Raw genomic sequence first — 72,089 nt, 5'->3', positions numbered from 1 at the left:
AGCAAATGTTGCCGTTTTTACGACATCCAGCAACGTTGAATAAATGTGGAAAAGAAAAATTAGTTGACTGGTCAGTTTAGTTACCAGGATTGTCTGCATTCCATGTATCACCATACAACGAACAACCTTGCACTGTAAAATGTTGCACTTTGGTGCAAGCTTGACTGGATTCAAAGTAGAAGACTAATTGACCAGAGCCCATTAGAAGCAGACTTATCTTTCAATAATTTCACTTTCAATTAAACTGCGCTGGAACAGTAGCCTAAGTCATGCCATAGCAGGACTTTTTGAAAAGTGGATTTAATTCTGCTTTGTTTTTGATTGTTCAGAAAACGAACCATAGTTTATATATTTTGAGACAGGCAAAGTTTTAATAATATGTTGTGCGATTGGGATCCTTATGGCAAAATACCCAACTCAGTTTTATCTTACATCAGCTATCTGTACTATATCTATTGCATTGAAGCAGGAATATACTACTTGGAACAGTGGGAAAGAGTAATTTTCAGTGAGTATGCAAACTTTGTTTTGTTTTCATCATGAAAATTTACTTTGACGTAGGCCTATACAGTAAATCTGAATAGAGTAAAGATGATCTACTCGGTCACTAAGCGTCCCAAGGATATGGAGTCAAGCGAAAAATATACCACTCCGACTCCTCGATTCAACTGACCGACTCCGACTTCAGTGTTGCCATATTTTTTTTTTAATTTTTGTCATTTTTCATATTTTTTAAATTTAATTTCACTTAAGTTGTGATCGATATTGAAAGAGCAAGTTTTGCAATAACTGACATGAACAAACACTTCTATATGTATTTTCTGGTAAAGTTTTAAACCGCAATACAGAGAACAATAAACAATATGTTGGAAAAAGAATAGGCTGCAAACAAAAAATTTATTCTTCGTCGTTTTGTATCAAGCTGGAGTCGGTCTTTTTTTAACGATTCCGACTCTGGACACGCTAAAATCCTTTGTTTCCGACTCCACAGCTCTGGAATAAGCCCAGTAGTGTAGTCAAGGGATTATGTCCCAGTAGGAAGGGTGTGTCATGTTTAAAAATGGAAACTAACAGGGAAGCGCAGATATTAGGAAAGTTCAACAGCTTTTGCTGTGTTTGCGTTTTATTGGACAAAGTGCTAACAAAGTTCATAAGCAGTTTTGTCAATTTATTTTAGAATGTGATGTTACTGAAATGGGTTTTACTTGAGCTGCTGCTCCGAATAGTTTGAAAACAATGAATATAACTTTTTTTGTCTCATTTACATGAGGTCTGGGAGTCTGGGAATTGAAAATTTGCATTAGTTCAGTCAAGTTTGTTTGCGTTTGTTGGTGAGAAAATAATGTACCAACACAAATTGCAAATAGTTCTCGCACAACAAGCTCGCAAACAGTTTGCACATGCGTACGGGAAGTCAAGGAAACCATTTCTCGTTTTTAACTTACAATATAACGTAACGTTTCCACACAATGCAATGCCTCATGATTTGGATAGTAGATTAGTAGTCGAACAAACGTTCTTTCAATTGCAGTGGTTTGGTTTTGATCTTTATCCTCGGACTGACAAAGTCTTGATCGGTAATTCCTGGTAGTTTCGCATACTTGTAGAGGCTCTTGACGCAGGGCCGGTCACCGAGATTGACCGAGTGAAGTTTGCCGATTGTTGTTGCCAGGAAATTATTTCCTTAACTAGGTGCCGCTCAATGGAGAGCAGTCCTCAGAATGCGTTGCTCAAGCGCACACCACGAGAGTCGAACCAGCGCCGCGTAATCTTGAGCCGGGCGCGTAACCACTGAGCTAACGGGGCAGTGCAGGTGTCTTTATTTACCACGCAAGGGATTTTGACTAAAATCTTCTTTTCTACTTTTTCAATTATAATGATTCGTAAGAACATTCATATTTAAAATAAATTTAACACAATTTTAATTCGATAATCAACTTTGAACTTGCAAGCTTTCAACAAAATGGATAAGAATGTGTAGGCCTATAGGGCTAACAACTTGAAAATTCTTTAATAATGCAGTTTCAAGCAATTTTTCATGGATAGGCATACTTTTATCTTTCAGAAAAAAATGACATTGAAAATGCTAACCTGGGAGTTTATTTAAACCGATCATTCAATGTTCGTAGAATACAATTTGAAAAGATAATAAAATAACGAAATGGCATCACTACACTTACTACATTTCTATCAGAAATACTGTAGTTTCACTAAAGCCAATACTGCGATCTGCAGTAAGATGCTGGTTTCATTTTCTCGCAGAGCGTGTGCCTTGTGTTGATGAAGAAGTGGAAATACTGCTTGTTTTTAAACCGTAAACCGGAAGTAGCTTAGCCTAGTGTTGTAGGCTGCTATGTCAGTTGTGTGTTATTTACTTTACTTGGCCATATATTACACAGTGGCCCGAGAAGCTATGATTTAAACCACCCAAACACAAAATGTAGTTGGTTTGCTGACGACGCTATACATATGGCTCAACCCACATTTTGAAAAAAACATAGGTCAATATTCCCAAAATCAAATTTGGAAAGCTTTAGTTTAGTGCTTGAGTTTGTTTTCCAATTTTGCTTTACCCTAGTAGCTTGATGGGCATTGGGGGTAGTGAGGCAAAGTTTACGAGTACCTGCTAAACAGGGGTGTCCAACTTTTTTGGCCAAAGGGCCACATGCGGTTTACGAATGATTGTGCGGGCCATTGAGTGTTTACTGCAAATCTGTAATATTAGAAATGACTGTCTTATAATTTCTAATTAAAATCCTCAAACCAAATTTCTAATCTTAGAAATGTGTAGCCTATTATCCTCTTTTACAATTACATAAACAATAGACATATCAAAATAAAGTAAAGTCAAGAAAGTTTTTACTACATGTCGACATTTCAATGTCAACTTTGGAACTGCTTTTCTATAACAAGTTTAGTAACGTTCGGTGAGATGCACGATGTAGCATTGCGAAGCGAATTTACCATATGGCTGTCAAAAACTATTGATTTCATAAGGGATTTGACGTGGTTCATCCGCAAAAAAACTTGCTGACACAAGTAAGTGCTGCTGAATAATGAGGTCACGAAAACTGCCAATATGTAAATTCTCTGATTCTTTTTTTGAGAGACATATTTTTCATATCACTACTGAGTGCAGAAGATATTTCACTACTAAATGCGTTTTGCGCCAGTCTCTTATATCACAATATGTACCTCATAACCTCAATGAAACAGCAAAGCAAGAAATATTGCTGACTGACAAACAGACTCTCAAAGCAACCGTACGATTGTATGAAAAAGATGTAGACGTAATAATGTGGAAAATGTGATGCGTATCAATGTGTATTGTGAGGCAATCAACTTGAACAGTTGTCCACCCCTGCACAAGAGACTATAGAGCAGTGGTTCCAAACCTGGGGTCCACGGACCCCTTGGGGGTCCGTAAGAAAGCACTTGGGAGTCCGTGATCACTTTGATAAATTTTGGAGAAAAAAAACGAAAAGCGATCTTTTTACTTTCATTTCTCTCATTAAATTTGCTTACATTGAAAAAGTTTCGGCATGGCACTTTGGGTCACCTTAATATTTAAATACTGCTGACATTTCTTGAACAATTCATTCATTTTCTTATTTGAGCAAATGTTTAACCTAATATTTGCCGCAGGAGTCATAGCGGCAATGCAATATGACACAGTACAGTAGTTGAGTAGCATAATTATTACAATAGTCAATAGTATGTTAATTGAGTTGCAGGCAAAATTTAGGTAGATGTCCGCAGAATTAGTACTTTGTCTAAAGAGGTCTGTGACAACAAAAAGGTTGGGAACCACTGCTATAGAGTAATAGACAAAGAAAGCAAACAATAAATGTCAATTTTTCGGAATGTAAGTTCTCCATAAATTACGTAGGCGATTAAGTTGATAATATAAGTCATTTCGAAAAATATCGCGCGGGCCATTCAGAATCTTTTCACGGGCCACATGTAGCCCTTGGGTCACGGGTTGGATCACCCTGTGCTAATGCTAGTAAGCTATGCGTACAAGCCAGCTATTTACAATTTAACATTTTCACGATTTGATTAAGCATTTTTTATGGCAGCAAACATTGTTCCTATATCTAATTTGTGTAATTTGGAGAATTTGTTGAAAATACAGATAATATGAAACCAAGGAACTTTCAGAAATAATTAATTAAACTACCATTGAAAATAACTATCACACGATCTAACATAGTCACTTAACGACGGTCTAATATTAAACGTTTTAGAGACAAAATGAACACAAATATAATAATACTGTAATACCGTTTTTGTTTCTTTTTGGTGAATATTTGGATTTAGTGGATGAAAAGACAAAGAAGTCAACCCCTGTTTTCACCTACAAGCATTTTCTAATCTAAGATGTCTTTGACAAGACATCGTCAAAAGTATTTTGGTAAGCGCGGCAGCACCGATTACAATCTTTAAACATTGGGCTATAAATAAAAATATTTTAAACAAGTATTGTTCAATATATCTTTTCTTATTGCAGACACAGTCCTGCTTTTGATCTTGCTGCTCTGCCTCGGTAGCGCGTATGTGTTTCTTCCAGGATGTATCTACTCCATGACTGTGTACTTTAGACAGCTCTCCTATCAAGACAAATTCAGCCGGAACGCAACTTGCATCGAAAGCTTCTGAGTTTGATGAATGTATTTGTCAACCGATGTCACAATTGATGTGAAATGACGTTTACAAATTTTTATAAAGATGTTTTGCTTAACATATGTACTTATGTTTAGTTGATGCGCTCTATTATATGAGATGAATGAAAAACAGTCTTCATGGGAACAAATTTTGATTCTTTAAATAAAAATGGAGTCTCGATCAACAGTATTTAAATATGTTTTTGCTGACCATTGAATATTATCAAGCCGAATGACAACCAATATTATCTGCAACAATCTTCATTATACTAAAATAGTTCTATTTGTAAACCAATTTACGTTTTTGCTTGAAAATGTTATGTTTTTTTTTCGGTTGAATTTCAAAAACATCAACATCTAACGTAGGCTACATCGATATAAGATGATGGTGATTGTCATGAGTCATGGTATCCATCTTCTTTGTTTTGTATTTCTCTCAGCCATGTCACACACTTATTGGGCGGACAGAATATCATAAACATAGCCAACATCTTTCGTAGGTCGGTTTGAAAAAAATAAAAGCAGCAGTGTAAAACTGAACGATGGCCAATCTAATAGGTGATAAAAATTTTAAAACGTTTTGAATATGCCACTGACCGCTGTAAACTACAAACGTTAAACAATTCTAAATCAAACTTAAAATACTGTATATTGAAAATATTGTTATTTACCAGTACGGTACATAACGAAATTAAATAATGCTACGGATTTTGACTACGTATGGTTAATGTTGTTTGTTAATATGTGACCACTATATAATGTTCTATTTTATTACAGCTATGACACACCAATCGCACATATTTACTTTTGATATGTGCGCAAACACGGTGAGACAAAATTCGCTAGAGGAGTGTTTATCGTACTAAAAATGTTGTCCTTTAACACAATTGTGCAATGGTACCCCCAGGCGGTTTAAGTGAACTTTACATTCATCAGCAAGTCTCAACTTAGTACCACACTTCCACTGATTAATAAAAGTTTGGTAAAGAAAATGAAAAAATGTGAGCCCTTTTTAATTATGTTTCAAGCTAGTCCCGGGTTTCAAGTCAAAAATTCATCTTGACATTTGACCAGCAGGTCTTTCAACTACGTTCATTCCTATCCCTGGCAACAATCTGATGTTACTCCACACTCAATACAGTATCAAGATTAAATACTTTCGCACCTGGTATAGTTGTAATAAATTACAAACTCATAACAGATTTTTAAATTCTACCTGACAGTGCCTCAAGTAGTTTAAACCAAAGTCTTGATTTTTTTGTCATAAAGTAAAACAAATAATTTTCAGCCTGCAACTGACCGATTGTATTTGCAGAGTTGACAACCTCACACACTGAATCAATAGGCTGTAATTGCATTATTTTATTCGTTATAACAATGAAACTGTTAACGATTTAAGTTTCAAAATTTATTTAGTGGTAGGCTGCACAATTTTACTATGACTGTTTTATTATACTTTTCCAAAAGTTTTCTTTTTTTACTGTGACACCTTTTTAGCTCTGGTATGAATGTGTATGAACATTAGATTTTCTAAAGTGACACATTATTTTTTTATATGCAATACTATAGGCCTACGTATACTTTACACATTATGAAAAAGTAATGCATTATGAAGCAATTCTTTTCAATGCTTTACGCTTGGATATCGTGTACGCTGCAAACCGTAATTAGTTCGAAATTTGGTTGGTCTGTCGGTTGGACCTGTTTTATTGGCTAACAAAGTTATAGTGGTGTAAGCTAAACCAGAGTTGGATCAATAGCTGATAGTTACATTACAATGATACTATCAAAATTCTTAATATACAGTAATTAGCCTACTTCCAAATGTAATTAACTACACGTTTCAATTACAAAAATTAAATTTCAGTATTTATGTTCATCAATGATTTTTCATAGTTTGATTATATCAAAGACAAGTAGAATTGCATTTGTTGAAGATGTGGTTGCGAAAATTGTTTGTACCCAGGAAGTTGCTTTTTGAGGTATCAAAGCTACCAGCTATTGAAAAAAGTTTTTTTCTGGCGCTGAAGTTGCAGTTAGCTCTAAATGTAATTTGGATCAATTTTTTTGAAATTTTAATACGCAACAAAAAAATCTCAACTTACCTCAGCTGCTTAATATTGTACTAAAGTAAGAAACGCCGTGTAGTAGACTTAACTGTATAGCCTGCCACACGCTATTGTAGCTACTTACTAATGATAGAGAAATGTGTCGATAATATTTATAGCCTATATATTATTGGCCACAACAGTTTTACATGTTGTGTAGAAAGGTCAGCAACCTTGGTTCTAAAGTCATGTGCGGATTTACTTCAAGGAAGTCCTTGGCCTAGACGTAAACATGCTTTATGCTTATCTCTGGAAGCAAGTAGGCTACTAATTCCATTTTGCAACTTTTAATATCGCGTTATACCATCGGTGTTTTGTAAATCTACTTCAAAAACATTTTTATGATGCATTGAAGCTTGCTTTAATCTGATAGAAGTGTGTCGCTTTTATGTTTGATAGTTTTACCTCTCTGCAGGATATTTCTCAACGTTATTGATTCTACTTGTAGGTATGACATTGTTGTAAATTAATGATTGCAGAGTGAACTCATCACATACAATTCATCTTTTGAATAAATGACTCAAGATGGTCACCGCAAGACGTGCTGATGCCCTCTTGTTGTAACATATAGTTGTAGGGTGCTTAAGTTTTCAATTGAATTGGACCAATAGTAGGGGAGAGTGGGCACAATTAGACAAAAATTAGTAAAACAGAAACCCCGTCTTTGTTAAAAGTACAACAAAGTCCAACGTTTGCACAATAACAAAGTATCACACTTTAACAAAATGAGACAGTGAAACAACACTTAGATAATGCATACTAAATACTACAGTTAATTGGAAAAAAATTGCAAATTTTATCAATGCTTTATAGAAATAACAGTTTAAAACCAACACAAAACAGACAACGACTCTAATAAAGAGGTTTTACTTGTGTATTGCCGAAAAATCAGGCACTTAGCTACAGGAAAGGGAGGTCTTGTGAAATCAATTTCACCTCTCTAAAATTTTATCTTGCCCCTAAAAAATGTTTTTTATTTAATTCAACTTGTTTTTTCTTTGTCGGAAAAAAACAGCAATGATAAAGTTACAAGCAGTAAATCGGGAACAAAACCACAGAAGTTTAAAACGTGCATGCGATGCAGATTTAAAGGTTATATTACAATGACACACACGATAAAAGCACCGCCACCAAACCTAACAGTAATAGATGAATTAGTTGTAAGAACCAGTTGGCTCCACATACTTAAAGCAAGTGGAGGTGTGCCAGTTGATGAAGCCATGCGGAACGACTGTCTATAAAATGCAATGTCCGATTGTACCCCCATGTCCAATTGCAATTGTTCCCCACTCTCTCCTAGGCTAGATTACCGTAGTTCAGTTTTGTAAAACAATAAACTATAGTTACCATTGGAACAACACAGGACCATTAGACAATCTATTTGGTATGCTGGACAAACAGTCAATATACAAAAGATGACCTTCTATTAGGGACAGTGGAATAACGGGACGACTCGCTTTATTGATTTTTCTTGCGATATGGACAGCTGGAGGGTCACTGCAAAATTTAAAAATTAACAGAACTGCGAAAGTTTTTGTTTGCTTTTACGTAAACCAATTTTTAACAAATGAAATGCTATATTTTGCGCGGGGTTTAGGATGCTAGAACATGGACAGAACCTTGCTACAGCAGTGTAAGGTTAGCTACTGTTACCACTGTAGCGTGAAATCTATTGCTGCATTATTATGACTAGTATAGCATTACATAAGCATGATATCACATATTTTCATGCATTTATTTTGGCAATACACACTTTGTACACACGCAGCCAGATTACATACGCTGCCTCTAGATATTCGACATATCGCGGTAGACCTCAAGCTGTAGTTGCACGAAATTTTGTCATAACACTTTGACCCTCCAGTTGTCCACCTTCTTTTTGAGTGAACAATCCCCTACTTCTACCATCTCTACCTTCTATTAATAGACAGAAAACATTAGCGTAGCCAAGGAAGCAAGGGGTTGAGAGTTACAACCAGGGGCGCCGTAAACGGGGGAGCAGATGTCAAACCTTGCCATTTGAAAACAATTAACAGTGCTTTTTTTTGGGTTTGATTATAATTTCATTGAGATACAGTTAACATGTTAGAAACATTTGCTATAGGGTGTTCAGTTTCATTTGGGTATAGCGATAAAAAAAAGTAACACCTTCATGAATAACCTTCACTTGAAGCATCACAAACATCTATCGGAAGTGAGAAATCGTTCTTGTAATATCGTCCATGATCTATTTAAAGTAACCGAGAGCGGAAGAATGGTCAAAAGGCAAAACATTTTGCAATAGTAGGCCTACACCGCGATGATTTCTCAAGGCAACCCTTTTGCAATTTTGCTTGCGTTGTTAAATTTGATAACATCTATCGACTAAATCAATCTTAGCAAGGCCTTATCTCACGATAAGCTATCCCCTGCCTAATTTTTGCATTGGGTCTTCTAAAAGAGACAACGAATGTCATTGTGTCTCCAGAAAAGGCCTAACTATGACGAAACAGTCACCGTGGACGCGAAGCTTAGCCTTCGTACTGGGGCGGCTATTTGCATTCTGCAAGTCGTTGCAGCAGATGGGGTGCTTTAAGACACATTAACTTAGGACATTTTTTTCTATAAAACAGCTGATTGCAGTCATTGTGACCCTTCTAGCACTTAGCCAGATAGTTTATTCATGCTTTGAACTTCCATCACGTCCATGATCGAGGTCGCGTCCATGAAAACTCCATCTGCTGCAACGACCTACAGATTATAAATACGCGTACCAAGAGAAGGTTGGAAACTTGCAAACTGGTGGGCCTTCAACATTAGACGTAATAAAGTTAGGCCTACCCCGGTCACAAAACTGTAGTAGCCTTGGCTACAGGTGTTCAAATGCCTCGTGCATTGCCAGAATCGTACGCCTGATCTGTTCTCCTTCAATGCAAAAGGCACCTTATTGGTCTGGGCTTGCGAAAAATGGGATTTACCTCGGTTTTAAAATCTACCAGTAACCTAACATGGTCACGTAACTATAAGCATCCACGTTCAGGTTTGAAAACGTCCTTGCACTCATGGAAGAAGATGAAGCAAGCTTTCTACAAAGATTTATCAGGTTTGTCGCTGAATTGTAGCCTATGTTCTGTAGAAGGCCAAAGGGGATAATAATTGTTGACAGAAATGCCTAACGATCGAGTAAATGGCATCACGTTCTGGCAAGTGTAAGTCAATAATTTTAGAAATTGCGAAAGCAATTGGACATACAGTAGTAGTCTACGGTAACGTAGGCTTAGGCCAGCGGTTCCCAACCTGTGGGTCGCGACCCCAACTGGGGTCGCCTGACAATTTTCCTGGGGTCACCTGAGGCCACCTGAAAAGTTTAGAATTTCATTAGTTTAGAAATTTAGAAAGTTAACTCTTAACAATGGGCAGCTCACCACAGAGTGCATCGCGATTTTACTAGAGTCTAGTAAAAATCGCGATTTACCATGGTTTGTCTAGTTACTAGTAACCAGACAAACCAGAACACCCTGGGCAAAAATAATGCACTTTTTAAGCAAAAGTTGGACTTGAGGTCGCGATTTTTGTTGATATTTGTGAGAAAAAAGTTAAATTTTCAAACATTGAGCAGCGAGGATGCAAGTTGAGAGCTAGGCTATTATTTCTGCATCAGTTGATAGCCTAGGCAAGCCAGTGTATGCTCAGCGGCGTAGCAGCCACTTGGCGGTTCTGGCTCTGCGCCAGGGGCGGCAGGCTGCAAGGGCAGAGTTGGGCGTGATCTTGATCTTGAAGATCACAAGTGATCTTGATCTTGAAGATCACAAGTGATCTTGATCTTGAAGATCACTTTTTTTGGTGATCTTGATCTTGATCTAAGATCACTTTTTTTTGTGTGACCTTGATCTTGAAGAACAATAAGATCAAGATTACTTTAAAATTGAAGTTTACTTACTAGAAAGAGGCATTTTTTTAGAACTCGTTCTGTACAAAGTAGTTAGTGGCAACTACTAACAATAAGCCACTGTTAATATGATATGTGTCCAAAAAAAGACGATTTAAAGTTCATCTAATCTGGTCAGTGTTGCTATTTCAAATTGAAAAAAGTTTTCTGTGTTGGTCATAATAAAGAAGTCAACTTCCGTGTATGGTACTTTATGTTGACTTACAATAAAAATGATTTAACTTTGTTCACAATTTCCACGTGTGAATTTTAAAGAAATGTTTGCTTTCTTTGACTCAATTTTAGATGTTTCAAAAGTCTAGATTGGCGGTGTTAAAAAATCTGGACTTTAGCTGACTTTGGTCATGTAAAGTGGTTTATTGCAGCAAATCAACCAGACCAAGACTTGTTTAGGGTCTGAGTATGAAGCGGTTTGTTTGACCGCAAACCTCCGAACTATTTTGATAGCAGACAACAGTATCAAGGTTGCCAGATGGGTAAATGGTGCAATAAACATTGATATAAAACAGTGAAAGTTAAAACTACTTAGTAACCCAAATAAAAACTCCTACACGGGCCAGACAAAAATTTGGTAAAAAATGATGCTGTTCAAAATTTATTTTCATTTATTTATTATAAACAAAAAGTATAAAACTAATTGCAAATTTTGTGACATTTTCAGTACTACAGTAATTAACCTCGGCCTTGCTGGGTGTGACGTTGCGATTTTACGCAAACTACGTCAACAATTAATAGGCCTAATAGCAACAGTCACTAACTGATTACAATTCTTAGGCCAGCGATAGAGTAGTTAAAAGTAAAAGTTAGCAATACTAACTATATACCTTTACCCAGGTTGCTTATAGTAATTATTTTATGCAACCTCATTGATCAAAAACTTGTTGTTGGTTATCAAATCTAAACAGGCCTACAAAAGCAGACTTGATGCAGAAGATGATCTGCATTGTGCTCTTGCAAAGACTGCTCCAAGGATTCCAAATCTGGCTAAAAAGAAGCAAGCGCAGCCTTCTCACTGAACAATTTGTTGTGTTGTTTATTTATTTATTTAGAAGTCAAATTTAATATATAGCCTAGTAGCCTACTAGTTAGCTCCCAAAGTGCAGTGAAGGAGGATCAACCTAACTAATTTTATCTTTGGGGTCACCGCAACTTGGCAAATGTTATAAAAGGGTCACGGCACCAAAAAGGTTGGGAACCGCTGGCTTAGGCTATAGTTTTTCATGTCAACCGGTCAGTAACCATCAAACGCGAAAGAGCCTGTGTTCCTGGCCTGGCCTATAGGCTATGATGTTTGCTAGCTTTTTGAAACTGACTCTGAATGCGAGCTGTGAGTCTTGTACTGAAATTGCGGTTTAGGCTACCTAAGTATGTTCAAACTTTGATGGAAAAGAATTCCCTCTTGTAGCAGTGCCGCATTTAATTCTGTCAGCGCGTGCGCTTGAGCAACGTATGTAAAGACTACGGTACTTTCGATTCAGCGGCAACTGTAGTGGATGGAATAATTCACCAGCATTCAACAACAATTAATTGGATACTTCACTCTGCCAATCTCGGTTAACGACCCTGCGTCAAAAGCCTCTACAGTCTACAAGTAGGCTATGCGAAACTATCAGGAATAACCTCAGAAACTTTGTCTGTCCGAGTTTCAAAACCAAAACCGAGCAATTCACCGTTATATATTAGGCCTAATGGAGATTGGTAGGCTATCTAACTTAGCCTATAGCCTAGGCTATTATAGATTCTCAGTGTTGTACGCGTCAATGAAATAAATTGACGGCGTCAGCGCGAATTGCCTAAAAACTTTACGGCGTAAAGTATACTGCGTCAACAAACTGCGTCGTTTGGGACGCATAATGTCCTTTCCAAGCGAAAACATGCGTTCCACAGCACCGCTGAATGGTATTGGTGTGTTGTATTTCAAAAACATGTCTTGAAAACGTTTACTCGGAAAGGTAGCCTTATCACTGTTCCAAGCGTGCTGTGATGGCTTAGCACATAAAATCTTATTTTAACGAGGTCCACTACACCAACATCGCTCTTTTCAGGGACATAGAGCTCTTGCAGAAAGTATCACCAGTATACTCAATGACAACCATCTTGCATTAGGAATCTTTCTTGATTTATCTAAAGCATTTGACACCATTGACTATAAAATATTGCTAGCTAAATTATATCATTTCGGAATAAGAGGCGTGGCCTATGACTGGTTCATGAGTTACCTGAGTAATAGAAAACAAAGAGTGGTTTTCAATGGCACACTATCTTCTAATGTTAACAACATATCTTTGGGTGTCCCACAAGGGTCTATCTTAGGCCCTCTTCTATTCCTGATTTATGTAAATGACTTTCCTAACTGCCTTCAACACGGAACTGCAATTATGTTTGCAGATGACACCACCATTATAACTTATATAAAAATAAAACCGTTTCTACTATATAGGATATGGCAAATCAAGAGCTTGTATGCATAGATCAATGGCTATCAACAAATCGATTGTCTCTAAATGTCACCAAAACCAAACATATAAGTTATTATTTTCAAGTCAAGGAAGCAAGACACTATCACGCAACCCACCCTTAAATTCGAAAAAACAACATAGAACAAGTTGCCTCAATAAAGTTTCTGGGAATAATTGTAAACGAGCATTTGTCATGGAAATCTCATATGGAAATCTTGCTTCAAAAAATAAGATCAACACTCTGCGTGACAAAAAAAATTAAGTCTTTCCTAAACAAACAAGCACTTCTCTCCATTTACCATTCTCTAGTTGAGAGTCAGATATTATATTGTATCTCAACATGGTGTCATGATAACAAAACTTCATTGCAAAAGCTGCAACGTACATGCAATAACTTTCTTCGTATTGTATTTGACATTGACCGCAGAGAAAGCATAAAAGGTGTAATGGAACTCAATAATTTAAAATCAATTAACCACATGAAAAATACAGAGATTGCAACTTTCATGTTTAAATATTCAAAAAAGCTACTTCTCACAACATTCAAGGATATAATTATGTGTAAACAATCAAGTAGCCTAACAACAAAAAGTAATTCTCCTTAGATTCCGATATATTGCAGAATTAACACTTGCAAACAATCAATACGGTACATGGGGCCAACAGTTTGGAACAAGCTTTCCCTACTATAAGAAATGAATGCAAAACTGTAAAAGACTTTAAATCAAAAATGAACAAGCTAAATCTTCCTTGAAATAATCCTATTTAAGTATAACATACAACAAACTTACTAATCGTCAGACTAATAAAATAATGGCGTAACTCATTTTTTCTTGTTTTGAGATAATCGAAAAAAACTGTCTACACTGTTGTTTTTATCATATTTATTGTACAGTTAAACGAAAATAGCATGTCGATGCAAGTACAATGAGCATGTATACTTTGATTTGTTTCATTTTGCATCCCATAATGGGCTGGCATGACTTAGGCCATTTTCTGAATGCACTGACATGACTTAGGCCATTTGATATTTTGACTTTATCAATATGAGTTTTTTAACGGTGACATAATAACAGTGATAATACGACTAGAATTAACAGGAAAATCCCTAATAGCAACTCCAATCTAACGATAGGAGTTATATTTCATGCTAGACTGCATATTTCGCCCAAAAACAGTTCACAGTTGGCAAGACAAGCTGAATAAATTATCAGTAATGAGGCAAATTATCAAAAAAGGAGTGGCACAATGTTGGCATAACATGTTTCATAGATTGGAGATCATTGTATTTCCTCAATTTGATTGGAAGATGGCTTGAAAAAATAGGAATCCATGTAGTGTCGTCTAAGTTTGTTTGTGACCGTTGTGGCAGGTCCTCCCATTGTGCAGCCTCACATAATGGGACCTTGTACAATGCCTTTTCACTGCTTTCATGAGTTCGGCCTCTAAAATCATGAACCGTTGGATCTCCAGCTTTCTTTCCAGGCCTAATACTCAACAAGCATCATCCATCGATTTTCATAAAATCACTATGTTGCATCCTCTGTACATTGTTGGGATGTGGTCTGATCCTGGCATTCTGGATGATAATTGCGTAATCTCTCGTCGTAAAAATGTTGTTTACCAATTTTCGCTGGATAATACTGTGCATGCTATCGCACTCCATTTGAGTGAGACCAGCCACGAGGTCCTTCTGAGTAATAGTGATGTCATGCTTCCATGCAAGGGCACAGTCATTAGAGTTTCTATTTTGATATCCACACCCATCACTCCAAATAACTATCTCCTCCAGACCGGGGCTTCCACAAATTACCCATTCGAAATGACTAAACTGCAAGAAAGCGAATACTTCACTGCGTAAATCGCTTTCTGTTTCATTCCAAATAGAGTAATAAGCATCTTTTGATTCAAGATTGAATAGTGTAAAATTGTGTACCTGCAGCTTGGTTTTATAGTAGGCTACATAAATAGGCTACTGCTTGCCTTAGTTTTAGGACACAGAAGTACAGCCTGTAAATCCATTGTCCATACGGATTTTACTGTGCTAGCGGACTCTTTGTCTTCGTCTTCTCATCTCAAGCTTCAATCTTCAACTTGATATGGTCATCGTATTGTTCCTTGGTAATAATACTGTATTTGAATGAAACACACACGTCGCACTGACCCTTACGTGGTATGAACAGAGCACCCGGCAGCCCGTTGCAACCAGTTCCCCTGAAGCTGCACGTTTCGATGTTATTGGGCCGCAGTGGACATGGAGCTGGCCAAGAGTGTGTGCGTGGCCCTCGCGTAGTTACGACCACCGTAAATAAACATACAAGCAAATGGCCTAAATTGTTTCAATTTGGACCTCGACCAAACAAAGCCCAATGGCGATGATATCACGGATAACGGGGACAGGCTTGGTAGAGTTGGAAGCCTCCAGCCTGGTTTCACATATTGGCGGCGGATATATAATGATCGTCTCCCAGTGCCTTTTGCCCACGTCTTTTCCATCACAGACTGGGCCTCCAAAGCCACATACGACATCACCATCCAAACTCAATTTGAAGATCAACCAATGCTCGGACACGAGCTGGAGCCGACGATGAAAACGGAGAAGTTCTCATTATGAAATACTTCCCTAAAATAGGCTGTGCTCAATGGTAGTATTCCTGATGATTCAGCAAGCTCTTTAGCTTGTGGATAAGAACTTCAGCTGCATGGAGATATGGGCCCAGGAATGGAACGAGCTGCCACATATCCCTCCCCAGTTTTCAGTTATACCAGCACTCTCCATCCCTCCTGGAGCAGACCTCTCAAGAAAGGCATGGGTCACATTGAACAGGATCACATGTGACGTTGGCTGCACTGGAGCTAATCTGCTTAGGTGGGGGTTGCATAATAGAACAAACAATGAAACACATACTCCCCAAATGTCCCATCTTACGGCCCTCAAGTGAAATCATTGGTATTCGACAACTGGACGCAACTACCGTATCATGGCTGCACGATGAGGCATTGTCAATCTAAGCTACGACAAGTCAAACGAGAGAAGAAGCAAGCTCTTTGTATTGCCGATGAAGTTGGGTTATGGTATAGTTACAGGGTACAAGAATTTCTTCTTTCTGTACATTGCGACCTTTCTACAGTAATGGGAATCTACAGTAGGCAAGTCATTGAGAAATTTCGCCAAAAAGTGATTTTCCTCCTTTCCCACTTTGGCACATTTAAGCTACCTACACATAAAAGTCAATTCAAACGTTTTAAAATCTATGTTTTCCTATGTTCTCCTTCTCCCATCTGTGAAACTCAATAATGATGGCGAAGAACTCAGCAACGCGCTTATGAAGTCGCTAAGTGTGATATTAAGCTGAGAATTAATTAGGTACCGTATCCAACAGTGAGTTGCTACAAAAACCTGCCATGGGTGCGAGAAGACTCCGAGAAACGGCGAATTGAGAAGATCTGACCTGTATCACAGTGTGAGGTGATAAGTCGCACTACCAGAGTGCTAGGAAAATGAAGCTTCTCAAAGGAACAGAGAGAAAACAGATAGATTTAAGTAGGGTGGTTACTTGAAAATGGCCAAGATTACGATACATAGAATAGAAAAAACATAATTATTTTGTGCTAAATTAATCGTCTTGACTTGTGATAAAGTGGAAGCTCTATTTCTGTACAATTTAGATCGTCGTCTTCTGACCATCTGCTCTGTTGGAGGAAAGCTTTACTTCTAGTAAACGATTAAAAAGATTTGTAAAATGGCCTAAGTCATGCGTTTGAGTTAGGCCATTTGACATTTTTACGAAAATACCACTTTCCCGTTAACGTAGGTCTTAGAAAATTATGTGGCAGATGCGCTACATTTTAAGGACCTACAAAACACTAATATCTCAATTTCGTCAAAAAGTGAGTTACGCCATTATTTCATTAGTCTGACGTAATATTTTTTGCCGAGAAATGATAGGCCAATGTGTGTAGATTTATTAGCAAAATAGCAAGGTTGTAAGTACTCCTACTGGCCTTCTGGTTCTTGTGTTTTTTTTTGTTCACAGAAGCTCTACAGAGTCTGCAGAAGTTTTTCCATCCTCTTCGATCAATCGCCATCTTTCGGTGAAGCGGTGGCAATGTGCTCCAACCAGTTGTTTTATATCAATATCTTGGACTGGATCGTCATGCTATTGTCTGATTGTTTATCTATTTTTCTAACATGCCGAATTGGATTTTTTTTTTTTTTTCTTTCACTTTTGTTATGGTTTAACGTGTAAAACATACGGTAACCCAAATTTATCATATTACTGTGACATGCCACTACTACATCCCAGCTGGCGATGCCTGTCGTTTTTGCATTAATTCAACGTTTGCTAACGTTGGATCAGTGTGGAGGTGACGAGTTTAGCTGACTGGGGTATAAAATTATCGCTTTATCAACGCAACTTTTATCAAAGCACGCTTGATATCTTCAAGATATAACTTCCCTGGGTACAATTGAATTTCCGCAAGATGATGATGTTGTTTTTGCTAGTTTGTTTTATTTGTTTTTGTCATTGTTTTCATGTCGTCAAGTTATAGCCTATCTATTTTGTGAGTCGTGCAAGGCCTATGGTGCGTTGCGCTTGAAATGGCTTTGCCCGTGGTAGGATTTCTTTGTGGGGTTTTCTTTGCCTGCCTTGCTCTTCTTTGCTATGAGCTAAACGCATCAAGACGTGTTCTCCTTACGACCATCAGCACTCTTGATAACGCACCATGGCCGATCTTCATAGCAACTGTCCATACAAATCCTAAATATATCAGCTAAAGCTATGTGGGCTAATAAAGCTATAGCCTAAATATATGTTGTTTAGTTGTTTTTTTTTGTAACTTTTTCTTTTTTTATTTTTCCTTTATATCTTAAATTTTTCTGAAGGTGTTGCGACCGTGCCAAATTTCTTTCAACTCAATAACTTACTTCGGTCTCAAGCACGTTTTAACGTTCGCGTTTTGTCGCTTCTACCCTTTTCTTGACCTTGGCGAGTGGTTAGCGCGTTGGGCTCACAGTCGACAGCCTGCATGTTCGACTCCAGCCACCCGCACTTGCTGTTGTTTCTCTAGGCAAGAAACTTTACGATAATTGCCTCTACCCAGTGATCGATTTCGAGTAATGGGTAGTACCAAATTTAAGTCATAAGTATAGTAGACAACCGGAAACAGACATTGCAGTTGGCTGCAGCGTGGGTCAGGTGTACGTCGGAAGGCGTACACCGATGCATAGCGCTCAAGTCCGCTTTCCCGCAATGCAGGATAAAGATAAACAAACAAACAAACAAACAAACAAACTTTGCTATGTTGACGTGTATTGTTTTGATATGATGGTCAGAAATAAAAACAACTGAACTGAACTGAACTGAAATAAAGTTTCTTCAACCTTTGCGATGACATTCATTGATTTTTCGCTTCCTCTCTCTGATCCCTCGTTCTCAATACTGCTCACGATATGATTGATCACCATTTGGCGAACTTCTTCCGCTTGTATTCCAGGGAGCTATACCAACCAAGTAAGTGCACTTTTGAAGATTGGGGTAACTTAATTTGAGCGACTTTTAGCACATCAGGATATACACCTTTATCGATAGGCTACACTCATTGAATAAGTTGGTGAGGAAAGGGGCGATTATTGTTGAGGTTAGTTTGACAAATTTTATAGGTGTTCCATCATGTCCTGTACTTTTAGAGAAAGAAAGATTAGGCTATTAAGATGTTTTAATACTTCTTGTTGATTGACAGGTTTCAAGAAAAAGGAGGGTGGCACACTTTGTAATTTTAGTGATGATCCAAAAGACTGTAGATGGATTTTAGATGCCATGGAAGGACCAATTTTTGAAATGAAATAGTGAAGTCAAATACGGTAATCATTAAAACAGTTACGGTATCTATTTGTGCAGGATCAGATATTTTTTCATTGTCAGTGCTAATTATTTCTTCTGGTAGGCTTTGCAAAGGCAAAAATGTAGAAGAAGTTGATGAAGGTGAGGACCAACACGAAAATGAAGAGCAAGTTGAAGTAGAAGAGGAGCAAGATGTTGCTAACTTCAATTAACCAGGCGTGAGTTACAAGCAATAGGTCAACTGATTATGTTCCTCTCTCTGGACAATAAAAATGCTCTTGTTCTTGTCTCAACCCTGATAAAGTGTAAAAATGTTGGCTGAAAATGGCCTAGTTTTAAAGATGAAATTGACTACAAAATGAGCAAATGTTTTTAAATGCAATGTTAAGCCGATGCCCAAATCCCATGAACAATCGTGGCTGCTTTCAGTTCTCTGACTTACTGAAAACTTACTCTACTCACTCTGAAAACTACTGACTTACTCTGACTGAAAAATGAGTAGAGTCAAACCACCAGGTGGTGTCAAATAATTGTAGTCTAATGTGTTTTTGATACATTTTGAATAAAACTAAGAATTGCAAAGTTTTGTTTATATTACCAACTTAGGCGGACGAAAACTGATCGTAATATAGAAAATAAGTAGCCTAAATGTTCAAACTAATTAAACAACAAAATTGTGTAAAAGTAATTAGTAAAAGTAAGTAGGCTACTGTATTTAATGACACTACCGTAACCTATTGTTTTTATTTTACGTATTTTAGAAGATCTATATTACTCCCCAATTGTATAAAAACTTGGTTTGATTAAATCAAAGTTCGAAATATTATGATAAAATTTGTTGAATTTAACCACGGCTTACTGTAAGTTTATAAGCGTTAATTTTGAATCAAGCTTTAAGGACAGTTTCATTTCCAATATAGCAAATAAATCAAATTCGTAAGGCTTCGTCCAGCGGGTTCTTGATTAACGAAAAGTCAATTGGCGGCTGCTTGCTGCGAGGTGTTGGTTCTTGAACAGTCTTGCCTTTGCAAGCTTGGAATGCGTTGCTTTATCTGCGTTTTAACCAACAACGACTGCTCGCTCTAGATTTTGCAATGCGTTTCTGTTATTGTTGTGTTGTGAAAGCGACTGCTCGTGCCAAATTGTTAATGCTACCAAATAAGTTTAGTGGTCATGCTGACTGTAAAAATTACCTATGCCTAATTTTTGTGTTTACAATGTCTTTTTTTTATATGATTCCACTTGCAATAAAAAAGTATAATTGATAATCCTCATGAATGCCAGATTACTTTCTTTACTTAATTCAGGTTTGGTGGCCGTGCTTAACTATATTTATTGATGCATATACCGCACTATTAGATCCTTTCATGCACGTCTTAAACCATTAAGGTTTTGCCACCTTTTCCTTTTGTTGGTTTTGTTACCGTATTTCTTTTTCACAATATCATTTCTTTTGCATTCTGACAAAGAAAAATAAATCGAATTGAATACTAGCTCCTTATGAATCTCTTAAAAAATGTTCGGATAGAGTATTCGCTGTAGCGAACTTCCGTGGTTTAAATTTGTTGTTTCAAGAAAATGAAGAAATTTAATTTCAACCGCGAAAGGAAACGACAATGGGAGGTAGGGCAGTTGGCATTAAAATTCACTGGTTGTCTAGTTCAGCTCAGTCTTCTTGCCTTTATTCACCACACGCAGTTAAACAATTATTACATTTTATAACAAGATCGTTCTATCTACAGTTGTTTTAAAATTGTGCAAGTTATAACATTGTTAAATGTAAGTTTTAAAGTTACTACCGGTACCATACTACCTAGTACCTATGGTACCGTACCTAGCCGGTGAGCTACTGAAGTTATAGCTGATTTTATATAAGAAGTGCCTGTATTTGCAATGCTGTTGTTTATAATAGATAGCTCTTCCTTGCAAAAAATGTGTTTATACTGTTTATGTGTCACTCTCATTGTGCTTCTGCATTAAATAATATGAAATGGCATGCCTGGTGAACAGCCTCATTCAATTTTCAGTACTTCTGCATTGTTATGTGCACATTAATAGTATCGACTTTACCATAATAAAACTGTCATAAACTCATTTTTGGTATGAAATTACACTTGAAACTTGATAAACACAGCTAATTGCTCCTGATAAACACAACTCTCCTGATAAACGCTACGGTAATTGCTCTGTATTATATCCTTAGTCTGGAGAGATGCAACCTAGTTCGTACCCTGAAAAGATCGAGAAAAAAATTAAAAAAGTCGCTGATTGCAGTTTCCGCAAACATTTCAAAATTTTCCCTCTGAAAAGATCGTGAGAAAAAATAGCACAAAGCCGAAGTCGCTGATTGCAGTTTCCGCAAACAAACAAAACCTCTCAGGATCATTACTGGAAATTTTAAAATGTTTGCGGAAACTCCGATCTCAACTCTAACTCTTTTAAAATGTTTGCGGAAACTGCGATCAGCAACTTTGGCAAATTTTTTGGATTATTACCGGAAATTTTAAAATGTTTGCGGAAACTGCGGAAAAACGAAAATTGCGATCTGCGACTTAGCCTTTGTTCTATCTTTTCTCTCTATTATTTCAGTTTGTTTGCTTGCGAAAATCTGGGTGATGAATGTATTTGTTTTGAAACGACAGTAAAGTACTTGGGCATTGTGATTAACAACATGCTGTCTGATGATGAAGACATGAAAAGACAGCTCCGGTCACTTTACTGCTCTGGCAATATGCTGAGAGCAAGATTCTCCAGGTGTTCTACCACTGTCAAAAACACATTATTTCGATCCTACTGTATGCCAATGTATGGTTCTCAGCTGTGGTGTAAATATTTTTCTTATCGTACAGTATCAATCGTCTACGTGCAGCATATAATAACAGAAGAATTATATTTCATCTTCTGAGACGTATAAGTATAAGCTCTGTGATGGTAACTAACAAGATTATGACGTTTCATGCTCTCTTCCGCAAAAGTATGTATCAATTTACTGATTGCTGCTTTAACACATCGAATACGTGGATTCAGCATTTGATGAATTCCGAGTGTTATTATCAATCTGCTTTCTTCCAGCATCGTGATCGTGCTCTCCAGCCTGAAACTTGTGGTTAATATTTGTGTACCGTATTTTACGGACCATAAGGCGCACTGTAAATTCTTTTTTTCTTCATAAATTGATCGTGCGCCTTATAGTCCGATGCGCCTTATGTATGGATCAAGTGCGGTAGTGCTTTATTACCTACACTCAAAACCAGTACCGATATACTATTATATATGGTCCGGTGCGCCTTATGTATGAACAAAAAACTAATCAAAGCAATTTATTGACAGTGCGCCTTATAGTCCGGTGCGCCTTATGGTCCGTAAAATACGGTAGTACCGATAGCTGCTACTCGCTCTCTGTGTGGTGTTGTATTTCGTTTTCTTTGTGTGTTTGTATCCTATGGACCAATTCTACTTGTGTCTGAAACAAAATCCAAATAAATAAATATCTTTTCATCTGTTATTCAAGGTTGTTGTAAAGTTTTAGCATGGCTGTACTAAACTAAATCAGTTTTTAAATAATTGACATGTCTAGTTTAAGCAAGACATCTCCAGCAAAGCCTCTGTTTAATGATCCTGACCACAACGTGATCAAGCTGAAGTATGAAAAGAGCGAAGAGTTTTTTGAACTTGTGCTTAGTCATGTTACTCGTCTTTTAGATTTGCCAGGCACACAGCTTGAAGTATTGCGTGGCCAATGTCCCTCTGTATTGAAAGAGTCCTCAAATAAACTTAATCTTAGTTCAAAAAAGTCATGGAATCCACTGAAGAAAAAAGATTCTAAGTCAGCGGGGCATGTTTTATTGGAAGAAAGTTTATCACAAATTGAGCAGCTTACTGATTTTTTAGCAAATCATCTGACAAAAGAAGGCCTGTTCAGAAAACCGGGAAATGCAGTCAGACAAAGCCAACTTTTGACTGCTCTTGGTACTGGAGTGTGCATCAATTTTGAAAAAAGTCAATTTCAGGCACATGATGCTGCTTGTGTTTTGAAAACCATTTTAGGGCAACTTTCCGAACCATTATTAATGCCTTCAAGGCATTTTGATGCTCATATACAAATATCGAATATGAAAAGATTGGAGCCCCAAAGCAAAGAACTGGTTCCAGATAAAGGAAAACGTATTGAAGCCCTTCAGCTCTTGCTTTTGCTGCTCCCCACTGCCAATCGTAAAGTTCTACGAGGAGTGCTTGATTTGCTTTATCAAACTGCAAAGCATCAAAAAGATAACAAAATGAATGCTGCCAATCTTTCTGCCATGTTTACTCCCCATCTGATATGGCCACGCACTGCAAAGGCCTCTGACATTCATGATAGCATAAACGGATTGAATGACCATGTTGCTTTTATGATACGACATTCTCAGAAATTGTTTCATGCCCCTTCTTACATTAGAGATGCTGCTCAAATGTACTTTTTTGTTTCAGAAAAAGACTGCATGTCCCCACAAGTTAGTTCAACTTTACTAGTTGCTCCATCAAGTGCGGTAAAGCGTACTGCAAGTGAAAGGAATCGATCCAGTGAAAAAACACAAACGGAAACTAAAGTTGCTATCAATGATTTGTACGACCAGGTTAACAACTTGCCAAATTCATCAAAAAAGAAAAAAATTATCAAAAACTTTTCAAAGCATGAAGAAGTTCTGAAATACCAAAATAAAGGTAGAAAAAGGCATCGCACCTTGAGTGGCATGTTTCGAAAAAAGTCTCTTCAGTTAAACAAAACCAAAGTAGAAGAGTCTTATCGACGTTTTCAACAGCCTGGAGATGAAGCAGATCTTTTGCTGAAAGAAAACCCCAAGGGAGAAAAGGTGTTTTCCGAAGCTGATACTGTTTCTTTGAATGGAAAAGCAAGAAAACCTGATGCTAAGTTTGTGAGTCAAACTAGTCTGCCTGAACGCATCACACGAAGCACGCAACAAACAGCATCTGTTAAATCACCCAAGCTATCAGCAATATCTAAGCAGCTATGGAATTTGCAACACAGAAAATCGGACACTCCGCCATTCAAAAGCGGTCAAAGATTAGCTGTGAAAACATCATCCCCACTGTTTGCAAAAAAGCCTACTAAGACATCATCTGTCTGAATGATGTCGCTATATATATTTCTAATGAACATTAACATTGCCCATTTTGAAAAGAGTTTTCTTTTTACCTTTGAGAAAGTATGCGACATGAAGTTAGTGGAGTTGATTTACAGATAAAGCATTCAGACTCAATGGACGTGACATGTGTGTTGTTTTATTTTTGCGAATTCAGTAAGCCTTCACATTTTAAGTTACTCAATAGGTGTTGTAGTTCTATTTACAGTGAATGTCGGTTGCATTCATTGTACTTTGCTTTTATTTGGTCGAATTGCTTGTAGTATTGTATGCAAGGTACCGGAATGGCCCGTTTCGGCGAGTCCGATTCGACGAGTCCGATTCGACTAGTCCGATTCGGCGAGTTCCCTATTCGGCGAAAGCCTTTTTCGGCGAGTGCCCTATTCGGCGAGTTTTTGAAATTTTTAAAAGGAAATTATCGGGTACCGTAGCCTAATTACAATTGCCGTTTTTACATAGTTTTAACATCGCTAAACGTTGAAATCGTGCAGAAAGGAATAAAAATAAAATGTTTGAACTATTAAATTAAAATTCGTCATGTCAGTTCAGTTGTTTTTATTTTTGACCATCATATCAAAAACAATGCACGTCGACATAGCAAAGGTGTAGAAAAAGGTAGAAGCGACAAAACGCGAACGTTAAAACGTGCTTGTGACCGAAGTAAGTTATTGAGTTGAAAGAAATTTGGCACGGTCGCAACACCTTCAGAAAAATTTAAGATATGAAGGGAAAATAAAACAAAGAAAATGTTACAAAAAAAATCATGCTTATTTGATGATTTATTTTATTTTTTTTTTGTAACATTTTCTTTGTTTTATTTTCCCTTCATATCTTAAATTTTTCTGAAGGTGTTGCGACCGTGCCAAATTTCTTTCCATAGGCGCCGACTTTTCAAAAAACCTTGGGGGGCGAGAAAGGTGATAACGTCATAACCATAGCGCTATTTACTCAATTAAAATAGTCTTTGATTAAGCTTAGTGTCGTGTTTATATTAACAAATAGGTCGCAAACCGAATTTATTAGAAGCGCTGCTTGAAAGGATTAGTTTTACGCACGCAGTACGCCTAGTCGTAAAAATTTTGATATTGTTAGCTCATAATTGGAACTGTTGGAAAACAAGCCGATTCATTTCCTTTTCGTGCGAGTGAACAACAACGATCAAGACAGTGAAGTTATCGAAATAAAACGCAAAAAATCATGATCTCAAGCAGAGTGAAAACCCGGTATCAGTTTTATTAACCTCGTTTCGCTAATTACTTACTTTCAAAGCGTTGACAACGGCGAAGTGTTTTCTCTTCTGTTTTTTATCGAAAGTCTTTATAGTCTTTTATTGAATACAGTAGGCTATACTCGAGTAAAGGTCGAGATGTTCGCAAGTGATTTTCACCTCAAAAAGACAAGTTCAACTAACACGGGACAAGCTGTTGTCTCCAGCTCAGCAATTTTCAAAATGAACGCACTAAAAATCATTGTCGACGTAGATTACGGATTGTGAAATCGCGTCGGCTTAAGTGAAAGTTTTGAATACGTTTATTTGCAGTGATTCAAACTTAATTTTCAAATTCAATGATTTCTTGTCAATTCTAAACTTTATGCACTTGTTGAGCAATATGCAAAGCTCACGAGACAAAACAGAAAGAGGAGATCATTTTTTTATTTTTGTGTGTAGGATATAATCGTTCTTATTATTACGTAACATTCCATGATCGTTAAAGTCGATGTCAAACCTTAGCGGTCGCATAAAACAATGATGTCAGGTTAGCTAGGTGATAATAGCGGTGAGAGACGTCGTTAATGCAGGCAATATCTGCGACCAAGACCATTAAACACCTTTTCTTTTTTCGGTTTTCAATTTAATTCTCATACATTGCAAAAACAATGCGTTCTGTTGAATCACAATTGATCTCACAGCGGGAAGACCTCGTTGAAAATAGCGCGTCTAATTTAGCTGGTTTACTTAATATTGCAGTGAATAGTTACGTGACTATTCCAGCAGTACTCTACCATCTACTTTGAAATTTCCATACCGTATGAGATAGCCATGCGATCAGCTGCTGTTTTGCGGGCAAGAGCAACGTAGGCTTTTCTTGCTTTCGGCATTTAAGTCCGTTTAAATTATCTAAATCTCCTTCGCGAAGTGTTTTATATTTGAAACACCACTTGTCATCACCATTTTTGTTGCCCCTCAACCATAAATTTACGGGGGGCGCCGCCCCCCCCTGAAGTCGGCGCGTATGTTTCTTTCAACTCAATAACTTACTTCGGTCACAAGCACGTTTTAACGTTCGCGTTTTGTCGCTTCTATCTTTTTTACACCTTTGCTATGTTGACGTGTATTGTTTTTCATATGATGGTCAGAAATAAAAACAACTGAACTGACATGACGAATTTTAATTTAATAGTTCAAACATTTTATTTTTATTCCTTTCTGCACAATTTCAACGTTTAGCGACGTTAAAACTATGTAAAAACGGCAATTATAATTAGGCTACGGTACCCGATAATTTCCTTTCAAAAATTTCAAAAACTCGCCGAATAGGGCACTCGCCGAAAAAGGCTCTCGCCGAATAGGGAACTCGCCGAATCGGACTAGTCGAATCGGACTCGCCGAATCGGACTCGCCGAATAGTAGCAGACCCGCAAGGTACGGTGTTTGTTGTGCAGTGAATTGTCTAATATTGTGACAATGTAACATATCAAACTTTTTACGCGTTTTTTAAGCTTTTTTTCTGCAGCTCTAGATAAAAACTTATATTAGAACAAAAATTATTCTTTTTGCCAAGTATACTTCGCCAAGTATTCAGATCCCCGTCCGAAAACCAGCTGGGACATGGCCTCTTTAGACTTGCCTCATCAAGGCGTAACCGTTTGCTCACTGGTGTTGGACGCTATGGTGCAGACATGTTGCGCTGGGGCTTGGCAGAGAGTGCTGCTTGTGAGTGTGGCGAAATGCAGACGGCAGCCCATATTATCAAGGATTGCCGGCTATATAGACCACCCCATGGTATGGAAGGCCTAATTTCCATCGATGACGACACCAGGCAGTGGCTAACCAACGGATGCCCTGACATATAGCGACAATACGAGAGAAGAAGAAGAACAAAAAGCTTGACAAATTACAAAAGTTAATACCTGGAGCCACCTGTTGTGTTGCTTATTATGTCACAGAGAGATGAACATATTTTGTTGTCCCACGGGTGGACTAAAAAAGCGTAAGGGTTTCAAGCTTAAGTCAATTTTGAAACTGCAGTTACAGGACAACTTCGTAAACAAAAGGTAACACCCTTATATGCAATTGAATACGTGTGAATTCCAAAAAGAGCCCAACTTCAGGTTTTTCCAAATTTCACTTTTGTGCTTTCCGATTCCTTCAAGTGCCTTTCAAATGATATCTAAAATAACGGCCAAATTTTGTAAGCCTCCACATGAAAAAAACCATCAATATTTTTAGTGATATTAAGAAGAGCTTCAACTTCCATAGTTTCTCCACAAAATCTTCACCGAGTAAAATTTATTATAGTCATTATCGAAGTTCCACCACAAAAGTAAATGACAAAAATAATTAAAACGCAAATGTCTTAAAAATATCTTTATGGAAATTTGGCTCATCTTGATTTTACGTATTCAATTTTTGTTCGTCGTTTCTAACACTTACGTGGTTGGAAATCTGAGCTGAAATGTTTAATTGTTTTGAAGATTGGCTTTATGTTATGTCACAATTGAATTCTTGAAACGATCGCTCGCTTTCAAAATCGGAGCAGTTGCAGATACGAAAATTTAAAAAAACTGCCATCCAGATCAAACACAGCAAATCAAAAGCAATACGTCAATCTCTCCAAAACCTGTTGTTTGATTTATTTTATAATAGCGTTTTAATTACTGTCTTAAAAAGCAATATCTTTGCGAAGTTTCATGAATACCATTTAGGGTCGTTTTCAATACCTTTAGCAATATCTGAAAACGCTGTGACCCTACTTGATAAGAGTATCTTACAAGTTAGCAGTTGTTAACTGACCACATATGGTAGTTGAACAAGTGACAACTCCAACTGCAAGTAAGAACTGGTCGAGCCGAAACTTGGCATGTCACAAGTCAACGAGTGCAGTTTAGCAAGCGATGACTCAACAGGTCCGATGCGAGGTGAAAACCTCATTTGCTAACTTGGAAAGTAGCTAAAGTACGTACTTGCTGAGTTATCGCAAACCGAGTGGTCCGATTACACTTGATAATACCACTCGGCGTGTTTTGTTAAAAGCAAAAGTTACCATAAATACCACATACCACAATAAACTACTATATACCATTCTTACAAGCACTTAATATCACCTATATTATATTACTTTTAGCTTAACAACTTATTTATAGGCATACGAAGCCGAGCAACGTTATCAAGTTTAACATATTTAAAGATTATTACATTTACAAAAAAACACAAAACTACGCAACAATTAAATATCGAACGTTTTCGACATCACAAGATGTCCTCTTCAAGATGCTCGGCTTCGTATGCCTATGGTTCAACAAGACAAACTCTATACCGAAGCTGTAACTTATTTATAAAATGCTAACAAAAACCTGTAGGCGAAATGCTTTGTCTTAGTTAAATAATATATATTGTTAGCCTATATTCAAAAACCTTTTGAATTACCGCATTATGTACAAAAAGGTATTTAATTTGTAATTACAGCTATAAGAAATTGGCAGTGCACTTTCTACTGTACGGTACATTAAAGGTTGCACGCACTAACAGCGGATCTTTATAGCAGCTGGTTAACTTATCTGTCAGATTAGTGGATCGAAAATCAGTTTGTGCGAAGTTTATCCATATATCGGTAATCGGCGATTGTAGCTATTTAGCGAATTGAGATTGATGCATAATGGGAAGAAATAGTCCACAAACTAAACTTCTTAATCTGTCGATTTGCTTCATCCATGAATGACCCACCGTCGGTGCATCCAACCTTCAATGTACGAAATTGCGAATGGTCATCTATTGATAATGCGGTTGTAAAACATTTGGATTTCAACACAAAAAATTCTGACAAGTAAAGTCACTTGGCGAAGTGTCATGAAGTAATCAATATCCGTCTATGTATCATATTTACTTGTAGCTACAGCGTTTTTAGTGTATTTAGTTAACTATTGTGTCTGTAACAACATTGCCGTCCTCTAGCTTAGCTCGCAATCGTTGCTTCGAGTTCAATTCGAAAACTCTATAGATGTAGCAGCCTAACTGGAAAAGATGTTTTGTATGGTATCTGCTATGAACATTTTGATCTCATGTGAGTAACCAAAACGTGCAAATATAAGAATGATGTTCTTTGTTCAGGAGATAGTTGATAATGATTTTGCTGACGAGTAGGCTATCGATAGTTGATCAGTTGAAAGCACGTTTTGTAAATCTAATTCAAGCGGCGCTGCAAGTACCTCCGCTATCTCTAAGACTATTTTCGGTGTATTTGATCCAATTCGAATTGTTTTAAACGCAATAGCCCACCATATTGCAACACCTAATGTGTAGAGTACTCTGGTGCATGTTCTCTTATTGTATCATTATTTCTATAAACCTAGAACGTATGTACAATTTAGGTAAATGTATGTGTCGACTGTCGATCAAACTATAGCACTCTTCCATTCAAGACAAACCACCTCACATCAAACTACGATTTTATATGTAAGCTCTCGACTTGTGCAGTTGAGCAAAAACTTCAAGGGCATCTCTCTCCATACAGCGACAATAAGTGGATTTACGTATTTTTAGATTATTATCAGAAATGAAGCATCACACTGCCAGTTCATTCAACCATGTTTTTCTCATTGTTTAATGTCTTCCAAAATATGCAAAACCGTTAGGATTGATGTCTGCAAGAGGTTTCTCGGTGCTGAGAGAAATATTTCCTCATATCAATTGCTTGAACGTTTTTGTGGGACATGTAGCCTACTGCAGATGCCTACAGAGAAATAGCCGTTTGAACTGGTCATTATTCTGTGTTAAAAGTTTTCGTATTACACCGTTCGTGAACCACAAGAACAACCATGTAGTGAATTTTGCGTGTATTCCTGCTGATATGTAATTTTGGCGTCTTATCTATTCTGTGCAGCTGTATCCAGTTGCGTTGACGGGGTGCTTTTAGACCCGGGCTGGGATGAATTTGGGGACCCAAATCACAAAGAGCCTGGAAACTTGAAAAAAAGGCTACGTATTCTTTGGATGTAATGTCTTTTTCTTAGAAATGTCTTGATTTGGGGTCCGAAAATCTTATTAGTACCGGGCCTACATTACCTTCTCCGTGGCCCTGGCTGCATCACTTTGAAACATTGCTTCTCGCTAAAAATGGCATTCCACACAATCATCTCGTTGTCAGCAACAAGGTTGTTAATTCGAAAACCTTATGCCCACTTCAAAAGGTAAACAAATCCATGCACCTGAAAAAATATCAATCGTTACCTTTGAAAATTGATAAAATTACTTGATATCAAATTCATTGCCATTAACGGCAAGAATTAGGCTCGCTGTTTTGTAAGCGTCACTACCGCTGCGTTTTGTTCGCACAACACTACAGATAGCATTATTAGCACTACAGATAGCATATTGTTTGTTTTGTTTTTTTATTATCTTTTTCCTGCATTGCGGGAAAGCGGACTTGAGCGCTATGCATCGGTGTACGCCTTCCTACGTACACCTGACCCACGCTGCAGCCGACGGCAATGTCTCTTTCCGGTTGTCTATTCTACTTATGACTTATATTTGGTACTACCCATTACTCGAAATCGTATGTATTCGTTTACGAACTGTATTTGCGATGTGGTTGTGTTGCGTACAACTTTAATTCGTGACTTTTGTGTTACCTGTACGTAAAGAATATTAAAGTAACCCACTGGTTTGTTTGAAGTGGAATTGAAGCAGTTAAGAGGAACAAAGTTAGCAAGTCAACAATTAGCATGCCTACTGTAAAACGTAAAGGTGGTCCCAAATGATTCAAGTGTTGGAACGAGAACATAAGGTTCTCATTGTACTAAGCCTTCGGCACTAAGGAGAGTAGGGTGGCCAGTTCCTTTCTATCGGCCCCTTTCCTGCAGCAATTATGCCCACCCAATTTATTACACCCCCGGCAGAGGTGAGCGGTGTTTTTCAACAACCAACTGAAGCCAGGAGTCGAACCAGGTTTGCATAATTGGAAAGCCAACGCCTTCAGGAAAACATGCGTTGCACAGGCTTCACAGTTTAGCCTTGGTCGAAAATGAGTTGCAGACAATAGGCTTGGTTGGTTTTGAATGTTTATCCTCGGACAAAGCTTTGATAGGTTGTTCCTGGTAGTTTCGCATACTTGTAGAGACTCTTGACGCAGGGCCTGTTACCGAGATTGGTAGAGTGAAGTTTTCTGAGTGTTGTTGCCGGGGAACTATTCCATTCACTAGGAGCCGCTGAATGGAGAGCAGTCCTGAAATGCGGTGCTCAAGCGCACACCCCGAGAGTCGAACCGGCGCGTAACCACTGAACTAACGAGGCTTTGTTCATATGTGATGCATCCTATATCCAGGGTGTGGGATCATGGAATAAAAGACGTTTTTTCCATCTACCATCCTGAGATTTTCTTCTATTCCATCTCAAAATAATTTTTTCCGTCTGCAAATTTTGTTATTTCTGTGTTGTGTAATGTATGTCGCAACTAAGCCAATGAACTATAGCCTACGGTAAATTTGAGCTAAACATATAACAACTTGCCAAAAAGTTTGTGCACTAGGCTACTTAGGAGAATCTCTGACACCTAATAGCCAAAATGATTGGATAATAATTGATCCATTTGCTGCGAAAGATCTGCCTTAACTTCCCAGCCAAGTTGCAGAACAGTTAATGGACATAACGCGAGAAGCAGCAAATCGTATTTCATTTGCGTCCTTCAAAAACAAATACCCCGAATATTTTGCAAGCGTCCACTTTTGGGCTTCCATGTGGCCTACAAAGTGCATCCCACAGTTTCAAAATTAGTGATTCAAAAACTGATTCCATTTGCAACAACTTAGATTTAGCGCCATGGTTGGTTGGTTTTTGAATCTTTATCCTCGGACTGACTAAGCCTTGATGGGTTATTCCATGGTAGTTTCGCATACTTGTGTCGTTATAGGCTCATTTTCACACCAGTCAGTTCAATCATAAACAGCTAAAAATCGATTTTGATCAGCTAGATCATCTTCAGTTAAGCTTATTCAAATAGAATGATTCTATTTGAATAAGCTTAACCGAAGATCATTTAGCTACTAGCTGATTGAAATCGATTTTAGCTGTTTATGATTGAACTGACTCGTGTGAAAATAAATTTGTTTGAATTACGCTACAGTTTAACTACTATTCCTGACACACTTTGCAGCGAAGCAGCCTATTGCTTTTTCAGTATAACTTCTCAGCTGTAGCCTAGGGGGGGGGGGGCTGTTCATAAATGACGTCCTCATAAAATTGCAAAAAATTAATCCCCCTTAGTCTGTGCGGACAACATTACCAATATGTCTGTAGTGGCCATGGTTGTTGTGTTGCTTGCGTGAGACCACAAATATTGTCTACTACTTCTGCTGGAGTGGCGGTTAGAAACCCTTTGTCGTTATCTAAATCAGACCCCTATGAAGTGTAGGGGAAGAAAAAGGTAATTTGATACACTTTTAACATTTTTGCCTGTCTGAAAATTACGTGACACAAACTATTGATTTTAAGCTGAAATGAAAGTCTGATCCCTTACACACTTTTTAAAAACATTTTCACTTTTCTATTTTTTTTACTTTTTTTAATTGAAATTTTAAAAACGTCACTCAAATGTATCAATTTACCTTCCACGGAAGGTAAATTGACACATTCGGAAGGTAATTTGATACAGTAAAACTAATACAGAAATCCCCTTTGACAGCAAAGCAATAAATGAAAATTTAATATGTGGTTGACGTGCTTGGGTGCAAGGATGACTGTTGAGGCCTATGTATGCGGCAAAGCTTCTGCTGCAGGATAGACATGGGAAGGATGATTGGCTGGAGTTCTTATTCAAAGGGGGTGCTTTGCGCTTTTCTCATTTTTTGACAGCAGATAGAGTGTAGGCCTACAAAAGCCTATATAATAGTTGTTTCCCAAACTAGCAGGTCTTGTTAATAAAGAATAATCTTAATTAAATCAACTAGATCAATGACAACATTTATTACACTCACAAAAAGAATTTAATATACTGTATCAATTTACCTTCTCTACATGTATCAATTTACCTTTTTCAAGAAAAGTTATAAAATTCTGCTTTTGTATGCTTGGATGCACATTGCAGAAAAAACGTGACATGCCCTTGAAGCCTTATGAATGAACTGTCAAATGAGTTTAGTTTTATCTTTCAGGAACTTTTCTTTAATTTTCCAGACGAAAATAATCATGAGTTTTAATCTATGAGAAATAATCATGCCTATAAAAAATTGCAAAAAAAAATATTTAAAAAAAATTTTTTTAACTTATAAAAATTTTACGAAAATACTCAAAAAACACACATTTACAATTTTATGCCATAAAAGCACAAGTTAGCTGCATGGTGCAATTTTTATAGGCATTATTTTTACAAATCTTTCACCTAATGACAATATTTTTGACTAATATTTTTTGTACATTTCTGTATAGGGGGGTGCATCAAATTACCTTCCCTTCCCCTATAAAAGCTTAAAAGGCTTTATACCAATTCAGTCAACATGTAGCCTAGTGTTATGGAGGATGCCTCAACTTGACCGAACAGCATGCACAATCGTTCCTGTTCCAAACTCGCATTATTTGTGCATTATCTTTTGTGGCTTTATCTGCAATGGCAGCTGTGGGTGTAAGAAACATTTTCGTCGTGAGATTGAAATCGTGAACTGACAAAAAAAGTTTTTCTCATACGACCTTCGCACTGCGAGGTTTAGCATAGATTAAGATACGCACGCATCGAATTTTTGCACAAAAACGTTGTGTGATCAAAGCTAGAACGTGGCGCAGCAGCGGCAATTTGTAGGTTGCTATTACAAGGATGTCCGCATCCCAGGAACAGATCCCTCCATTGTGTGTAATTTATAAAACCCCCCTTTGACTGCGGACGTCTTTTATGAACATCCCCTAATTCAGCAAGATTCTTAAAAATATTGTATCCTCTGGGAAAGACAGTAAAAAAGACGTTAAAATATAATTTCTAGAAATTTTTATTCAGACAGTTAAAAAAATCTACATAATGTAACAAATCAGACCAGATCTTTAGGTAGCCATGGTGAGCCAAAGACTACAAAAATTGGGAAATCTTAATTGTTCTTCTTTGCCTCACATTGTTACGTTTTTCCAAAACTTATTTTGCGATAGCTTGTTCGTCTCTTGGGAGCCTTGCACAGCAATTTGTTAGAGTTGACATAATGCTAAAACTGTTGTGAGTTTAAACTTGTTTTGGGGAAAATTTTTCAAATTAGGACAACCAATATTTCAATGAAAAATGTGGATTACAATCAAAATTTCATAATGAAATGTATCAACTGTACAAAACCAACACAAAAAACTAAATACAAACAAAATATTCCATTAGAAGATAAACGAATCATAAAAAAACGAACTAGCCTAATAAATCCATAGGGAAAGACGAGGCAAAATGAACATGCTAACTTCAAAGTGCTCTGTTTGAGCAAACAAATTAGGTATCATAGGCCTACTGCATCTTTTAAACTTAACAACTTATAGGCCTCATAATCATAGGCCTCACTTAACAACAATTGCCCAGAGTATGAAACTTAATGTGTTTTTCTTTTTTTGGTTTAGAAAACAATTATTTTTATTGTAGGTGCTCGTTTTGCCCCGATTGTGGGACAAAATGAACACAGTAGGGTAAAACAGGGCGTGTTGTCAAAGCACGATTTCCATGTGATAACTCAAGTGTATATTCACGACATTTCAGGGGAGTTGGGCTATAGTTTTCATCCGTCTTTCGTACAAGCAATACCACTTAAAAACGTTGTCACCATAGAGGAAATAATGAGGATTTCATACCAAGGGGCGTGTTGTCACAGCTGTGACAACAAATTTCTTGTGTGGAATATTAATTCAAGCAGTTTTAGAAGATAAAGAAGAAATATTTGAACAAAGAGTTATTTTTATGTGTACTTTCTTCCAACAAAACAAATATTCGTTTTGCCTTACCTTCCCCTACATTTTAGACAATGAATGTAACATAACATGTCATTTTTACACTGCTTTGTTGGCTTTTTTGTTTCTGGCAATGGAAAATACTATGGAAAAAATTTGCTTCATAAGCGTTGGCTTATTGAAGGTCATGTCGAGTCCTTTTCATTATGGTACAAAATTCTAACAGGCTTTTGATTTATGGCCTGGTATTAATAGTAGCCTACGTGAAAATTTAGCCTAATCTAAGACTATAAAATGAAACCTAGCCCTATAAAATGAAACCAAATAAAATGAAATGAATGACTATAAAATGAAACCTGTGTTTTCTAACAAGCTATGAGCTTGTTAGAAAACACAAAAAACGATTCTTTGCTGTCGTGTGTAACAACATTAGTAAAAACATTTGTTTGGATTCATTACGAGATGCCAACAATTTCGTTTTTTTTTATGTGCTCCAGCAATAATAATACATACACAAAATTTCACTGTAGGTACGCTATAGAATAGACAATGGATCCATTCAAAACATTTTTTTTTTAATAAAGTGTAACTAGTTTCCAATCTATAAAAGAAACTTAATTCAATTGTTACGAAGAAAAATAATTTAAAACAAAATAAAGACAACGAAATTTTGTGTCAAAACCAAAACTCGAAATAGGCCTATATTTGTTTAAAATTCTAAATGACTGGGAGACCAGGAGCAAGGTCGATTTATTTGACTGTCAGGGTCAGTAAGGTTTGACAAGTGTTTCTAGACTGAAATTTTGTGTAGATTTCAAAAATAAACCTCTTACTTGCACTAGCCTGACCGTTTTTGTTATATTAAGCATCTTCCGAGCTGATACCTGTCAATGTCGCTATATCCGTTACAGTTAGGGTGCCCCATTCGCTCCCCGACCTTTAGCAAAAGGCCTGAACTTTTATTTGCTTATGAGGTTATCTTAGAAAACAGCTTTTGCAAAAGTTTCAATTTGATTGGACAAAGTTTAATCCCCCTACCCGGCCATTTTCTAAGGGGACTAAGGGCATTTTCTTCACATTATCGCCACTAGATAGAGCTGCTTACAAGATGCAACTGCATATTTACTTTGGAAACATACCACTTTTCATTCTGCATAATTTAAAAAAAATTATCTGAATTGGCCAATGGGAAGCAGAAATATGGGCAGTTTTGTACTCTCCCTAGCGTAATACTGCCTCTAGTGGCCAAAACATAACAACAATTATCTCTTTAAATGTTCATCCAATTGAAGCAAAACTGGTGTCTAACCCCCCATTTTCAATGGTGGTGAGTTCATTTTTGCTGCTAGTTTTAAAGATTCTAGCCACTAGGTGGCAGAAAACCTGCTTTTTATAAGTTTAAGCTGACGTAATCGCTTGGACTTGACTTCAAATATGCAAACTTTCAACAAATGCAACTCATTGAGATGTATATCATTGAAAACAAACAAAGAAAGAACAGTGCAACATCTATTGTAATTGTGATAGATATTGTACAGCAATAACCTTACACGAATTTCACATCATAAAGGTCACACAGGTAATGAAACAGAAAAGTTGCAATTAGATTGTCAGATACCATGACGCTGAATCTATTTTCCTATTTCTTTTGTTTGGTAATTTTTTTCGGCAATTCTCTACTACTTGTAAAATGTTTTGGTATCGTTCTTTCTTGAGAGCAGTCCCATGAAAATCCTGGACCAGTTTGACTCCTCACTCTGCAGTGTCATTAACCACACTGATGTTATTCACAATTATTTTTGCAATTTTGTAAGTCTCATTGTCATCCCAGCTTTCGATAGGTTTACTTAAAAATGCTGAGTCAATTTTCAAGATTTCAAAAAATGACCAAGAGTCTTCTCCAATATATTCCTGGAGATCCCTGGATGTGTCTGCTGGGAGTTCAAGGAAACAAGGTTTTCCAAATCCAAAGCCAAACCCTTTTTGTGCACACAACGTCATTTTTAACTAAGATCATTTTTGTGCCATCAGTTCTTTGGTTGAAGTTTTCACACTCTGACTCAAAAAAGCCAACAGTACAAGCTCTTCTGTCAAATACCACATATGTTTTCCAAAACTTTTCAGAGCTACACCCGCAATGGCACCATCAATTGCTTGATAATAAAAGAAGGAGTGAATGAACAGTTGGTCATTTTTTGGAGCAGTTGATGGTTCAGGAGCAGTTAACCACCACGGGATATAACAAAATACAACAAATTTCACAAAGCGGCGAAGTTTCAACAATTTTCTTCTGCTGCTTCTTCTGTGTTGCATGCAGTCATCGATACAGCAGATGGTGATATGACAAAAGTAAACTTAAGTTACACTACTACTGAGAGATATCGGGTTGAAGCAGTTCAAACAATCTCTGAAAGGATTGCAGGAAATTGGAAATCTCCATCAGTTGCCAACATCCATTTGGATGGTAAGCTTATGGATACATTAGAAGGGAATGAGAAAGTAGAAAGACTGCCAATCCTTTTGTCAGGGGTTGGAGGTACGAAGTTGCTAGGGGTACCAGCTATCCCACACAAATCTTTTGACCCCGTAGGTGAGCTCATTGCAAAAGCATCCAATGAGCTCATAAAGGTATGGGACTGTAAAAGCAGCTTGTCTGGAATGGTGTTTGACACCACTAGCTCTGACACTGGAGCTAAAACAGCTGCATGTGTGGCATTAAGTTATTTCAAAACCTTTGCTTTGGTTTGCATGTCGTCACCATATTGGTGAGATTGTGTTGACCCATGTTTGAGACACTTTACAAATTTAACCATCAAAGAGTCCTGAAATTACTATTTTCCAAAGGTTTAAGAAATGTTTCTCTGCAATTCCAGTAGCAGACAAAAACTTTGACTTTGAAAAATATTTCACATGAGTTAGCTGAAAAAAGAGAAGAAATTGTTGAAATATGTAATAGACTTCTTGAACACCCAGTTAGCAGAGGAGACTACAAGGAGTTGGTTCTATTAACTCTTCTTTACCTTGGTGATGATAACACAAAAAAAACTTTCAAATCATTCAACGGATCTGGTGCTCTGCACAAAGCGCGGTGGATGTCTAAGCTCTTATACGCTATAAAGCTGGACTTATAGGGATCCAAAATATGTGATATGAAGGTAAGTGACCTTCAACATTAAGAAATTGTGCATTTTTGCTTCTAGGTCATATTCACCATGCTGAAGAGACCCGAAAGGTCGAAACAGCACTGTCCAGTGTCCATGGTTAATTAAGAAATTGTTTAATTAGATAAACAACGCCAAACCAACATTAAATCAGCACAGTTTATGAAAATTTATCTGTGCATTAGACTAACGTTTGATACGGTAGCCTACTGCAAGCATATTCTTATGAATAAATGATGTTATTGTTCAGGAAAAATCTTTGGAAAAGGTAATTGTTGAAACTTCGTCCGCTTTGTGAAATTTGTTGTATTTTGTTATATCCCGTGGTGGCTAACTGCTCCGAAAGGTGTGTGCACAAAAAGGTTTGGCTCTGGATTTGGAAAACCTTGTTTCCTTGAACTCCCAGCAGACATATCCAGGGATCTCCAGGAATATATTGGAGAAGACTCTTGGTCATTTTTTGAAATCTTGAAAATTGACTCAGCATTTTTAAAGTAAACCTATCGAAAGCTGGGATGACAATGAGACTTACAAAATTGCAAAAATAATTGTGAATAACATCAGTGTGGTTAATGACACAGCAGAGCGAGGAGTCAAACTGGTTCAGGATTTTCATGGGACTGCTCTCAAGGAAGAACGATACCAAAACATTTTATAAGTAGTAGAGAATTGCCGAAAAAAATTACCAAACAAAAGAAATAGGAAAATAGATTCAGCGCCATGGTATCTGACAATCTAATTGCAACTTTTCTGTTTCATTACCTGTGTGACCTTTATGATGTGAAATTCGTGTAAGGTTATTGCTGTACAATATCTATCACAATTACAATAGATGTTGCACTGTTCTTTCTTTGTTTGTTTTCAATGATATACATCTCAATGAGTTGCATTTGTTGAAAGTTTGCATATTTGAAGTCAAGTTCAAGCGATTACGTTAGCTTAAACTTATAAAAAGCAGGTTTTCTGCCACCTAGTGGCTAGAATCTTTAAAACTAGCAGCAAAAATGAACTCACTACCATTGAAAATGGGGGGTTCGACACCAGTTTTGCTTCAATTGGATGAGCATTTAAGGAGATAATTGTTGTTATGTTTTGGCCACTAGAGGCAGTATTGCGCTAGGGAGAGTACAAAACTGCCCATATTTCTGCTTCCCATTGGCCAATTCAGATAATTTTTTTTTTAATTATGCAGAATGAAAAGTGGTATGTTTCCAAAGTAAATATGCAGTTTCATCTGGTAAGCAGCTCCATCTAGTGGCGATAATGTGAAGAAAATGCCCTTAGTCCCCTTAGAAAATGGCCGGGTGAGGGGTTAAACTTTGTCTAATCAAAATGAAACTTTGCAAAAGCTGTTTTCTAAGATAACCTCATAAGCAAAAAAAAGTTCAGGCTTTTTGCTAAAGGTCGGGGGGCAAATGGTGCACCCTAACGGTAGCCTAACGGATATAGCGACATTGACAGGTATCATCTCGGAAAATGCTTAATATAACAAAAACGGTCAGGCTAGTGCAAGTAAGAGGTTCATTTTTGAAATCTACACAAAATTTCAGTCTAGAAACACTTGTCAAACCTTACTGACTCAGACAGTCAAATAAATCGACCTGGCTCCCGCTCTATGGCGAATTGCAAACGTTTCTAAGAAAATAATTCAATGCCACCATGGCAAACTACAGCTAGAGTGAGCTAAAATTGCACCCACTTTAGATAAAGCGTAGACCGTTCTGAGTTCAGAGATTCTAATTGTTCGTTTTGAGATGAGATAAAAATAAAATTCCTTTTATCTGAAACGAAATATTTTAGTCTCTACTTTCAACAATCTCAGGAAAAACGGTAATATTTCTAGTGTAGCGTTTTGCGCCATGTTTTTCAAACTTTAGCCCTAAAACTTTTTCAAGCTTTGGTAAAATGTTTACAAGTTACAACCATTTCAAAATACAACAAAACTTTTCTTCGTATTGTGGCAATTACATTTTTAGTTCTTACATTGTTTTGCTTGGTTTATGGTTTTAATAGAATAAAGTTTTTTGACTAAATTTTCTATTACGCTAGGCTACTTTTCATTTTTTTTCAACATATAAGAATCGGTTTACTTTTTATTGACAATTGAGTTAGAGACTTGAAAGATGTCTGGCAACACTGCAGCTAACTCCTTCTCCCCAAGGTTTACTTAGAAATCCTAAACTATTAAATGTTTATTCCTAATCATTTAAACCTTCAACCAGTAATGTTCTACACTTTTTTCTTGAGCTGTCGTGCAATAACAATAACAGCCAAAGTGTTCTGTAGAACTTTCTGAGGTTTTCAAACTCTTTTAATTCAAAAGTATTAAAGCAAGCCCACTGAGACTTGTTTTCTTGCTTCATCGTATAGGACTGTAGGCTACAGATGGCAAACGGCAAAGTGATGTTCTATTGCTTGGTAGGTTATAGCTTTGTCGACTTTTAGAGTTCAAATTAATCGGTTGGAATTCAGCCAATGTTGATGAATTTCTTCATTTCCTAATTAGCATAGCGCTGTTTGGTTGTGAAGACTTTTCAGGAACGAGATAAAACGAACTTGAAACTTTGTTTCCAATCATTGATTCCACGACTGTGGTGAGTTCTCTATTTCCAGCTTTGTCTAAATTAAAGTTCTGTACACAGTTTTCGCCTATGCTTTGGGTCGCAAAACGAGAAGAATTTGTCCCAAGAGTTGCTTCAAAGTCGCTCCCTCCTTTTATATGATCCAGCAGCTTATTTGGCTCGGCACCTGTTGTTTCAGCGTGTCGCATTGGTTGGTTCGTGCTATCTGCCAACTGTGAGCGTATGCTTGAGGTCAGAAATGCAAATGGCAAAATCTTGGGTGACACCATTAATACCGGTTGTTTGACTATGTTGCCACTCAAACTTTGATTTGACGAGGAAACCCACAAGCGCTTGAAGTAAGATGAACCTGAACAAACACGATTTTAAAAATAATAAATGAATCATACTGAATGGCCGATTGCGCTTTTACATGTTAATCCAGATGTAGCCTACCGCCTGCACTCGAGTTTAAATTGAATTAATGACGTGCATACGTAGAACTTGTGAGTTAAATTTCTTTGCTTTCCCGTTTATTATTATCTTTTTTCACACGTTATCGTTTTAAGTCATAGGCTATAAACCTAACTTTGGTTAGCACTTTAGGCTGTAGCCTACAAACTACCCTCGCATAGTATAAAAAGCAGACTTTTTACAAATAAAAACACTGAGCAAGCCGACGGGTGTCTCGATTGATAACAATGCGACATGAAAATTTTTGACGTAATTTAAGTAAAACGTATGATATCTAGTAGCCTATCTGCAAATTACAATCAAAACTAAAAAAATAGTGCAGATAACAAGGAAATCAAAATAAACCATAAAACGTTTATAAGTAAATCAGGTATATAGACTATATCAGGTATCAGGTAAATCAGGTATATAGTCTTCGCTATATTTAATTAAGCTATTTTCTATATTATTGAGACACCGAAAGTGATACGCAAAGAGTGATCAGGTTGATATAAGATGTAAACATCAAACGTCTATCAAAATGTTAAGTTTCGTCAAATGTATGATTATTATTTAATCTGTTAAGACTTTGTTTTGATCATAGTTTATACTATGCTCTCTACTGGATATTCTATGCCGTGAAAAAAAGAGAAAAAAATAACGTATTAATTACAGTACAATACAGCATAAGTGTTCTGTTGTTTGACAAAGATTTGTTGCTTCTATTTCACCAGTACCCTACCTTTCTTTATGACAGTCCGAAGCCGCTCAAGTCTTCGCTTTCGTTCATTTTTCATTGAAATTAAGTGATTGATATAATCACCAAACAGTAGCGTGATGAGGTGAAATGTGCCCACTGACTCGCTCGATTTTAAAGTAATCTAAATCAAAAACATTGGGTCATCACGTGTATCAGATCACAAGTAATTTTTTATTAAAGTTCGGCTTGTTTTTCCTAACGAAAAATAGCACTAAAATGTTTATACTGTATTTAAACAACTTTTACAAACATCGCTATATTACTCAAACTTTCTTCGCTATAGCATTCAGGCTAAGACCTAAGTCCTAAAGGTTAAAGATTTTCCTTCAAGCATGCCATGATGATGATGATGACGTATGAGCGATCTTTCCAGGCTAGATTGGAGGGCAAGAAATCTTTAGCCACTCAGCAGTCTCGTTGTCCAGGACCTTCAGACCATGCGCACCGTGTGGAGGCCGGTGGGTTAGGCAGTGGTGGATGACATGGTCTGCGGTCTGTTCCGTGGCACCACACTCGCATTCTGATGAAGGAGCCAGGCCCCACTTGTGCATGTCCGAAGAAAAGCGGTCGACGCCAGTTCGCAAGCGGTTAAGCTTGACCCACGCAAGCCTTGCGAGGGACATCCCTGGTGGACGGGGATCGGCGTCGGGTATGAAGTCACGGAGCGTGAAGGTGTGATTTTGCCACTCCGTGTTCCACATGTGGTTCGTCCAGTGTGCCGCACTTAAACCAAGTTCTTCTGCGTTCTTATGTAGTTGTTGTGCGGCAGGCACAATGGGGCGTCTTGATTTCAGCCGCTGCTTTATAGGTGGTGGTCGCTTGAATGTTGCATGGAGGAGATGGTCGGGGTCCAAAGCGCGGCGAGCGAGAGAAATCGTGGCTCTTTTACGGCGTAGCTCAGCGGATTGGATGCCTGCTAGGATGGGTAGACAGTCCGTTGGAGTGGGACGCAGGCATCCAGTCACAGTACGCAGTGCGTCGTTGATGGCGGTATCAATCTGATGGGTGTGAGAACTACGACACCAGACCGGCGCGCAGTACTCAGCGGTGGAATGAACAAGGGCTAGGGTAACTGTACGAAGAGTTTTAGCACCAGCTCCCCAGCCGGAACCCGCCAATCGGCTCAAAAGTGCGACGCGTGTAGATAGTTTATTGCGCAGTGACTTCAAGTGCCGGCGGTACGTGAGTGACCTGTCCAGGGTTATGTCGAGGTATGTAGGTTCGGCACAGTAGGGCAGGCGTTCCCCATCAATGTTGATGTTTAACTCACGTTGTGCCTCCCGGTTGTTAAGGTGGAAGGCCGCCGACATTGTCTTTGACTTGCTGAGCTGTAGCTTCCATTTCTGGAGGTATGCTGATAGTGTTTGCATGTCTTGGCTGAGGTTCCTCTCCACTGACTGCCAGTTTCCCGCTGAGTGCAGGAGTGCCAGGTCGTCTGCGTAAGCATATTTCCTGGAGATGGTGGGGGGCAAGTCGTAGGTGTATATGTTGAACAGGAGAGAAGCGAAGACTGAGCCCTGTGGGACGCCGTTTTTAAGTCGGCGTAGTCTGCTTCGACGACCGCCACCGGTTGTGAAGGTAAAACTGCGGTTTCGCACAAGTTCCATCATCATATGGACCATGTGTCTGTCAGGGAGCAGACGGAGTAACTTACAGGTAAGGCTGCTGTGCCATACGGTACCATGGGCAGCCGTGAGATCAACAAACACGGCGCCAGCCTTCTTCTTAGCCGAGAAGCTGTCCTCAATGTCTTGGGTCATAAGTGTGACCTGATCTACGGTTGATCGTCCGTGTCGGAAACCAGCTTGTTCACGGGGGAGCTGCGGATCTATTATTGGTTCGACACGGGCATAGATGAGTCTCTCGAGGATCTTGAAGGGGATGCAGAGCAGTGAGATTAGACGATAGCTCTTCGAGTCCCCTGGGGGCATCTTCGGCTTAGGAACTGCAACCACAAGGGCTCTTCTCCAGATTCTGGGAATTCTCAGGTGGCGCAAACAGCAGGAAAGGAAGTCTTTTAACCAGGACTTTAAGGAGGCAGCAGCATGGAGTATCAACTCCGGGCATAGGTGGTCAGGGCCCTGGGCTTTACCTGGCTTTATGTGCTGGAAGGCGGCGGAAAATTCTTCCGGGGTGAACTCACCCGAGATGTTGTCCCCGTCTGGGGTTGTTACCCTCCAGAGGTCCGTCATTTCTTGCAAGACGGATCTATCTGATTCACGGTCTCTCGATTTGTATTTCCCGTTCTCTACAAGTTGTGAGGCGATGGAATTTGCTAAAACGGGACATTGTTGACGAGAGGAACGTGATCTGCCAGTTAGGTTGTTCAGTGTACTCCATGCTATGCGGCTGGAGTGCGTGAAGTCGATTGATTCAACGGCTTCTGTCCAGCGCTACTTCCTCTTTGAGTCCAGCCTTGCCAGCAGAGCTGTGGCTGAGCTGTTGGTGTCATTGCCTTGAGGGGCGTGGAGGAAGTCGTAGAGGCTTTCGCACTCCTTATCCCAGCACGGTATGTAGGTCTTTCGTCGGCCGCGGGGGATGGATTGTTTTGCCGCTGATGTTTTTGCATCACAAAAGTCCTGGTAGGCTTCTTCAACGTTGTTGGTGTGAGGGGATGGGAGATACTGTGTAGCTTCATTGGTGAGGAGGCTATAGTACTCCCAGTTAGCCATTCTGAAGTTCCATCGCTTAGCAAGCTTGCTCGGGACAGGCATTATGAGCGTTGGAGCCGTGATAATCGAGGGTCGATGTTGGGACCTGGGGAACTTCTCTAGCACACGTCTGTCCGGTTGGCAATTATCGGGGTCATCACTTGCGAAAGCCAGATCGGGGTTTGTACCAGCGTTCCAGCGTCCGGAGAAGAAGCTCGCTGCACCCTTGGGATCGTGCAGTAGGGTGAGGTTATTATTGGCTGACCATGAGGCCAGGCTTTCTCCGTCCATGTTGGTGGTGTTGTAGCCCCAGTCAACGTGGTGGTAATTAAAATCGCCAGCATGAAGGCGGGGTTGGGGGAACACTTAGATGGTTGTTGGTGTTAAGCGTGAGAGTGGTGGCTTATAGACATTGATGATGTGATAGCCTGATATGTCTATGCATGGCCACTCTATTTCCGATTGGGCACTGGACTGGTCTATTGGCGTCCAGCTCAGTTGCTCATAGACAAACGTGGAGAGACCGTGTTTCCTGCTGATGGTCGCCCCTGCGAGTGTGAAGTTGGGTAATATCAACTTATCCACAGATGTGCAGTGGGTCTCCTGGAGGTGAATAACGAGGGCCTGACGTTTTGTGGCCAGATACTCGATGATGCTGATCTTGCTGGCCGTAGTGCCCTCGGTGTTCAGCTGCAGTACGGTGGGTCGTCGGTACTTTTCGACAGAGGAGCTGCCGCGCCCTGAGAAGGGCGTTTCCCTATCTACCCTGCGCTGAACCTGGGCCTGGTTTGCTCGAGTGTGACAAGCTTCGCTTCGCGTATCTTTTTTTCTTGAAGATATGGTACTGACGGTAGGGACCATGAGAAGGTGCTTGTTCTTCCCCCCTGTCTGCCTTCCCCCAAGCATACCATGATAGCATCTTACAAACACACAAGCGTGCGTTGTTAATAAAAATCAATCTGACAAGAGCTTGAGAGTCGAGGATAGCCTGTAAAGTAGATACAAAGTTAAATCGTGCAGCTAATAATGTTCCTCAAAAAGACAGCAACAGAGCACTGTCAGTGTGTGTGTAAAATCAAGAGGAGAATAATTTGACTTCCAGCTTGCTTAATATTGCAGGGTAGGCTTGCTAGGTTATAGTAAAAAAATGAGTGAAAAAAAATTATCAAACTTTTTATCAAAATTATTAACTTTGTTTGAACGTATTGTACAATTACTGTAGACTCTCATCATTAGGCCACAATTATAGCAGAACGAAGTTGGTGATGAAAAAAAAAAACAATTGTGTAGAAACATTTCGGCTCGTTTTTGTCCCTGTCTTTTCTCGCTGCATTTCACTGTTTTCATATTGCTTTTTTGTGCATATTATGAAGTGGTGCATCCACGCACAGTGAATGTTGAACTGAAATTTGTGGTCTCAAAATTAGTTTTGTTTATTTTTAAATCCATCTCATTGGCCATGACGATTGAATTTTCATGAGTTGAAAAAGATGTTTATCGCTGAAGCAGTCTTATAACAAAAACTGTCAAAGATATCACCAACTTACTTTTATACAGGGTGCGTCAGAAAAACCTACCACATTTCAAACTAGGAAAAAGAAACAAAATTTATAAGCAATCAAAACATTTATTGTCTCATCTCAAAGTGAAAAGGTTACCATTTGATGTATTTCGCTCATTTCGCTCAAAAGCCTCAATGCCGAGGCGTGCTTGCGAGCTGAACGACTAAAAGATTGCTAAATTGACTCTTTTACAGCAAGGATGTTTGTTGTTCGAACACTTCTAGGCCTTCCGGGTGGCTTTCACTTTAGTGCTGAACCCGTAGCTTTGAAATTTTTGACCCAGAGCATTACAGATTTTCGATTGGGACCAGGATCGTTACGGCTTAGTTTGAAATGAGTCTTAAAAATTTCTTAATTTTCCCATTTCTAATGAAATCTTCCACAATAAATGCACGGTGTTCGCCAGTCCAGGCCATTTTACATACCGATACAAAATTTTAAAAATTTACACAAAAATTATTTACTTATAAAAACTAAAACCTGAAACACAACAGACTGCCGTCAGACTGCTACAGCTTTGGTATAGTAACAATTTGAAATGTGGTAGGTTTTCTGGCGCACCCTGTATTTCTCGCCAACGTGCGATCTACTGCCGAAGTATTGCATTAACAAAAGCCTAAGATTGATTTTAAAAAATATATAGAAGTATATTTTTTACAGTTTAGGTTGTTGGGGTCTCTTTTACTTACCTCAGTCAGTATCTTACTTCCGTACACGGACCACTTCATCATGAATAAACGTGTACGCTCAGTCACAGATTCAAAGTTCGTATTATTCAGAGCTTCCTCGGTTTCTATATGCTTCACCTCCAAGCCAGCATGTGCGTTCACAAGGGCCTCCAGTTCTTGTGCATACGCCTCGATATTGGCTTGTTGCTAAAATATAAGATTCTAATATTGTATCGTTTAAATACATAATATTTTCCCCAAGCCCAAGCAAAAGTTTTTTGAAAGAATTTGCTTTCGTGCAAAGTTCAAGCATTCATCTAAGAGGAAGTTATGGACAAAAAAACATTGCAAGAATAAGCTATCTGCAGTACAACCACAAACCTAACCTGTAAAAGTTGGCAAAAACGACTCATGTAATATTCAGCATGTTTTCGTTCATAAATGGTCTGTGCAGCATCAAGATGGTCACCTGCGGCAAACGCACATTGGTCGGCTATATCTTTGATGGCGATATTTTTCAAATCTGCCAAAAGCTGGAAGAAAATAAAAACAATTATCCAAACGGTCAAATGCTAAAATAAGATTTCCGTCTGGTCACCGCCTGCTTGAGTTTCGTAACATATGAAATAAATAACGACAATGCGCTGGAAACAAAATAACTCGGAAATTATTACACTCGTAGGCGCAAGCTAAAGCGTTATTTCTTAGCTCTGGCCTACAATCATTGAAGTTTTAAGTTACATAAATTTGTTTGTGAACATTTGATACATCGCCAAACTAAAGTCATCTCATGCGATATCACCACTACAATAGTAAAATGCATATTTGTGTACCGGTACTTAAGATAGTTTCAAGTTGCGGAAAAATCAACCATGCGTTATGATTTACCTCTCAGTGGTTCCCAAGTATTTTCTTGTAAAACTTTACTCAAGCTTTAAAGGCTAAATGGCTAAATTGTGGGAAATAACTATTGATACAAGTAGGCTAATTATAATTATTAATAGCGTAATAATTACCTGCGCTACAATGGCCGGGAAATTTAAAGTTTTTCTTGCTTCTTTTGCGACGTGGCAGAGTGTGGTGACTCTGCGGACGTGATCACTCCAGTGCTTTGCAGAAGCAATGCGGCTTTCAACCACATTCTCGTTCATGGTGAAAAGGAGATTTGGATTTTCTCCGATCCACATGGGCAGAGTTTTAGCAAATTTTCTGACAGACACTGAGAAAATCAAACGTTAAGATCGAAGTTTCAATCATGTTGTTAGTGTAACATTGTAACTAGTTAGAACACCTATAAGCGTTTATTGTATTGTTTTATCGCAAACAAAAGGACGGATTTGACCAACAAAATGTTTAACATTAGTCATTACCACCAGTTTTTATCTTCTAATTGATAATTAACCTTCGTCAGCAAATGTAACTATGCGAATGTAAAGAACGAAAAAATACATTTGCATGGATGGAATACCCTCTTTGAAAAGAACGCTACGCAAACTGGGCTGTGCTGAAACTCTTGACACGTTGAATGTTGAAAAAGTTTATAAGGAGCAACTGACATGTGCCACACTTTCATCTACGTTGCTGTTTGGAAATTCATTTTAGTCATTTTACATTTAAACTTTCTTACAACATTTCTTCAAGGCCATCCAACCTGAAAGCATCGTTAGCTTTTATCTATTAAAAATATAGCCCATGACCAAATTCTGTTTCAACATGAGGACTTGTAGCTGTGGCACTCAAGTAAAAATAGATTTCTCACCATTAAATTCGCTGGTCAATGTTGCTAAACAGTCTGGCAATAAGGCTGCAGTAGCCTCTTGAAACATAATGTCATCACAAATAGCAATGATGTCACACATGGATGACGTCTGCAACATGGTGCGACAATCTTCTGGAAGGTACTTCGTAAAATTTCGGATGTGATTCTGAGAGCATTTTATCGAATGAATGAAGTATCGACTTAAAATGATTTTTATCGTCTTTCATTTATTTATGTATTTAAATCGTCTTGCAATGCATAATTCTGCCGATTGATGAACTTCGAAAACATTTTTAGATTGGTAAAAAACAGTATGTACATTGTATAAGTCCCTGCCACTACTATCTCTAAATTATTACTGTGTAGCTTGCGAAATGGCCCGTTTCGGTGAGTCCGATTCCTATTCGGTGATTTTTTCAATTTTTTTTTTAAATTATCGGGTACCGTAGCCTAATTATCATTGCCGTTTTAGGGTTAGGGATAGGGGTTAGAGGTTAGGAACTCACCGAATTGGACTCACCGAATAGTAGCAGACCCGTAGCTTGAATCATTTGTACATAGGATTCTTGTGTAGCTTCCGAAATGTGACAAACATATTCTTTTTCGCATATTAAAGTTTGCATGCTGTTGAATTTCTATGATAGTATTGTCCAATGGTTGTGGTTACGCAAATAGTAGGCTACTCACTGTCGATTTCCTATGATGGCATGCAAGTGTGCGAAGGTGTAATTGAAGTTTACAGAAGTCTATTGGCAATGAAGCAATGCAAATTGGTTCATGGTATGGTAAAAAATGTCCAAAATTGAAAAAAAATATATAATCTATAGTGCTGATTTCTAGTAGGCCAGCAGACGTAAATTCAATAATGAGGTTTGCACTTCAAGCTAGAGCAATAACTGACCGACGTTTTTTCAAAATCCATGCTTATGATGTAGCCCAATAGCCTTCTGTTGTATGAACGATAAAAGTCAAGAAACGATGCCATTTGAAATCGACTCCATTCAGCCTTAATCCCGATATCATCTTCGCTTGGGTACGGAGGAAGTACCAATGCTATTGTGCCTGCAAGAAAGTCGATTACTGCGGGCTACATTTTTTCATTGTCGCAGGTGCTTGCCCTATGGCCAAGCGCAGAGTAAGAGTGTTGTTCTGATTGTAGAAAAACAAAAATTAGGATCATACAAATCATACCAAAGGGCAAGCTGCTCTAGTTTGGCAAGATGCTTAATGGATTTTGATATAACGATTTAATCAGACAAGAAATCTAATTAAGAAAACATCGAAGAAGACAACTTAAATTTGTTGGACAAGCACTTCGAAAAAGAGAATTGATACACCTCTCAGAGACAAGATCGAAATCGTGCCTCGCTGAAAAAGAAACAAACCAAAAACAACATCAGCTCTCAGCTCTTAATTCAACTGGCACAAGAGACCAAGAAACCAGAAAACTTTTTGTAGCTTACAATGGGTAGTCGATGGTTGGAATCAAGCCCGGCAGAGAAAAAAGAACATTATTTGTTAGCCTACTCGTATCGCCTACTGATAAATGTCGCAAGTTCAAGATGTAATTTGCAATTTAGTGGTTTATGAAATCGCAACAATATCGCAGTGATCACGATCAACAGCTGATTTATGGAAAAAGGATTTTTTTTTCGACAAAACATAGCAAAAATGTTAAAACTTCTGAAAAGAGCTTTCAGTCTCCATAACACCAAACAAAAGATTTAGGCAGGCCCCTTTGAGGGTAATACACCTTCCTTCTTTCTAGCAATGCCTATTTCAAAACAAACTACTAAAGCCCACACTTTCTCTGCAAAGCTGATTCTGTTCAATAAATCTAACTATATGTTTGCGTGGCTGGGTGTTGAGATTGTCTGCACGACGCTCCAAAGGACGCCGGTTTGACACCTTTTCTTTGCACCAGCCAATAGAATTATACGAAAATTTTAACAAAAATATGTTGAATCACTAATTCACTATACATAGTTCGTAAATCAAGTATATATTTTTTCGATGAAGCTGAAAAAGAAACTGCAGCTTTCATATTTACTGCTTAAACAAGAATGTAGATTGTAGAATAAATACAAAAAAAAAATCAACTGGAAATTAGTACATGCTTTATTACAGTATATTACATGTAGATTAATCTATTTTCAATAAAAAATCCACTTTGGCAAAACTCTAGATAGACTTTAATTCTCCTGTTTCCAGGCGAAAGTCTACTTATAATAGTCACTCACAGATATTCTATGTTTAAACATCAAAAACACAAACTGTCATACTACCCGTCGGTTTGAAGTTTGTGGACCTATTGCAATGGACATAGCTGCTCTGATTTATTTGATTGCTCGTACCGTCAATGGTCACGTGGGCCCCAACGTCACGACGACGAATTTGACTTCTATAGTTGAAACAGCAGAATAAAGCATAATCAACACCAAACGTTTGACAGTGAAAACTGAAGAGACAAAATCTTTATGAAGTTAGGTTAGAAGAAGTTTTTAAATTCTTCTTTACGTCCTTGAAATGATTGACTGTGACAGAGTAACTTGTTTTTTTTTGTGTAAAGTCTATGTTTTTTCTGTAACGCTGCTATTTGGAGGAAAGTATAGCCTATTATTTTTACATTGATGGCCAGATATGTAAATGTAAAAAGTCATCAAACACAAAAAATGAGTAGCAGTAAAATGAACGTATGAGACTTTACGAATTACAACGAAAGAAAGCAACCAACCGATAAACAAAAAATAGCTCAAAGTCAAAGTGACTGGCAAGATTTTGTTTATAGTCTACTACATAGGATCCGTTGTGAAACAATATGCCCCCGATACCTCATTTAGTCATTTGGTTAAGCGTCTTACTTTGCGAACGAAGTTGATTTTGTTGAAACCACAAAATCAAGGACAGCTCTCCGTTCAGCGGCACCTAATGAATGGAAAATTTCACATACAAAACACTTCAACAATAGCAAAAGTGTAAAACTTTACTCTGTCAAACTTAGAGAGCGGGCCTATGCTAGTGATTAACACCTCTACAAGCATGAGAAACTGCCAGGATTAAGCTCTCAAAGAAGATTTTTCAGTCCCAAGATAAAAATTCTCTCAATCAAGTCATCTCAAACAAGGGTGAAATTCAACGATTCTGTTAGTAACCGTATGGTTCGAGAAATACTTGCAAAGATTAAGAAAATTTAATCTGCAAAACAAAGTTTCTTACTGTGAGTTTGTTCTTGTTAAAGTTATCCGTTTCGTAGCGTATCGAAGTTTCTCCGCGTAAATCGAAGAAAGTTTAACACTAAGACCAGCATAGTGGTATCTGGAATGTCCTCGAACACCGAGTCGCCTTGTGGCGAGATTAGGAAAGCAAGCTCGAACAACTTTCCCAAACACAGCTTGATTAAAAGGTTTTATATTCTTGCTATAGCAGTAAGTCACATATTCCTGCAAAGCATTGTAATTTAAGAAAAACTCAAGAAAAAAAATCGGTAATGAATATAATTCAAAATAATAAAATTAAAAAAGTTAGGTTTATTTTAAGGTACCCGGACATTTTGCCGAAAGACATTTTGCCAAAAGGACTAATTGCCGAAAGGATTAAATGCCGATTGGACAAATTGCCAAAATTATACAAATGTAAAGCGGTGTCACAAATGTTGCAGCGGTGACAACAAGGGCAAGATTGGGCTGGGCAAAGTTCAGGGAATGTGGGGAAATGTTGTATGGCAGAAAATTTTCACTAAAGATGAAATGAAAAGTATATCGGAGCTGTGTGCGGCCTGCAATGCTATATGGTAGTGAGACATGGGTATTGAGAGAGAGTGAACTGGCAATCCTGAGAAGAACGGAAAGGTCAATGGTGAGAGCAATGTGTGGGGTGAAAACGAGAAGGGAAAAAAGGACTGAAGAATTGTTGGATATGCTAGAGATGAGAGAGACCATAGACCAACTGGCAAGGGCAAATGGAGTAAGATTGTATGGACATGTGATAAGGAGGGAGGAAGGAAGTTTTCTTAGAAAGGCACTAGATCTAAAGGTGGATGGGAAGAGGAAACGCGGTCGTCCAAGAAGAACGTGGAAACAACAAGTGAAGGATGAGTTTAAAAAAGTCGGACTGAAGGAGGAAGATGCAAGGGACAGGGTGAAATAGAGAAAAGGGATTAAGACAATTGCTGCGCGGAAACAATCGGCCACCCCTACTAGTGGGGAACAAACCGACGATGGATTATGATGATGATGATGATGTATTATATGTATTATCATAACCTAATAACACATAAATATCATTCACAAACAGATTTCACTCAGAAATTGTGTGCGGCAGCGCGTAAGTATCCGAAAGAAGTGTTATATGTATCGGTATTCTCCACAATGTGTTTTAGTCTATCGTTCACAACCTTATATTTTTTATTTGGTAGCGCCAATTGAACGCCAGCTGATAACTGCTCCAGGATTAGTTCGTGGTGCGATTCTTCCTTCATCAACTTTACTTTCAGTCGACGTATCGATTACTGATTTCCAAAAACTGTGGAGACTGTATATAAAGTAATTTTTAGTCAAACAACAGTAGCAAAGTAATTCTATTTCAAAGCCACTGCTTGCATAGTAACGAGACTTGGTGTCGCTTCAAAGTAATTTTTAGGCAAACAATAGTATCAAAGTAATTCTATTTTAAAGGCACTGCTTGCATAGTAACAAGACTTTGTGTCACTTCACAGTATTTTTTTCCAAATTGTTACGGCAATTAGCCTAGTCCTTTCGGCAATTAGTCTATTCGGCAATTAGTCCTTTCGGCAATTTGTCCATTCGGTAAAATGTCCTTCGGCAAAATGTCTTTCGGCAAAATGGGTTTCGGCAAAATGTCCGCGCACGTATTTTAAGTTGTCTATTTTTTAAATTATAATGCAACTTTAGAAGCACATTACCATTACAGTACCTCGAACATGACGCTTCTTGGAACACTTGTCAGCACATTTTCGACAAAGTTTTCTTTTAACCAGTCTGTGGTAATTGTGGCCTGTTTGCTGCAAGGTATCGGATATCTTACATTAATTCCTAGATTCCTCGGTGGTGGGGGTGAATTTTGAAGATTGGAAACGAGCAGTCCTATTAACAAAAAATCAGTGGGTAATAAAATACATTTATGTGATAAGCTGGATAAAAGATCTAAGGCTCTGTGAACAGGATGCCAGTGGATAGCCTATTTTGTAAATATTCAAGCACGGGCAGCACATGACAAAGCGGCAGGCCTTTATAGTCATCTAGCGACTGGTTAAAAAGTTGGCAATTGAAAAGTAGGCTTATATTTTTAAGAGGAAAAGAAACCGTAAACTGCTAAAGAGGATGAAACAAAAATGGCCCTAACAATGAAAATGATTTCTCATTTCACACGTGAAACTAGTGAACCAATACAACAATAATTCACGAGATGTCGGTCAGGAAACTAAAAGTTAAATGGACAGACCACATAAAAAGTTCACGTAGCCTATTGTCGAATTCAATTTACCATAAGAAAACATCAGTTCAGTTTAGTTTGTTTTTATTTTTGACCATAAAAACAAAAAACAGTAGGCTACAGTATATGCAAAAACAGAGAGAGGCATAGAAAAACAATATTAAACATTGTTGTCAGATGAGGAATTTTGTCTCTAATTTGGGGAAATTTCGTTTCGGAAATCTAAAAAGGCATTGAGAACTGCCACAGAAGTAGATAATTTTTTTTCTTCTTTTTTTAGAGATCACCCACTCAATCTGGCATAACCGGAAAGTTGGTGAAAAATTGCTGGTGAAAAAAGTTGCCTTTGAAGAATCTTTTTGACGGCCTTGGGGAAATTCTTCCGTGGGTGTCTGGCAACACTGCTGTAAAGACCAGAAATAGCCAAATCCCAACAGGTGCGGTGACAATAGAAAAATATAACGACGAAGCTTTGTTTTTGATGTTTACTATTTGAATTTAGCTTGAAACATTTTGTCAAAGTAGCCTAATGATTCTTAACTTTTGATAGTAAATAGCTTCTCTAGTAGATTTGTATAGCAGTTTCATACGTTCAGCTCGTATTTTGACGTTAGTTTTTAAAAAAAAGGTAACTTCGTATTGGTGAACTGTGTTGTACCCACTGATATATCAGACCACGATCAACAGTTTGCTTACTGTTTTTGTAATTAGACAAATTGCTGTGTGTTGAAAGCGTGTCAAAAAAATAGTGGTAAGAATTAAGGCATGATGAGATAACATTATACCTGCAATTAATCCATACTTTTTGGTGGAAAAATAAAAACAGCCGGAGGAACGGTGTTGAATCGATCAGCTTCTACACCAAGGTTGCCATCAGTGACGATCGGTGAGGGAAAGCAAGGAAAGCAGTGCTTACCTTAGCAAAAATTATGCAAAATATAATGACTGAATTCTAGGTTTAACTTATTATTTTTATCACGTCTATTTTAACTTGAAAATTACTGTATTCGTGACTAGAATTACTCGTAACGCTTGTGAGTAGTCAAGTCCTCACCAAACCGCATGTCTTGCCTATAAATTCCAATTGACGCAAACGCTTCTGTCAGAAACAATCACTGAGGCTCCAGGTAAGCAACTATCAAACTTGCTTTCCCAGATTCAAAAATGTCAAAAAACACCTTCGTTTTAACCAATCCTCACCCGTTTTGCAAAACGTCAGCAGCTGCTTAGCCAATCAGATGTGTTATGGTTATGGTAGGTTAGTTGTGCTTTCCCAGTGATGTCAATGCGTACATTCGCTAGAGCGACTAGACTAACTCGTCAGAATGGTATCTCGTCACGGTAAACGCACAGCATCATAATGCCAAAAAGCTTGTTGCTGTTTTTTGATGTCTCCTCGCCATGTACTTTAGCCTACTGTACTAGCTTTCATAGTCATGCCTTTGCCTTTTTTACAGCGTTGATATAACGTTACTTCGCCAATGAACGTTCAGGTGCGGATGCAATATTTAGTTTGTTAAGCTTCTATACGCAGGAGGCAAACTTATCCAGCTTTTTGTACAAATTGCTTGCGGTTGTAATGTTTAGGCCTAAGTGTTAGTTTTTGTAGTGTAGGCTTAACTGAATATCTGAGAATGAACATTCATGACGAATTAAACATTTAGACAACTATTATTCCATGTCTAACACAGGATTTTGGTCCTGCAACGTTAAAATTAAGATTGTTCATGACTTCTGAACATTAAATGGATGTATGATCACGACATAGGCGAACACAATTTATTTTTGATTTGTTTTGGAAATGCTCTCAGAGCGCACCAAATTGGAAGTGTTTTTCAAAAATTTCTGGGGGAGGCCCCCCAGACCCCCGCTGGAAGTGTTGTCTTCGGCAACACGCCTTCGGGCTTCGCCCGACGGTTACGCCCTTCGTGCCTACTACCTTGCTGCAGCATATTTCCAAGTTGCTTTCCCAACGGTTTAAGCCACCGAACGTCACTGGTTGCCATATTGGCGATTTATCGGCAAATTCTAGAAATCTGGCGATTTCCAAAGGCGTTTGGCTACACATTTGTGGTTTGGTGATTTGGCTGTCTTTTGGCTATTTTAAGAACCAATTTGGCTTAACTAATTGTGTTTGGCCATTTCCCAACATATGTTACTTTCAGCACAAAACTTAGAAAAAAGTCTTCGGCAAAACTCTCTGTCTCATTATTGTGGATTGGCTTTGGCACTATATTAATCTTGGATAGGCAATCAGCTAGAATTGAGGACGGACTTGCTGGTCATGACTCATGAGTAAAAGTACTATACCAAGTAAACGTTTTGGCTGCAGCTGTGACAGGTTCAGTTTGGCAGTTGAATCCTGCTCAGAATTTTTTTACAGGAAAGCAGGCACTCTCGTTAAACCAGTTGAAACTTGTAGCTCCTGCGAGCTTTACATACGTCGTTTTTTACGTTTTCTGACGTCACTCATTAGTGGTTCTGCAATCAGTGTACCCTGCAGGCTCATAATTCATGACTGCGGTTCTCACGGCATCTTTGCTTTCTCTCACAACTCTTAGAATTCAAACTCCACAGAGTGCTTGGCCGCACTCTTGCAATTGCGTTACATAGGCCTATACTGTGTGCATAGTTTTGCGTCCCCCTATACGTTGTTAGTTTGTTACGTGCCGTCTATAAAGTATAATAATTAATCAATGTGTCGTGACCAAGCGTTTTTAATCAAGACGAGTTTCTTAAGCTGGAGTGTCCAGCGTTTAGTTTCAGACGTTTCACAATAATTCAACTCACTATATATTAGTATGGATCGACACATACCAGAGAGTATACTTCAGCGTGTCTACAGTAGATGGCAGTATAGACCGTCAGTACATTAGTATACCAGCATGCTTTAGTATAAGTATCAGTTAAGTTTGATTTCTATCAGAGTTCTGTAGTTCTGTTTTACATTCTATTAATGGTTTAATTTGGGCGTCAGACCGGTCATTTCTTATGTTCTGATGGTGTCAATTCTTTTCCTTACTGCAATGAACTGCTGCGCAAGAGTATAGACATTATTCTCAGGTCATTCCCACCACTTTCGTGCTAAGGATGTTGCTGTACTAACTACAGCTCTGTATGGACGGATTACTGTGCAGCTACACTTGTCAGCAATGTCGTTTCTACCTATTTCTAGACCCCTGCTATATTACCGCAGGTGATAGTTTTTTTTGCATTGATGGTCGGAAATAAAAAATATAAAAAGCAATAGGCCTAATACAGTCTAGCAGCTTAGGATTGAGAATTTTAGGCTGCCAGACTGCAGTATTATTGTGTATTGTAATTTTTATTATGTATTGCTTTCTTTTTATTGTGTACTGTAATTACAGTACCGCTACATCAAGATTATGTCATGTCAAACTTATATACGTACAACTGTGTAAAACGTTTGTTTGACTCATAGAGTTAAGCAATGTTTTTGAAAATCATTATGAAGGTCATCATAGCGGTTCACTAATTAATGACATGGTTCAAATGACTCGATCTGTATACCACCAGCTCGAATGATGCTCGGTCATAATAACTTTTCACCTGAATGAAACAGTAGTGTGATACCTTCAGCCTAAATGACACGTGTCTTAGTTAGTTCTTCTAAGTTAAATAACGAATGTTTACCTAGCCAGCTAAACACTCATTGTCCAGTGTCCACCATATAGTGTAGTCATATTAGGGTTTGACCCGGAAAAAATTCGTAACTTAACAAATTTGGTACCAAAAGAAGCGAAATTTTATGTAGATCATCATATCCAAAATCCTCTTCAATCGGCCTTGAGAAAATGGAATGGGGGGCATTTGAAATTTGCGTCTAGCGCCCCCTAACGGAAATGAACTATAATCATCTTTTCTAATACTACCATACTGATTTCTGATTTGTTTTTTCAAATATCGCAATCTGTAGCTTTGTGAGAACATTTTGGTAAAAAAATTCTGGATGTGACGTCAGGATGACGTCACAAAAATAATTGGAATATCGTAATTACTTTTCAATACTAGGGGATGAATGGAATGCCAGAATACTCCCAGTAAAGCCACTTTTTCTTTTCGTTTTTACTTTGTTGAATACAATAAGTTTAATGGGGAGTGATGGGTTACTTAAAACACATGTTGCGCCATCTAGTGCATAAAATGTAAATGTTGACAATCGAGAATTTCCAGTGAATGCAATCGTTGGTTTGTGCATATTGTTTTGTGTTCACTTACTTGAGTAAACCTTTCAGAGCATTTAGAAAATCAATGAAAATTTGTAATACTTGCAGTAGCAATGGCGTCATAATGCACTGGTTAAAAGGAATGTTTTATGGACGATCACGAATATCACTGTTATGAGGTAAATAGTAAAATTCAATATCAATCTTTGCAAATACTTATGAACAATAATCTACATGTCAAACCAAACATATCATATCAGTAGAAGGCGTTTGAAATTAATTAAAATTGTTTTAAAAGTTTTGTTTCCATGATTTCTTTTCCTGACTTGTCAATCGCTTTTTTTTGCAACTAACACTGCAAAAAAGCTAGATTTTGAATAATTTTGACCAAATCTGAATCTGATATTTATTTTTCAACATCAAATATGTTTCTATCCGCTTCCTCGTTACTTCCAACGCTGTTTTCGTCTGACGAAACTTCGCCTTTGCCATAATTTTCACAATCCACTCCATTGCAATTACCACACGCAGAAACACATGGTAGCCCGTGCTGCCTGCAGCTGCAAACGTTGGTACTGCAAGGACTTTTCTTAGCGACGTTACAGTTACATCGTACAAAGCGAAGAATGTTATCAGGAGCCGCACTCAAATCTGTCAGAATAGGATCGTAACTCCCATAGGATAATTTCCAGCCCCAATCGAGCAGATTTAGTCGCTCATCAGTGTTTTCCATTCAATCATCTGCAGATGGATTCGAAGAAAATGATACTTTGCAGCATTTTTGGTTGGAGCGAGAGACTGTGGCTTGATTGTCGTTTTAGATGTTGCTGCTGCCTTCATAAACTGATGGTAGCGCAAATCTTCCATCGCCCAGTTTTCTTTCCCACCATAGCTATAAAAATAAAAATTGTATATTAAAACTGAGCACACTTCTTAAATTTTTATTGATGATTTGGTGGTAGGAACTTGACATTATCGTTATAATACTAATGTAACTTTTTAAGTTACCTAAACATTAACAATTTAAGTCCTTTTTGTTCTACTTCCTCTGCAGTGGCTGTTTCGTCTTCGAATACTTTAGCAGTTTCTTGGAACACCTCCCTTGTCCCAAACTTCTTCAGGGTACTAGTTTTTCCTGACATAAAAGATTATAGATATAAGTAGCCTGTGCAATTTAGGGTGTTTCATTTTTTCACCATTTTTGAAATTCAATATGCCTGGGGTCCCATCTGGTGGTATTTGGGGAAAAAAGTTTACACCCCAATTTTTTTTTCAATTGTGACGTCATATTGAGGTGGTCCACGAGGTTTGAAATTTTTGGGCCTCAAAAGCTCGAAATTTGGCCGTATCTCCGGAACCACTCTTCATAGATCGACAAAATTAGTATCAAAATGCGCAGAAGGGTCGGTTTTCTATACCTGATGTAGATAATATTAAGGTCTATGTGCTTCAGAAAAAAAGTTATTTCAAAAAATCTGATTTTCGGTCTATTTTCTCCTGATGAACAGAGATCAGGTGATCAAAATAAGAAGTTTTTCTGTATTTTTTTCATCTTGGAAGCTGCTATTGCGTAATAATAATCGTTGTTCGTTTTGCAAGAGATTAAATGGTAATTTGAAGGTATTACTATTATAATAATAATGTAACCGTTGAGGAAGAGGTAGGCTGCTCACCTGCTTTAGATTAAGTGTCATTATGGCATTAAAGTCAGATATTAGTAAGTCGATGCAAAATTTCAAGGAATTGAAGAGAAATGTGCTTCCCCTTAATTTAGATATAGTCAGTCACTATTTTTACTTCAGGAAGAAAGTAGCCGAAACTAATCTTAAGTTTTTGAAGAAAATACCCCATTTCAAAGATTGAAAGATGAACTGCTGAAAGATGTAGTTGGCATATGGAACAAAGCTGGTCTTCCAGTGCTTAGCAAACAGAGAAACCTAGCACTTCTGGTTTACAATCTGCCAAAGCATCGGCACAACTATGTTTGAAACAGAGAAAAGGAAATGAAGTAGTTAGATGTCTAAGCAGTAGCGAAAGCGACTCTGATGGTGATATGAATTGGGAAGATGATAAGGAATACGAGCCTCTGAAACTAGCTGTTTGGGGGAAAGTGTACAAGAAAGTACATTCTTTTTCCATAAATTGATAGAAGTTGTGTACTTGCTGATCGTAGGATAACTTCGGTACGCCAGCAGTCAGATCTTATGAGGTAGGTTCTTGGAAATGATCAAGTAGCTGCAATGCTGCATCACCTTCGACAGTATATCGCCAACGACAAAAAACGAGAGAAAAACCTCTGATGGAAAGTGAGAACCTTCTCAACTCAGCTTCTGCCATGCAGTTATGTTATGATGGGCGCGTTGTCAATAAAATAGATCGATGCGTTTTCTTGGGTCAACTTGTTGATGATAATGGCATGAAGCACGAAAGTGTGCTTGCTGTTAAATCTTTTCCCAAAAGTGTGTCGGTCACTGCAGAACTGATTTTTGGCACCTTCATCCAGGAGGCTTGCAGAGTTCACCTATCCCAAGTATATTCAGTCATGGCTGATACGACTGCTCTCAACATAGGAAAAAAGTCCGGAGTCAATACTCGACTGGTCAATTATTTTAATGATGAAGTTGGTCATGATATTCATACCCTTTAATGCATGTTCCACATAAACGAAATATATCTTTCCCATGTCATTTCTTTTGTGGACCGCGCCAAGAAGGGTCCTGGAGCAATGCAAGATGGGGCTTTGCCCAGATAAGCAAGACTAAACAAGCATAGTACTGAAACCTTAACACCAACTATTACTACGCAATAACAGCTTCCAAGAGTAGAAAAACACAGAAAAACTTTTATCTTAATCACCTGATCTTTGTTCATCTGGAGAAAATAGACCGAAAATCAGATTTTTTGAAATAACTTTTTTTCTGAAGCACATAGACCTTAATATTCTCTACATCAGGTATAGAAAACCGACCCTTCTGCGCATTTTGATACTAATTTTGTCGATCTATGATGAGCGGTTCCGGAGATACGGCCAAATTTCGAGATTTTGAGGCCCAAAAATTTCAAACCTCATGGACCACCTCAATATGACGTCATAATTGAAAAAAAATTGGGGTGTAAACTTTTTTCCCCAAATACCACCAGATGGGACCCCAGGCATTTTGAATTTCAAAAATGGTGAAAAAATGAAACACCCTACTGTGCATAGCTTAACCGAAAAATTAGTAAAAAACAAAGGCAATTCCGAATATGTTCACCGTGTACAATTATATTAAAAAGAATACGATAAGGCTTATCTAAATACAATATTTCGTAAAGTAACATTTACATCATTCAAGCAAGTAAAACCAAGTTTATCATGAAAGTTCCTAGTTGCCAAAAAAAAATTATAGGTTACCTTGTCCAAGCACACGTAGTATCGCAACCCGACCAAGCATGGATGAACAAAATATGACTTGTAATGACATTTCCAGTTGATTTGACCAAATCTTCAATTTTCCAGATTTCTTTGTCACCTTTGTTGCTAGCATCAGAAAACATTAAGAGATGCATACCATTTTTCCAGTGAAACATCAACAACACTAGAATATCAGTGTCAGCCGCTACTACAACCACATCTTTGTTGTTATCTTCTGCATACTCCAATGCTGCTGAAACGATTTGAGTGTCCGCATCTCCCAAACTGTTTCGAATATCATGACCTTCTCTTTGCAGCTCGTCTGATAGGAAAGATATGAACTGTGATTTATTCTGCTCGTTCTTCAAAAATATTTCTTGGTTGAATGTTGGGATCATTTTTAAGTTATCCAAACTTACAAAGGCACTCATTTTTCTTGTTCTTCGTTTGTGTTCATGATCTTTTACGTAGGGACCATTATCATATCCATCAAAAACCATACACCATATTTCTTGTTTACATACTTTGTATATCGATATAAAATTGACCGATATGGACGATTTTTGAGCCACTTTACTTTATGCAGCAGAGCACCTCCATCCAGTATATGAAATGATTGATCCCATATGTAGGTGGAGGATGTGATATCTTTCTTCAAAGCCTGTCCCAGTTTTGCTTTGCTTGATTTTCGCATCATCGAATTCTGAAACAGCGAGGTAGGAACGGCTGTCACCTCATACTGGAAATAGCTTTGTACATCCTCTTCTCTCTCAATCAACACAAGCAACCTGGAAAATAGAAGCAATGGGTCGACATGCACTTTCTCCTTGTCGATTCTTACACCAATCTCTAGTGCTTCCAGCGTCTTGATCTGATCTCTCTTTTTAATTTTTGCTTCTGAATACGAAACACCGTCTAGTTGATGCTGGATTGCTTCACCAACACTTTCTGCATCATCACAATTGATTCTATCTCCTTCTGTTGCTGTAACTCCTGTTGCAATATTTCTTAGTACAGGCTCACTTTCATAGAACGCTGAACGCTTATTGAAAGCCATAAGGGTTATGGCTTTCAATCCAAGATCGAATCTTCACCAAATCATCATTGTCTCGCTTCATACGGCTTGTTCCTAATTCTGCATGTTGATTGCTTGTTTTATGTGTGTTCCCAGTTAGTGTTGACATAGCGTCATGTATTGAAGCGCAAACATGCATCGTGTGTACCCAAGTCAGCATTACATTTTCTGTCATCCTCTTCCACGGGTAAAGCCACCACGTGTCTTCAGTGAGCGCATCAACACCTGTTCAATCGACAGATCAGTCCGAATTCCTTTCCAAAATTGAGCGCTTCGTCGGACAACATGATATCCGTTGAGCGTGAACTGTTCATGCAAATCTGGGAATGTTGATGGGAGGTCATTCATCATTTGCAGATAAAGTCTGGCACTCTGTGCGTAGTTGATATGACCTGTTGCAGCAAATAAATTCAACATTTGTACAGTAGCAGCTAGATGATTTTGCCAGTTACCAGTCCTTTTCCGCAGCAATGAATAATTTAACGGTGTTGATACAGCGGATATATTGTACCCAAAGCTTGGCTGTACGGGAAAGAGCACCAAGTCTACTCATTATCTGTTCCATAGCACTGTTTAACTTCTCCAATACTTCACAGTTGTTGATTTCCTCAGGTGGGATCTCATCATTGATAAGATTGTGGTAGATGGCCTTCAGTTTTTTTAAATCGTCTTTCGATATGATTTCTTCTTGTAGGAGTCTGCCAATGATTGTTAATCGAAGAGCACTTTGTAAGAGAAAATGGCCTCTTGCTGCTCTCGCTATCGCCTTGCCTGAAATCATGTGTTGAACCGCATTTTCACCATGAACCACTTGCAAGCATTCTACAATACCGGATCCTTTCATTGTATTACCGATGCTTCCTAAGTAACTTATCAAAGTGTGGAACCCTCCAAGACGGCAAAGAATCTTCAGGAACTTTTCTGTTATTATTTCTACTGCTTTCAACCACAACGGCTGGTCGAAGGTGATGCATGGTGTTCCCGTGTTGGCTTTCCTCGACTGGTCAATCACAAATGATAATTTTGAGTAAATACAGCTGTGATCGTTTGGATTTAAATGGATAATAGGTAGAAGGGTAACGTCACACTTTCCTGGGTAGGTACCTTTGCGATACGTCTGCATAAATCCCGACCAGTTTGGTCTGGTAACATCAGAAAAAGTAAACGACATTTCCCAAAGAAGGTCAATGTTCTTTTCTAGAGTTATACATAAGTGAAACTTACGTTCTCTGATAGCACAGAATATTGAAAAGTAATTACGATATTCCAATTATTCTTGTGACGTCATCCTGACGTCACATCCAGAATTTTTTACCAAAATGTTCTCACAAAGCTACAGATTGCGATATTTGAAAAAACAAATCAGAAATCAGTATGGAAGTATTAGAAAAGATGATTATAGTTCATTTCCGTTAGGGGGCGCTAGACGCAAATTTCAAATGCCTCCCATTCCATTTTCTCAAGGCCGATTGAAGAGGATTTTGGATATTATGATCTACATAAAATTTCGCTTCTTTTGGTACCAAATTTGTTAAGTTACGAATTTTTTCCGGTTTGGCCCTTTTTTGAGCTTAGATGACTACACTAATAGGATACTTACATGGGCCTTCAGACATACTTAATAAAATAAGTTGACCCGCAAGTGGAAAAGCTTTCTGATTCCTGTCATGACATATGTTAATTTGACATACTAATGATTGTTAATATGACTTTATTCTTATAAATGGTGTCTTCTTGTGAAAATGTTTGAATAAACCAATTACTTTACAATGCTCTAAAATTCTTGTAGTATTATGCGTTTTAAAACTGAGCTACTTTTTTCTGTATTTGATCATTTTTTGATCAAAGTTTGGCTATAGAATTTTTTTGGACCTGGCAGCCTTGTTCTACATAAGGCAGCAAGCCGAAAGAGCGAGGAAGGTCAGCATTTTAAGGTAATCGGGGTTTTAATCACTATACATTAGGGTGGGCCGTTTTTGACTTTTTTTCGAAACTCAAAAACGTCTAGTCATAAAAAGTGGCACATGCATGAAAAAATTACGTGTGCAAAATTTTGTCAGTTTGGGATTGCATCTTCTGCCCCCGCAGGGGGGTCAAACTTTCAATTTTTTGAAAAAAAAAGGGAAAATTTCACTTTCCGTTTTAACATAATTTTTTGTATAATTTTTCTACTGGCTAGTTATAAATTGTAAGTGGGATGTACCCAGTACTTTCCTATGTAAAGGCATGTTCGAAGCTTAAGGTTTACTGCCCCCGCATCGACGACCAAAATGCTGAGTTTTCACAATTTGAAATGCCATTTTGTCATTGCTCAATAAACAAACTTGTCGTAAAAGGGCGAGATGGTGTTAACGCTGTACGCTCATTTATGTTCTGTCCATTAACTTTGCAGGATGATACGAACTGACAAACTATAAGACGTAGTCTTGCTTAAACTAAAAGCAATAGTAGCCTACGTTTGATCAGTTGCAGTTATAAAACGCAACCTATAATTTACTTCAGAATAAAAGCAATATGATCTGCAGGTTCAGTAAATGGAATGTAGCCTACTATACAGTTCCACGTGAATTGTTATCATGATTTTGTTTACACAAATTTGTCTTTTACAAACATTTACAAATGTTTTCAGGATGGGCATAAAACGCATTCCTCTATATTACTTTTTTGAGGATATTGGGGGTTTATTCGATAGCTCCTGAGCAGAGTGTAGAATTTTAAAGAAATGTTTTTGGCCATTAGTGAAATTGCTTTCCTTTATAATGGCAAACCATACTGGAATATAAACATTCATAATATAGTCCACACGTTCCACCAATACAGCTGACGCGTTAGATGCAACATATAAATGTAGAATTCTATTGGCAGTGTTCAACCACCTTGAGTGGTTCATCATGCCTGGACTCTTATATGCGAAATGAATTGATATATCTCCAATTTTCACTGCTCTGTGCATGTGTAGAAGATATTTTTGGTCAGTGCTGAGGTCATTTTCATCTATTTCAATCTCTGGTGCAGGAACTGCTTTATATTTTACAACATCTAGTTGTGTGACAGTGGCTAGCTGCTTTATAATGATTAATGAGCCCAGTGAAGCTATCAGGTCTGCTAATATTGCCATATCTTTTATAAGATGCCTAAGAGGCAATTCATTAGTATGGAGTAGGCATTGAAGTGGCTTTTGGAAATGATCTTCCAGGAGCTTTATCACGACGCCTTTTTGACCTGTGTTTATTGCGGTTCCATCGCATCCAATTGCTATTACATTATTGTAGCTAATTTTATTGGATCCAAGATATTCAAGAATCCCGGTAGCTATTGACACATTAGATCAGTTGGCTGCAGTAAAATGACCAATGAAATGATAACTTGGCTCCTCAAGTAAAGTAATGTGTTCTTCAACTGCGAAATGTTTTCGAAGTCGCCCAGCAATTTCATTTTGTTTAATGGTTTAATCTTTTCGGCCATCTAAATATATGCTTTGCAAATTTATGCACATGATAGGCCTACTTTCCATTTGAGTTGTAAACCTCATCCTTTTTCTCGCTCTTCTCACTTTGCTTTTATCTATGACTGATAACCTTGCTTTTTCTGGGGTTTTTCGAGGCAAAACTGGGTTGATATTCAAAATCTTCGCAGCGTTCTTCATTGGATGACAAAGTTTCTGAGCTTGAATAAGTTAAAGGTGTTTTAACTAAAGCGCTACTTGTGCCTGCTCCTGGGTCTTCACGTAAAGAACGAAATTGTTCTGATCTTGCGAATCTCCTCGGAAAACGTTTAAAATTAGATTTTATGGCCGATTTATCATGTTCATCAATCACCATTATGCGAGTTGTTCTTTGATCAAGAAGGAACTGTTGTTCTGTAACAGGGACACGATTTTCCTGCGGACAAGTACATTGTAGAAAATTGGAACACTTAGGCTACAACAGCCGATTTCAAATATTTTTACTTTACAGATTCTTTCATTTGGTCCAAATGTTACTGAAATTTAAGCCCACCTCTAGAATTTGACTTTAAAGGTTAGGCTATTCATTTTTTTTTGTAACTCTTTATCATAAATATGTACTGATGTTCGTACCTCATTCGTATCATCCTGCAAAGTTAGTGGACAGAACATAAATGAACGTACAGCGTTAACACCATTTCACCCTTTTGCGACAAGTTTGTTTATTGAGCAATGACAAAATAGCCTCTCAAATTGGTGAAAATTCAGCATTTTGGTCGTCGATGCGGGGACAGTAAACCTTAAGCTTCGAACATGCTTTTACATAGGAAAGTTCTGAGTACATCCCACTTACAATTTATAACTAGCCAGTAGAAAAATTATAAAAAAAATTATGTTAAAACGGAAAGTGAAATTTCCCCTTTTTTTTCAAAAAATTGAAAGTTTGACCCACCTGCGGGAGCAGAAGATGCACCCCCAAACTGATGAAATTTTTCACACGTAATTTTTTCATGCATGTGCCACTTTTTATGACTAGCCGTTTTTGAATTTCGAAAAAAAGTCAAAAACGGCCCACCCTATTATACATTTCTTTTGGCCCCCATAAAGTTTAAGATTTTTTAGTCTAGAAAAAAACAAAAATTAGTTTGAGTTTAGGGTACGACAGGCTAAGTCAGTGTTTGTTACCCAACATTTTTAATAATATAACTTATACAGTACTTTGTACGCCGGGCAACGCCTTTTTGGTCATTCAGCGGAGGCCTAGTTATTAATCTAGAAAAGTGTATTCATGTAGCCTAAGACTTATTTTTATTAGAAGACTGTAAATCTACTTAGCCTTAGGCTTCATTAAGTCTAGTCATGAGTGTAGCAAACCTAAACTGAAACAAGATACCAAGAGCACATTTCTTACCGACTGTGTTTCCAAGGTCGTCGATGACTGCTATTTCATTATTTCCGGCTTGCACCTCCATGTATAAACAAGTAGTGTGTTTAAAATTTCAAGCTTTTTGTATTATTTGATAGCCTCATTCAAGTTTTAGCATTTGGCAGCCTGGTTACCCAGAAACATAACCTCACAGACTAACGTCTAACTTGTTGGTTACCAATACAAAAATGACTTAAAATCTAAGTTTTTAAAACTCTTCGCTGAAAAGAAGTTATTGTGAAGATTTACTTCATTTCACTGTAAAACAACAAACATCTGACTCCGGCGGTGATGATAGCAGCTTGTGTTTCAATGACATGATAAGCGGTGTTTATTATGCAGTTGCTATTGTGTTTGTTTTGTGACGTTTACCAAAAAACAATGCTAAAAGCCGACCAATTGCACTTTCGAATTCTAGTCATATTTTGAAGAAAGTAGGCTAGCTATTCATTTTATTTTTCATTATTTTCATTTCATTACCCAGTGTAAACGTATGGTAAACAATGTAATAGTAGGCTACTTGGTAACGCAGAAACAAAACTTAACTGGGAGCGAATTCAAAGCCTTAATTACAGCGAGCAGGTTTTGTGGCTGTGCAAATTAAAGATAGTGACATCCCAACACTGTTTTTGCATATTTTAAACCTTTTGGTTTTGCCATCTCTCCCTTTTGTTGGTGCTAAATTCGTGAGTTTACTTTGCCGTTTTCTACATGTTCGCGCCAGCAATGAAAAAATAAATTGAATTGAATTGAGCATGCTGTCTGACGTGGACATGCAGATGACATTGATTTTTTATCTGAGAGAAAAAACTTTTATTTCATCTGTTGCGAGAATAGCACGGTACAATTATACACAATATGAATAAAATAGCATCATAGCAATCTAGATACCACAACAGACAGGATGCTGCAAAAGACCATAGCCTACACTCAGGGATCACCAAACTTTTTTCTCTGAGGGCCAGATTGCTGCGAGATTATCAGCTGCGGGCCGGATGCAAATTACGAAAAGATATACAACTATTTAGAATCTCCACTGACTTGAATTGAGCACAATAAATAACAAAGTCAGCGGTGGAATGGTTGCTGGAAAAGTTATCCCCTGCTGTGCAGTGACGATCGGTGAGGGAAAGCAAGGAAAGCAGTGCTTACCTGAGCGAAAACTATGCAAAATATAATGACTGAATTCTAGGTTTAACTTCTTATTATTTTTATCACGTCTATTTTAACTTGAAAATTACTGTATTCTTGACTAGAATTACTCGTAACGCTTGTGAGTAGTCTAAGTCCTCACCAAACGCATGTCTTGCCTATAAATGCCAATTAACGCAAACGCTTCTGTTAGAAACAACCATTGAAGCTCCAGGGAAGCAACTATCAAAGTTGCTTTCCCAGGTTCAAAAAATGTCAAAAAAACGCCTTCGTTTTATCCAATCCTCACTCGTTTTGCAAAGCGTCACCAGCTGCTTAGCCAATCAGATGTGTTACGGTTAGAGTTGCTTACCCAGTGATGTCAATGCGTACATTCGCTAGAGCAGCTAGACTAACTCGTCAGAATGGTCTCTCGTCACGGTACACAGCATCATAATCCCAAAAAGCTTGTTGCTGTTTTTTGATTTTTCCTCGCCATGTACTTTAGCCTACTAGCTTTCATGTCATTTCGAGTCATGTCGATAATATTTTTCGACATTGTGAAAACTGAGGGAAAAGAACTACACGTGTGCTCTCTACCAGTGCTTAAGTCAAACTGATTAAACTTAACATAAACACGTTGCAGTCAGCGCAAGAATGCATAGCTTCGGGAGAATCGGACATTCCTCGCGCTGATTGCAACAAGCAGTGCTTCCAGCATGTTATTGCAAATACTACAAGTTCTCCCCCTTAAGTTCAATGACACTACAAAATACAACACCAAAATTAATACATTCCACCAGGTAGGTTAAGGCCAACTCGGATCCTCAATAAGTCGATTCGGTCTCTTAACCTGTCTGCGTGGTCGAGCAGGCAAGTCCACGTTGACACTAGCGGAAGGTCTGACATTGTCCGGCGGCTCAATGGGCCAGGGGATTGACGCAGATACTCTCCGTCGAATGAATCTGCGGTTTCTAATTAACAATCGGCCGCTAGCAGTTTTAACAGTGTATTTCCGGTAGTCGTCCACAGCGACTATCTTCCCATAAATGTCCCACAGTCCGGTGCTCGCATTTTGTACTGCGACGTGAGTTCCGATCGGGAATTCAGGAAGACGATGAGCACGATTGTCGTAGTAGGCTTTGGTGTCTTCAACGGACATCTTTTTTCGCGCTTCAGCTTGTTGCATTTCGCTCTTCCAGACCATGGCCTAACTGAATATCTGAGAACGAACATTCATGACGAATTAAACATTTAGACAACTATTATTCCATGTCTAACACAGGATTTTGGTCCTGCAACGTTAAAATTAAGATTGTTCATGACTTCTAAACATTAAATGGATGTATGATCACAACATAGGCGAAGCACAATTTGACAGATTTTTAATTTTGATTTGTTTTGGAAATGCTCTCAGAGCGCACCAAATTGGAAGTGTTTTTGCTTTCACAACGGTTTAAGCCATCGAACGTCACTGCTGCTGTGATACACTATAGGGCATCGTGCTTTTGATAAAACATTACATCTTTCCAAATTTGGCCTAGGCTGTCCCCATTTGCGGTAGCCTAATGATAAAAACAGAACACCAACATGTAGGCTGCCTGGTGGAATAATGTACAAATTCAACAACGAACTATAAGAACGAATAGTTTTAACAAAGAAGTCTCTACTATTACACAAAAAGACAAAGCTAACTTTTTACTTTACAGTTGTAGTGCAGGTGTTATTTCGGCAGCACGTGGCGGGCCGGATGAAATCAGTTCGCGGGCCGGTTCCGGCCCGCGGGCTGTAGTTTGGTGACCCCTACCCTACAGTATCAGTGGAGTCAGCTGCTCTCCTGTGACAAATGTCAAGCATCGACAAATTACGTTTTAGTTATTTTTCCATTTTCCCTTTTGTTACTTTGCCGTTCACTACATATTTGCGCTAGCAATAAATAATACATTGAAAAGAAATTTAAAAAATAACAAGTTTATTTATTTTTTCTCAGGCCTACTACTTTTGTAAGGCATGATATTTTTTGATGTTTGAATAAAACCACAAGAATTCACTTTTTTGTTTACACTTTTACGGAACTTACGCTTATCTTGTTTGCAACGGAATGCCGATGCTTTACATTTGTCACATTAAAAACACGTGAAGCAGCTGACTCGATGACTATAATATAGTCTTTCGCTGCTTCCTGTCTGTTGTTGAATATATTTGTACCGGTTTATATTTGCACCGTATACTATTTTTCGCAGCAGACAAAATAAAAGGTTTCTCTCTCTCTCTAACAAGCTTCCTAAACTTTTTACTTTGAGTATGCTTTGAGAGTGTTCCAACTTACAAGGTATTTTTAAAAATGAATTGTGATGTCACAGAAAGCCCAGCCCCGCAAGAAAAAAATTACAGGAAACCGGCTTAGTGTGACCCCACTACTGGACGTAAGGAAAAAAAAAAGAAAACAAAGATACAATTGAGCGCAATAAAATACAAGGTGATTAGTGAATAGTAGCCTATCTGTAATTGATGCACTTTCTATTCAGACAAACTTTGATCTTTTAATTTCAGTAAAACAAATGACAAACTTTGATCTTTTAATTTCAGTAAAACAAATGAATATGGTGGAAATTCAACGCAGTTTAAAATATGCAGCTTTGAAAAGAAAACGTGGTCTGTTGCAGTTAATGCAGGGGTTCTAACTTTTGCTGTTTGTACCCCTTTGTCAGGTCAGAGCATTCTTCGTACCCCCATAGAATTCTGATTGAATTTTTTAAGTATAATATAGGCTATTGCTAAATTAAATTGCTTTTATAGCTCAATTAAACGTTAAACCGGTATGTATGTATTCACACAAAAATGCAAAGATTACCAAAAGAAATTAAATGCCAGTTATTTTGTTTGTCACTTCTCAGTGAGATATTTGTTGCTGCTTCATTGATAAAATTCGCTCAAACAATGGTTCGATTTTACTCAAGGCAACACATAAATCATCTTCCAGTTGCAGACGATTTCTGTACTTATTCTTGTTATACATCATGGTCGAAAAGCCACTTTTACAGTAATAAGTTGTTGAGAAGAGAATTAACACTGTCATAGCTTCCATAACAAGACTTGGGATTTGGGAAAGCTTCATAGCAACATACGAAAAATCTTCT

The 72,089-nt window shown here is 38.0% G+C and overlaps 2 protein-coding genes and 1 long non-coding RNA gene across 3 annotated transcripts; 2 read left to right on the top strand and 1 right to left on the bottom strand.

The window, feature by feature from the left end:
• Window positions 1-353: 353 nt before the first annotated feature.
• LOC145774618 (uncharacterized) lies at window positions 354-7,304 on the top strand. Its single transcript, XR_014290023.1, has 2 exons — window positions 354-508; window positions 4,511-7,304. It is a non-coding gene; the product is annotated as an uncharacterized LOC145774618 (long non-coding RNA).
• A 15,270-nt stretch (window positions 7,305-22,574) lies between these two features.
• LOC145773823 (rho GTPase-activating protein 19-like) lies at window positions 22,575-24,134 on the top strand. Its single transcript, XM_082584951.1, has one exon. The coding sequence runs from the start codon at window positions 22,575-22,577 to the stop codon at window positions 24,132-24,134; it is 1,560 nt and encodes a 519-aa protein (XP_082441077.1).
• A 16,297-nt stretch (window positions 24,135-40,431) lies between these two features.
• Window positions 40,432-68,022, bottom strand: LOC145774871 (transcription factor RFX4-like). The gene is made up of 11 exons (XM_082586202.1): window positions 67,804-68,022; window positions 53,773-53,942; window positions 52,057-52,280; window positions 51,126-51,241; window positions 49,742-49,902; window positions 48,841-49,006; window positions 48,098-48,300; window positions 47,468-47,614; window positions 47,103-47,288; window positions 42,183-42,321; window positions 40,432-41,357 (listed from the first exon to the last, which is right to left on the bottom strand). The coding sequence occupies exons 1-11, from the start codon at window positions 67,862-67,864 to the stop codon at window positions 40,918-40,920; spliced, it is 2,013 nt and encodes a 670-aa protein (XP_082442328.1). The 5' UTR covers window positions 67,865-68,022; the 3' UTR covers window positions 40,432-40,917.
• Window positions 68,023-72,089: the final 4,067 nt, after the last annotated feature.

The sequence above is a fragment of the Aplidium turbinatum genome, chromosome 7 (assembly GCF_918807975.1).
Source record: "Aplidium turbinatum chromosome 7, kaAplTurb1.1, whole genome shotgun sequence".
NCBI classification, from domain to species: Eukaryota; Metazoa; Chordata; class Ascidiacea; order Aplousobranchia; family Polyclinidae; genus Aplidium; species Aplidium turbinatum.
The sequence above is the reverse complement of the archived record's forward strand: the minus strand, read 5'-3'. Positions and strand labels throughout refer to the sequence as shown.

Coding starts and splice junctions, on each gene's coding strand:
- LOC145773823 (XM_082584951.1), top strand. CDS start 22,575: ATGTCTAGTTTAAGCAAGACATCTCCAGCAAAGCCTCTGTTTAATGAT.
- LOC145774871 (XM_082586202.1), bottom strand. CDS start 67,864: ATGGAGGTGCAAGCCGGAAATAATGAAATAGCAGTCATCGACGACCTT. Junction 49,903..51,125: donor CACAAACTTCAAACCGACGG/GTAGTATGACAG, acceptor ACTTTCTTGCAG/GCACAATAGCATTGGTACTT. Junction 48,301..48,840: donor ATTGACCAGCGAATTTAATG/GTGAGAAATCTA, acceptor TGATTTTCTCAG/TGTCTGTCAGAAAATTTGCT.